This window comes from Dipodomys spectabilis, unplaced genomic scaffold (assembly GCF_019054845.1).
Source record: "Dipodomys spectabilis isolate Male_0828 unplaced genomic scaffold, ASM1905484v1 ptg000477l, whole genome shotgun sequence".
In the NCBI taxonomy this organism is placed as follows: domain Eukaryota; kingdom Metazoa; phylum Chordata; class Mammalia; order Rodentia; family Heteromyidae; genus Dipodomys; species Dipodomys spectabilis.
In genome coordinates this window covers 1,863,341-1,934,115 of record NW_024871154.1, presented here as the reverse complement: position 1 = coordinate 1,934,115, position 70,775 = coordinate 1,863,341, and the positions used below count along the sequence as shown (strand labels likewise).

The 70,775-nt window shown below is 46.6% G+C and overlaps 2 protein-coding genes across 2 annotated transcripts in view; both read left to right on the top strand.

Moving 5' to 3' along the window:
- The first annotated feature begins 10,588 nt into the window (after window positions 1-10,588).
- Acvr1b (activin A receptor type 1B) lies at window positions 10,589-53,873 on the top strand. Its single transcript, XM_042668779.1, has 9 exons — window positions 10,589-10,712; window positions 32,151-32,390; window positions 33,139-33,387; window positions 36,869-37,099; window positions 39,936-40,103; window positions 42,786-42,942; window positions 45,488-45,612; window positions 47,888-48,018; window positions 50,915-53,873. Exons 1-9 carry the CDS (start codon window positions 10,622-10,624, stop codon window positions 51,038-51,040), a joined length of 1,518 nt encoding a protein of 505 aa, XP_042524713.1. The 5' UTR covers window positions 10,589-10,621; the 3' UTR covers window positions 51,041-53,873.
- A 10,984-nt stretch (window positions 53,874-64,857) lies between these two features.
- The window catches only part of Tamalin (trafficking regulator and scaffold protein tamalin), a 9,378-nt gene continuing 3,460 nt past the window's right edge, over window positions 64,858-70,775 (top strand). The window contains exons 1-4 of the mRNA XM_042668772.1: window positions 64,858-65,186; window positions 67,182-67,231; window positions 69,093-69,147; window positions 69,250-69,352. Coding sequence (XP_042524706.1) covers window positions 64,944-65,186; window positions 67,182-67,231; window positions 69,093-69,147; window positions 69,250-69,352 — 451 coding nt within the window. The 5' untranslated portion in view covers window positions 64,858-64,943. The remainder of the gene's footprint in view (window positions 65,187-67,181; window positions 67,232-69,092; window positions 69,148-69,249; window positions 69,353-70,775) is intronic.

Genomic DNA, 70,775 nt, shown 5'->3' with positions numbered 1-70,775 from the left:
AATGACAAGCCCACAAAACTGTGCCCAGCTATTGGTTGAAATAATCTCATGAACCTTTTTTTGTCATTAGCTTCTAATGTAATCCTCCCCACATCTCTGCCTCCCAGGTAGCTATAATTACAGGCTTGAGCCACCCTATCCAGCTTCTAAGTTCTTTAAAAGTGAAATGGGCACTGGTAGCTCATGCCCATAATCCTAGCTACTTAGGAGGCTGAGATCTGAGGATCACAGTTTGAAGCCAGCCCAGGCAGGAAAGTCTATGAGACTTTTATCTCCTATTAAACACCAAAAAGCCAGAAATGGAGTTGTGGCTTAAGTGGCAGAGTAACAGCCTTGAGCAAAAGAATTCAGGGACAGAGCCCAGCTTGAGTTCAAGCCCCAGGACAGGTACCAAAAGGGTGGGGGGAGGGTTGGAGGAAGAATACATGATATTCAGTCTTCCTAAACTTCTGTCCATATTCACCTGTAGCCTCTCAAGTTAGTTCTGAACCCCATTCTCCATACAATCTACCCAGATAAATGTCCTCAATAAACACATCTTGATGCTTCTTATAGTCAAGCTCTTCTCAACACTGGGCACTAGTAATCTTCAGAAAACCTCTTCTGCTTTTGGTTCTATGCATTTGTTCTCTCCAGTTCTCTCTCTATTTCTGTAACTGTCCCTTTCCTGTCTTCTCTTTTCTTGCTGTACTTCCAGCATTCTCATATTCCTCAATGCTGTGTGAGCAACTATGACACGCTGCTGTTGCTCATATCTTTTTTTTTTTTGCCAGTCCTGGAGACGGAGCTCAGAGTCTAGGCACTGTCCCTGAGCTTCTTTTGGTCCAGGCTAGCACTCCACCACTTGAGCCACAGCACCACTTTTGGCTTTTTCTTTCATTCATTCATTCTTTTTATTTTTGTCAGAGAGCTTGAACTTTGGGCCTGGCTGATGTCCTTGAGCTCTTCAGCTCAAGGCATTTTGAGCCACCGTGCCACTTCTAGTTTTCTAGTTGTTAATTGGAGACAAGAGTCTCATAGACTTTCTTGCCCAGGCTGGCTTTGAACCTCAATTCTCAGATCTCAGCTTCCTGAGTAGCTAGGATTATAGGTGTGAGCCACCAGTGCCCGGCCTTCTTCTGGCCTTTTCTGTTTATGTGGTACTGAGGAATTGAACCTAGGGTTTCATGCATTCTAGGCAAGCACTCTACCACTAAGCCACATTTCCTGGTGCCCATCTCTATACTTGCATGGACCTGGGCACCTACAGCGTGATTTTCCAGCTCAGGATGCCCAACAGGGAACTCATCTTCCCAAACATGCACTTCCTATGTTGTTGAATGGAGATGCTAGGCAACAAGTTAGGTTCCTTAGAAATTATAGGATCTCTTCCTCCTTCCTCGCCCTCCTCCTCCTCTTCCTTCTCCTCTTCCTCTTCTTCTTCCTCCTCCTCTTCATTTTCTTTCTTTCTTTCTTTTTCAGTTGTGGGGACTTAACTCTGGGCCTAGGTGCTGTCCCTCAGCTCTTCAGCTCAAGACTAGTGCTCTACCACTTGAGCCACAGCACCACTTTGGGCTTTTTCTGCTTATGTGGTGCTGAGGAATCGAACCCAGGGCTTCATGCATGTGAGGCAAGCACTCTACCACTGAGCCACCTTCCCAGCCCCTTTTCATTTCCTTTGTGCCCAATACTGGGACTTGAACTCAGGACCTGGGAACTATTACTTAGCTTTTTTGTTCACGGCTAACTCTACCACTTGAGTTACAGTGCCACTTCTGGCTTTTTGGTGGTTATTTGGAGAGATAAGAGTTTTCATAGACTTTCCTACCTGGGCTGGTTTCGAACCTCGATCCTCAGATCTCAGTTCTCTGAATAGCCAGGGTGTGAGCTACTGGCACCTGACCCTCTTTGGTTTCTCTCTCTCTCTCTCTCTCTCTCTCTCTCATCCTTTGTACAAAGTTCAAGTTCACGTGGCTCAGCAAAATGATCTTCCTAAGCCAGAAACTAGAGGCTCATGCTTGTAATCTAGCTACTCAGGAGGCTGAGCTATAAAGACTGGTTTGAAGCTAACCCAGGGCAGAAAAGCCTGTGAGACTCTTTTCTCCAATTAACCAGAGTAAAGCTGTGGCTCAAGTGATAAAGGGCTAAGCTTGAGCAGAACAGCTCAGAGACAGCACCCAGGCCCTCATTTGAAGCCCCAGGACTGGAATAACAACAATAACCACAAAAAAAAAAAAAAAAAGTCTTTCTAAAACAAGGATATCATCAGTTTGTCTGCTGGTTAGCACTTTTCCAAGTGTACTGAGACTCATACTCTCCAACTATCCTTTCATATCTGTCTATCTCTCCAACATTACTGTTTGGTTCTACTACCAGCCCCATTTAACCTTCACTCCCCGACGAACTGCCATATCTTCACAGTTCTTCTAAATTCCAGGCACAAGAGTTCCCTGCCATCTCTTGCCCTGACCCACAGAACTGTGTCTAAGAATCAACCGTGGCATGACCTCTTCCTGACCTTCCCATCTCTTCAGCTTTTCCCTGCAGAGTTGAGTCATCCATGGCCTCTGAGTACCCACACTGACTGTTCATAGGCTTGCTCCATCACATTTAGAAACCCTTGTCCTTTCCTTTTCTTTATTACATTGCAAGTCCACGAGGGCAAAGATCAGGACTTACTCTTATAAATATACTGAGCCTAGTACCCAATAGGTGCTTAATAACTGCTTATGGAATAGGTGAATAATGATGAGCCATTGTCTTCTTGGGATCAAAGATCCTCCTGCTCATCAAGGTAAACGAGGATAGACCTCTTAAATAACAGTGTCTTGGTACTTTGTGACCAAAATGGCAATCATAACATTAGATAATTTAATCATTGAGGTACAAGGCTTTCTTTCTAGGGAAGTGACTCTTGGTAGCTGCAAGGAATTACATAGCATAGGGACAAAACACCGAAAACAAGAGGTTCATAGACTGTGGTGAGAGTCCGTCCTGAGATTAAGGACAACTGGAGTGGTTATCAGAGGAAAGACAGATGGGGAAAGGTCAGCAACAGCTACTCAAAGTTAAGAGAAGTGAGTCCTGGAGTTCTTATTGCACTACAAGATGTCTATAGATAATGAGAATATACTTTATATATATTGTTTTACAAGCTAGGCGACAGGCTGGGAAGGTGGCTCAGTAGTAGAGTGTTTGCCTTGCATGCATGAGGCTGTGGGTTCAATTCCTCAGCACCACATAAGCAGAAAAAGCAGGAAGTGGCGCTGTGGCTCAAGTGGTAGAGCGCCAGAAGAGCTGAAGAGCTGATGGACAGCGCCCAGGCCCACAGTTCAGGACCCATGAACAACAACAAAAAAAAGTTAGGGGAAAGAATTTTGAACAATCAGAAATGTTTGGCAATACAGATATACTTATCCTGATTTGCACATTATATAATGCATGTAGGTATGGAAGTATTAAATGGTCTCCTCAAGTTATAACTCTTTTATGTGTTAATTTTTTTGGGGGGGGGTCCGGTCGTGGGGCCTGAACTCTGGGCCTGGGCGCTGTCCCTCAGCTCTTCAGCTCAAGGCTAGTGCTCTACCACTTGAGCCACAGCACCACTTCCAGCTTTTTTCTTTTTGCTTATGTGATGCTGAGGAATCGAACCCAGGGCCTCAGGCATGCAAGGCAAGTGCTCTACCACTGAGCCACCTTCCCAGCCCTCTGTTAATTTTTTTTTAAGGAGCCGGGCACTGGCAGCTCATGCCAGTAGTCCTATATAATCCTAGCAACTCAAGAGGCTGAGATCTGAAGATAACAGTTTGAAGCCAGCCTGGGCAGGAAAGTCTAAGAGACTCTCATCTATGATTAGCCAGCAAAAAGCCAGAAGTGGAGCTGTGGCTAAAGTGGTAGAGCATTAGCTTAAGTGAAAAAGCCAACTACGAGTTCAAGGTCCTGAATTTTAAGCCCCAGGACAATCGAAAGGAAAACAACAACAACAAATAACAAGAATATTTTGTTGTGGCCTTCAGTTATGGTGAAAAGGGCTAGAAGGAGGCCTTGCGGGACTAGGTTATGGGAAGGAGCAAAAGCGCTCAGGCAGTCTGTTTCCATTCATCTCAGGACCTAAAAGAGAAAGTCATCACATCATCCAGGAAGGTTTTAACTTGAGGTACTCTCCCATGATGGAGTGTGAACAATATATTTATCCTTCTTCACCTGCCTTTCCCACCCTAAGTTGGGTCCTGAAGGAGACCAGTCTCTGAAAACCATCAGATGCTGATTTATTTTTATTTTTATTTTTTTGTGGGTGGGTTGGTTGTGGGACTTGGTCTCAGGGCCTGAGCACTGTCCCTGACCCTCTTTGTGCTCAAGGCTAGCACTCTACCACTTGAGCCACAGCACCATTTCCAGCCTTTTCTGGTTATGTAGTACTGAGGAATCAAACCCAGAGCTTCATGCATGCTAGGCAAGCTACCACTAGCCACATTCCCAGCCCTGTTTTATTTTTATTTTGAGATGGTGGGGTAAGATGCTTTACTACACCAAACTTTAATTTGAATATTTATAAAATTGAACTTATGGGGCTGCGAATGTGGCTTAGTGGTAGAGTGCTTGGCTAGCATGCATGAAGCCTTGGGTTCAATTCCTCAGTACCACATAAGCAGAAAAAGCCAGAAGTGGCACTGTGGTTCAAGTGGTGGAGCACTTGACTTGAGCACAGAGAGGCTTAAGGACAGTGCCTAGGCCCTCAGTTCAAGTCCCAGGACCGGCAATAAATAAATAAATACATACTTTAAATAAATAAAATAATAAAATATCTTACCCAAAGTCAAATGTATAACATGGAGCCGGGCATCAGTAGTTCATGCCCTAATCCTAGCTATTCAGGAGGCTGAGATCTGAAGATGACAATTTGAAGCCAGCCTCAGGCAGGAAAGTCAGGGAAACTCTTTTTTTTTTTTTTTTTGGGTCCAGTCGTGAGGCCTGAACTCTGGGCCTGGGCGCTGTCCCTCAGCTCTTCAGCTCAAGGCTAGCAACTTACCACTTGAGCCACAGCGCCACTTCTGGCTTTTTTCTTTTTGCTTATGTGGTGCTGAGGAATCGAACCCAGGATCTCATGCATGCAAGGCAAGCACTCTACCACTGAGCCACCTTCCCAGCCCAAGTCAGGGAAACTCTTATCTCCAATTAACTACCAGAAAAACTTAAGTGGCACTATAGCTCAAGTAGCAGAGGGCCAGCCTTGAGTAAAAGAGCATAGTGACAGCGCCCAGGCCCTGAGTTCAAGCCCCACAACCATCACCACCACCACCAACAACAAAAATGGTATCACGTGGGGTAGATAGAGGAAGCATTTGATCTGTGGACCCAGAATTCTGGTCCTCTGGCCTGCATATTCACAATCTAGGAGCAAACCAATCAAAGGGTCCTTTGAGGACCCTTGGTCTTGCAGCCACAGTGGAAGCACTTAGCAGGGCACAAGGAAGGAAAGTTCCCTTTCACTTAGCCTCAGAAACATGATCTTGAGAGGTCTGCTTTCCCAATTGCATGTCTTGGTGGCTGTACTGAATTGAAATAGTCTCCCTTCAAAACCTGTGAATGTGACCCTACTTGGAAATACGATTAGTATGTGAGTGTATGTGTGTATGGGTGTGCATGCATGCACACGTGCATACATGTGCATCAGTACTAAGGCTTGAACTCAGGGTCAAGGCAATTTCATTTGGCTTTGTTGTTCAAAGGCTGGCACTCTTAACACGAGAGCCACAGCTCCACTTCTGGCTTTTTGCTGGTTGATTAGAGATAAGAACCCCACAGACTTTTCTGCCCAGGCTAGCTTCAAACTTCGATCCTCAGATCTCAGTCTTCTGAGTAGCTAGGATTACAGGTGTGAGCCGCTAGTACTTGGTGAACTCTTTGAACTCCTACAGGATCGAGATGGGCCTTAAGCCAGTAACTAGCACCTTTCTAAGAAGAGATAAATTTGAATGCAGAGACATAGATATGGAGGGAAGACAGATGCAGAGGTTGGAATTGTGCTCCAAAGAACATGAAGGAATCTGGGAACACCAGAAGCTAGAAGAGGCAAGGTTTCTTCCCTAGAGACTTCAGAGAGAACACAGTTCTGGCAACACCATGATTGATTTCTAGCCTTCAGAATGGTAAAAAGTATTCATTTCTGTATTTAAGCTAACAAATTAGCTGGATATAGTGGCTATTACCTGTGATCCTAACTGCTTGGGAGGATGAAATCAGGAGGATTGAAATTTGAGGCCCAGCTTGAACAAAAAGTTAGTGATATTCTCTGTGTCTACCAATAAAAGCTAAATATAGTGATACATGTGTCTGTCACACCAGATATGCAGGAAGTGTAACTAGGAGAATCTTGGTCCAGGCTCTCCTGGGTATAAATGTGAATTTCTAGTGGAAAAATAACCAAGGCAAACAGGAGTTAGGAGCATGGCTCAGCAGTAGAGTACCTATGTAGCAAGTACCTGTAGCAAGTAGAGTACCTGTGTATCCTGGAGTTCAAACCCCAGTACTGCCAAAAAATCAAATTAACAAGTTCACAATATAGTACTGTGGCATCCTTTGCATTGTGTTCACCAAAGCTGGGGTTGGAAACCCAGTATATAGACTTATGGGAGGGGACTACTTTTAGGGGGCAGGTGAGAGAGAGCAGAATAAAAATAAGGTGTTGCTTGTAGAAAACTAAACCTAGATACTTATATATCACCCTGCACCAGAATCAACTCCAAATGGATCAAAGAACTCAGAGTCAGAGCAGACACTCTGAAAACATTACAGGATGGAATAGGAGAAATCCTAGGTTTCCTTGGCACAGGCCAAAATTTTCTTAATAGAGACCCAGAAACACAACAAATCAGAGAAAGGTTGTACAAATGAGATTGCATGAAGTTGCAGAGCTTCTGCATGGCAAAGGACATAGCTAGCAAGATCAATAGAAAGCCCACAGATTGGGAGAAAATCGTCACTAGCCAGAGAACGGATAAGTATCTTGTGTCTAAAATATACCTGGAACTCAAAAACTTAAATCCCCCAACAACAAATCCTCAAAGAAACAACTGCCCCATAAATAAGTGGGCTAAAGACGTAAAGAGAAACTTCTCTGAAGAGGAAATAAGAATGGCTAATAGAGGGGCTGGGAAGGTGGCTCAGTGGTAGAGCGCATGCCTTGCATGCCAGAGGCCCTGGGTTCGATTCCTCAGCACCACATAAGCAAAAAGAAAAAAGCCAGAAGTGGCGCTGTGGCTCAAGTGGTAGAGCGCTAGCCTTGAGCTGAAGAGCTGAGGGACAGTGCCCAGGCCCAGAGTTCAGGCCCCATGACTGGACCCCAAAAAAAAAAAAAAAAAAAAAAAAGAATGGCTAATAGACACATGAAGAAACGCTCAACCTCTCTAGCCATAAAAGAAATGCAAATCAAAACAACATTGAGATACCACCTCATCCCAGTTAGAATGGCCATAATCAAGAATTCTAATAACAATAGATGCTGGAGGGGATGTGGACAGAAAGGAACCCAACAGCATTGTTGGTAGGAGTGTAAACTTGTTCAACCCTTTAGAAAGTAGTATGGAGGTTCCTCAAAAGACTCCACATAGACCTCCCCAATGACCCAGCAATCCCACTTTTGGGCATTTACCCAAATGATCACAAACAAGACCATACTAAAGCTACCAGCACAACTATGTTTATTGTAGCATTATTTACCATAGCTAAGATATGGAACCAACCCAGATGCCCCTCAGTAGATGAATGGATCAAGAAAATGTTTTATGTATATATATATATATATATATATACACACATATACATACAATGGAATTGTATGCCTCTATCAGAAAGAATGACATTACCCCATTTGCTAGGAAATGGAAAGACTTGGAAAGAATTATATTAAGTGAAGTAAGCCAGGCACAAAGAAACACAGGTCCCATGGTTTCCCTTATTTGCAATAACTAGTATACATCTGAGACAAGCAGAAAAGGTCAGATAAGATGATGTTAAGTGAAATGAACCAAGATAAGGACACAATTGGTTTTTTCTTTCTTGCTATTGTTTCTAACATACTTTTTTTTTTTTCCGGTCATGGGAACTCTGGGCCTGGGTGCTGTCCCTCAGCTCTTCAGCTCAAGGCTAGCACTCTACCACTTGAGCCACAGTGCCACTTCTGGCTTTTTTTTCTGCTTATGTGGTGCTAAGGAATCGAACCCAGGGCCTCAAGCATGCAAGGCAAGAGCTCTACCACTGAGCCACCTTCCCAGCCCTAACATACTTTTTTTTAAAGGAGATATCTGATTGACTTTATTTTTTCCAGTTGCTATGTTTTTTTCAAATTCTTTATTGTGATTAAGTGATTATATAATTTCTCAAATTTCACAGTATTGTGGGATAGTGATGCTTAGTCAAAGTCACAAACACATATTTATAAGGTACCATGTGATTTTTTTGTTGCTTTGTATGTCTCTCCCCACCATATAACCCCTGTTTTCACTGTATTTGATGTTGGTATAATTTGGGGAGCAGAAGGGAAAAAACAAATTGTTTAAATAGGGATACAGGTTGACCCATTGCAACAATGAGATGTATAAGACACTATATGGGAAAATGAACTTTACAATTTAGGTGGGGGGGGTGGGAGGGGATATAGTTGTGGAGATGGGAGGGAAAGGGATGGTAGGGGAAAAACAGAGCAGGCAACAATGCTTGATAAGAAATGTACTCATTACCTTGCTCATGTGATTGTACAGTATTTTCACAATAAAAATCTTATCAAAAAATAAGGTGTTGAACTCCTTCATCTATATATGCTAGCTAGAAGCATCAGCTGTGTGTATTGTATATGGGAAATGCATCTGTAGTCTTGGATCTGAGAAAAGTTTTGTCCTATCCCTCAACCATCTCTTCTACCCTTGCAGCTCATATGAGCAATCTGTCTTGAACAAGTTAAAATCCTGCCCAAGTTTTCTCAGCCTATTAGTAAGAGAAGCCAAATTCAGATCCAGAACACTGGCTCCAAACACCCTGCCTTTTAATGACTTCAAGCTAATGGAAGGATATTCTGTGATTTGCAGGTCCTGGGGCTTGAACTCAGGACCTGGATGCTGTCCCTGTGGGCTTTTATGCCCAAGGTTAGTGCTGCTCTACCACTTGGGCACCAGCTCCACTCCACTCCCCCCCTCCCTTTTTTTTAGTGGATGATTGGAGATAAAAGTCTCAGGGACTATCCTTCTTGGGTGGGCTTCCAACCTCCATTCTCAGATCTCAGCTTCCTGAGTAACTAGGATTACAGGTGTGAGCCATTAGCACCCGATTTTCACTTTTTAAAATCAAAGGTAAGCATCCCCACCTCCCCCATCCCACTCCCCATATTTGAACGTTACATTTCTTTGGAAACTATTTAGAGGTTACTGAAATGGTTAAAGAAAAAGTTAAAAAAAATCCTGGCAATAGCTACTGATAATATTGAGTAATAATTTCCTGGTATGTTTTTTTTTTAACCTCTTATTTATAGCATTAAAAATTAGCTGACATTAGTTACACAGAGGAGGATTTCCCAGTTACATTTCCACTCCTATTTTACCGTACATCTAATCTTTCCGGTTTCTTTATTTTTTAGTTGTGAAAATAGTCATGATCGCTGCATGTTGAATCTCACTGTCCATCGTTTCGTGCTTTTCGCTGAAACATCCTCCCATGAACATTCTCTCCCGTCATTAGTTCGGGGAAACATGATTTTTTAAATTGCTGTTCCTTCATATTAACGAGCCATAATTTATTTCAAAGCTTCTATTATTGCCTTCTTAGTGTTCAGCTTTCCACCAGGACAACTAAGCAAGCGTACATTTTGCATAGATCTTTATCTTGGTTATTTCCTCAAAGCCTGGAGGGGCGCGGTGGGGGGGGGGGAGTGGGGTTTTTGAGGAGATAATACTGAGCAGTAAAGGGGCTGGAGAGGAACCGGGACCGCATCCACACCGAGGCCGCCGGCATCGACCAGCCCGGCTACGTCTTGGAAGGCATGCCAGGATTCGATCGCACAGGTCGCCGTGCCTCTCAGGGACGACAGCGGGAAGCCTCGCGGCGGGACCAGGGCAAGGATCCCCAGGGTTCTGACAGGGAGGGGGAGAACACCAGGCTAGGGACCCGGACGGAGGGCAGGAACTCGCGCCAGGGGAGCGCCATTTGGCTGGAGGCGGGGCCCGGCGCTGATAAGGTAATTCTGCACGGTCGGGGGTGAGGGGGAGCCGCAGAGCCGGGGCAGGAGGCGGCACGTCCGCTCCGGCCTCCAGGAGCGCTGGGCTCTGCACGCCTCAGCGAAGTTGGCCGAGGCCCGAACCCCTCCCACCCCTTTAACAGGGACACTCCCCTTTAAGGCGGGCGCCCGCGCGCCCCCGGCCCCGCCCTTCGGGGACGCGCGTGCGCGCGCGCGCGGCGGCGGCGGCGGCGGCGGTGGCGGCGGCGGCGGCGGCGCCGGCTCCCCGGCAGCGCACGTGCCGGCGCCGGGCGGAGGAGCGAGGCGGGAGCGGGCGGCGGGAGGAGGGGAGGCGTCGGGAGCGCGCGCGCGCGCGCTGGGCGCTGCTGGGCTGCGGCGGCGGCGGCGGCGGCGGCGGCGGCGGCGGCGGCGGTTACTATGGCGGAGTCGGCCGGAGCCTCCTCCTTCTTCCCCCTCGTTGTCCTCCTGCTCGCCGGCAGCGGCGGGTCCGGGCCCCGGGAGATCCAGGGTGAGTCGCGGGGCGTGAGGGGCGGGGGCCGGGATGAAGAGGGCTGGGCGAGGGGTGAGGCCTCGAGCCGCGGCCCCCACCGCTACAGCGCGCCCCCTCCCCACGCGCACAATATGGCCGGGCGGGGGGCGCGGAGGAGTCGGGGTGACCTCGGGGGCGCGTCCCCCAGCAGCGCCCACCCAGCCAGCCGCTCCGAGCGCACGCCGGGCCCCGGGGGATCCGAATTCGGGGAGCCCCGGGGGTCGCGCTCCCAGGCTCCCCCCCCCCAGGGGGAGTGCGAGCTCCTTTCAGATTGGGAGGTCCCTGATGTCTGCGCCCCTCAGCCTGGGGGGGGTCCCCCTTCTTCCCTCCCACCAGATGCTCTTGGGGACGTCTTTTCTCCCGCCAAGATTGTGGGGTTCAGCCGCGGGGGCTTGCTTCTCGGAGGTGTTGTGGTGTTCAGAGCCCTCGTGCCCCCCTAGGTTTGCAGCGAAAAGCGGAGTGTGTGTGTGGGGGGGGGGTGGGGGGGTGTCTCTTCTCTTCCCTTCAGCTCCTGCTCTTCGGGCGTCTTGCTCTCCCTCCTCTCTGCCTCGCGGATGTTCTGGGCTCCGGAGTCACATTACCCCCCGTCGCTCGGTCCCTCGCGTTCCCAGGGGCCAACCATCCCTCCTCCTCCAGTGCCTGCCGGTGCAGCCTGGGGAAGTGGGGCGAGCAGGCCCCTAAACCTGTTTGGGAGCTTGGCAGTGGAATCACTCTAACCCTAGGAAACCTAGGTCCCCAGCGGTTGATCTGAATCTAGGTGTTGTTTGATTTTCTCCTCGCCTTTCTCCCCCTCGTCCCCCCCCCCCCCCGCAGGGGGTTCATTCAAATCACTTTGTGGCTGCCTTTTCTGGTGAAATCCTAGAACTTGCCACTCCCCCCCCCTCCACTCCAGCCCCCGATTATTTAAAGATCCCACCTCTAGACTGTCTTCCCGGCCCTTGGTCTGTACTTATTTACCTTCCCACACGGTCTAGTCTTCCCAGCCCTCTCCACCCGCACACACCCCTTACCTTCCAACCCCCACAGCCTTCTGCTCCCAGGATCCACCCCTGCCCTTCCCACTACAGAGGTGGGGACCTTCTGTGGGCCACTCTACTGAGTCTGTTGTTTATGAGGCTGTAGGGGCTGAGAAGAGCAAATGAAACCCTAAAATATTTGAGAGTCGTCTCAAATGTGTTTTGGCTTTGGGGTTGCAGATGAAGGTTATATTTGGCAGTTAGATTGAAGTGATTATTGACCCACAGATGGATCTGGGAGAGATCCTAAGGGTTGTATTTGCTGCTGTTGTACAAAGCCTGCTTGACTTCTCAGCAGCCCCTAACCTTCTAGCATTGAGAGATCAAGTGTGTGTTCTGAGATCTCCTCTCCACTAAAAATAATGATTGCCAGTAGGTCCTGGTCTAACAAACGAAACCATCAAGAAAGGACAGTATGCCACTTTGAAGTCTCAAAAACAAGTTCATTATCTCCTGTGTTGGTATTTGTTCCCCAGTAGCCTGTGCTGTGGGGTCTTTGTTCACTGGCTAATGCTTCTGTTAGGCACCAACTATGTTCCCCCCTGTTGCTGCGCTGTGTCATAGGTAACACTGCTGTGGGGGTCTGATAAACATGTAAGGTAAGAACAGAACCTGACATTCTGTCAAGATAAGGATTGTCATGAATAAGGATGTTTACCAGGCCTCATTATGGGCCATGTTTTTGGAATGTATATGAATGTTATTTCTCTAGTAGAGTAGTAAAACCAAGGAGAGTCAAGCTTCATGTTTGTCATTTGTGTATATATGTGTGTGAATAAATCTTTAAATCCCTCCAATAAGAATTCTTACCCTGCCCCTAATATAGCCAAGATTGAAGCAGTCTTTTCCCTGCTGGTTTGGTGTACTGTCTGTGGGGCTTTTTTTAAAACCTAGTTTAAATGTTTAATTGATAATCCAACTAGGTCTGAATGGAGCAGAGTTCATTTTTTTTTGTAACTCTCCAAAAATGAACGTTTGCTAGGGTAAAGATGGGTGGGCACAATAGGGAGTTGCTTTCTTTTCTTTCTTTCCTTTTTTTTTTTTTTTTTTGTAAATGGGAAATTAAGTTGTGTGTCCAGCAAACATTTCTCTAAGGCCTTTAAACCTCTTGGCTAGACACTACTGTTTTTTTCAGGACACATCTAGTTGCCAGTAGTGCATGCTACAGAGACCACTGTTGCAAAAGGCTTAAAGCAAAACAGTTCTGGGAAGATAGAGGCTGTGGGATAACGAGAAGTTGATTTTTTTTCCCTTCTTCATTTCTTACATAGTAGGTTGGAGAAGTGACAGAGCCAGGCAGCTCTGGTTCTGGTACTTGGACGTGATGTAAGGACAGTAACAGATAGGTGTTTCTGTTAATTAATGAATTAGCTAGGACTTAGTAAAAAGCCAGAGATAAGGAAAATGGGGTTCAGAGTAGAGACAGCATCCATTTTTGATAGGTATGCTATGTTTTAAGACCTAGCTTAGGCATTTTCACATTATTATTCAAAAATGTTAAATTGAGTTAGTAGCAGAAGAACATGACATTCATTTCTTAAAGACAAAAGCAACAAAAGAGGCATTTGAGGTTCTGATAGGAACATTTTGAGTTTCCATGAATACTCAGAATCTAATTTCAAGTTAAGTCTTGTAATTTGGTTGAGTGGATGTGGATTCAAATTACAGTGGAAGTGAATTCCTATAGAGGGAAGGGAAATCTCTGATTTAATGTTGTTAAACAGCTTCTGGAACAGATGTGATAAAACAATAAAATGGCTACATTGGTTAAAGGTCAAAACCAGATGGAGGGAGGGTGCTGATGTTCAGCCCAGAACTTGGCTTCTTTATAAGTTGCCCTTGAACAAGTAACTTAACCTATCTGTTACTGCCTCAATTTTCCCTCTGAAAAGTAAGGAAATATTCTGTGTCACTCTTATTGGGACATTTGTGAGGCTGACTTACTGATAGCCAGTTGGCAGGAAGGTATTTTTAGACACAGTTTCTGACTTCAGTGAATAAGCAATGTTGGGTTACTTTTTTATCTTTAGGGCAGAATAACATACTCTGTGACCAATAGATGTCCCACATGTTAGTGTGGTGGATTTCTTACTTGTGCTTTTTAGTATACCTGTGTCCTGTTTCCTCAAACCTGTCTTTGACAGGCTTTTTTTTTCTTTCTTAGACCAGGCAGCATACCTTTGCTAATCAAAGACAGTCTGGAGGGAGTGACCTGCTTTAGGCTTTATTGGTTGGCAGTGTTACGCAACTCTGGGTATGTTTATGGCACTATGTAAATGTTACATAAGAACATGGAGGCTGAGAGGTGGCCAGAATGGGGACTGTGAACACAGGAAGGTTAGACTGGAGGACTTCATCAGAAAGGACCTTGGGAATCTGCAGTCAGTACAGGAAGAAACTGCACTTCATTTTCCTCTGAAAACCTTTTTAGATGATTGTGTCTTTCAGGGGGACTGCTGTGTTATAAATAGGTTTATTCTTCACCGGTGAGCTAATTGTAACCTTGCTACCAAAATATGAATCTGTAAAGAGGAGAGTGGGGAGAGGAGAGGACATGCTGCTTCCTTCAGCATGTCCTGTTGAGGCTGCTTGTTGCATCTTGGAACATGAGTTGAATTACCTTGCAGTCTGTTCTAATAACTCAGGAGTACAGGGTGTTAAAGTGGGATGGACTTCTCAGTTCACAGCACTTTAGATCTTCCTTACTTTTGAAGGTTCAGTTAGAACACTGTAGTGGCTATTTCATTTTAATTTTGAAATTCTTATTGTTTACTGCTTGCTTTGAGCAGCAGTGAACATTAATTCTGGAATGCTGCCTCTTTTTGTTGAGTTCTTGTGTTCTCTGTTACAATGAGAGGGTCTTACCCCCCCTTTCCTCTCTGTATTTGCAAAAAGAAAGTTCTGAAGTCCTCTTCCTCATTCGGTCTTCTGGCTAGAGCTGCAGGGACCCATAATCAGTCAGACCCACCTGGGCTGGGGATGCTGCAACCCTTTAAGTAATCAGCTCTCAGACGCCTGGGTTTCTGGCAGTCTGATGTGCATTTCTCTCCCTTCGCCCCATGCTAAAATTGAATGCCTTCTCTGTGTTCTTGCTTTTCTCAGTTTTTCTATCCCATGCATGGTTTAACCTGAGCTTGAGCTTCAGAGGCACCATCTCCACTCTCGTCTACTCTCTTTGCCTGCTTGCTTCTCTATCATGGGTAACTGGGGCACCCAGTACAAGTACTACTTCAGAGTATCTTTCTTTCTTTATTCTGGAGCTGCCAGAGTTTAGTTTAGCTGTGACTTTTCCATCCCTAGTGATCTTATCTCTAATCTAGATTTCAAAGATAGTACTACTTCAGGCAATGCTGGTATGCTTTTTGTTTTTCTTCTTTTACCACCTGCATTTGTATTACTAATATATATTTTGCTGGTCCTGGGCTTGAACTCAGGGCATGGGCACTGCCCTTAAGCTTCTTTTGCTCAAGGCTAGTGCTCTATCACTTGGGCCACAGTGCCATTTCTGGCTTTTTCTGAGTAGTTTGTTAGAGATAAGAGTCTCACAGACTTTCTTGCCCAACCTGGCCTTGAACCTCAATCCTCCTCCTGAGTAGCTAGGATTACAGGCATGAGCCCCTGGCACCCAGCTCACTAATTATTTGTTTGTTTTTTGGTTGTGAGGACTGAACCCTGGGCCTGGGCACTGTTCCTCAGTACTTCAGCTCAAGGCTAACGCTCTACCTCTTGAGACATAGCACCATTTCCGGTTTTTCTGCTTATGTGGTGCTGAGGAATCGAACCCAGGGCCTCATGCATGCAAGGCAAGCACTCTACCACTGAGCCACATTCCCAGCCACTAAAATATTTTTATTTAGCGTAGTGAAAGTAATTTTATCAAATAGCCTCTAATATTTACATAGATAAATATAGAAGATTCTTATTTCATTTGGTTGGGTATGTGCCTGGAACAGCTTTTGGCACAAGGGAATAACAGAATAAGATGAGCAAAAGTTTCTTGATCTCTGCTGTTGCAGAATCTAAAATTGCAGTGGTTTACACTAAAAATAAATAAATAAACATAATTGTCATAGTGCTGTGATGGAAATAAAACAGGGTAATGTGCTAGTATGTTCCCAGAGCTGCCATTCCACCTCAGAGCTTCCTTCTTTCATCTGTAAAATGGGACTCACACCATCAAGCCTTGTTATTTATCATTGCTACATTCTATAATGTGGCTGTTAACATTAAATTAGTGATACGGAGCCACTGAGCCATTGCTCCTAGAGGAAATAGGTTGCTGCGAACCTCTGATCATAGCATTTCATCAAGTGATTAACATCAGATTTCATCAAATAATTTTGTTTTATATGTTTCTATATAAAGACATCCTACTTATTATAAATTGTTGATTCACTAATTAAACTCAGGCAAGAAGTACAGTTTAAATTATGCCTGGACAAGGCTTACCTAACACATCCGTTCTCTTTTAAGATACATCACTGCCTTCTTGTGCTTAGGAGCACCATACTTGGAGATCACTTATTTATTTAGTTGTGTGTGTGTGTGTATATGCACATGTGTGCCAGTACTGACTGTAGCTTGAACTCAGCCTGGGCACTGTCCCTTAGCTAGCTGTTTCCATCGAAAGCTAGTATTCTACCATTTGAGCCACAGCTCCACTTCCAGCTTTTTATTGGTTAATTTGAGATAAAAGCCTCATGGACTTTGCTGCCCAGGCTGGCTTCGAAGCTTGATTCTCAGATCTCAGTCTCGTGAGTACCCAGGATTACAGGCATTAGCCACTGGTGCCCGACTTCAAGACCATTTGAAATAGCAAAATCACCAACAAAAAGTATGATACTAAATATAATGCCAAAAGAACATGTGGTTACAGTATGAGAGCTGAAACAAGAAGGCAGTGTTGCCTTATTTGACCTCAACTGGGAAACATGTGTGTCGGGTGGTTCAAATCTTTTGCTGCTCTGTGTATGTCCTCAAGTGACCAAGAAAATACAAACATCAATTGTTAGGGTTACAGATAAATTTTAGCAAGTATGCAAATTCACATCTATGAAGTCTGGATAATGAGGAACAGTTTTGTTAGAGCTATATTAGAACTGCATCACGTAGAATTCCAAAGGCTCTCGAATGGTTTTACTGCATCGTGTGTGTGTGTGTGTGTGTGTGTGTGTGTGTGTGTGTGTGTGTGTGTGTGTGTGTGTGTGTGTGTGTGTGTGTGTGTAAGTAATCTGGGGATTGACCCAGGGTCTCATGCATGCTAGTTAAGAGTTCTATAACTGAGCCACATCTCTAACCCTTAGAATTTTAATACATATGCTTAAAAATCACATTTCTTGGGGTAGGGAATGTGGCTCAGTGGTAGAATGCTTGCCTTGCATCCATGAAGCCTTGGATTTGATTCCTTAGTAATACATAAACAGAAAAAGCTGGCAGTGGTGCTATGGCCCAAGGGGTAGAGCGCTAGCCTTGAGCACAGAGAGGCTCAGGGAAAGCACCCAGGCCCTGACTTCAAGCCCCAGGACTGGCAGAAGAAAAAAGAAAAAAAGAAATCTCATTTCTAATTGTAAATAAACTAAAGACATACAGCACCTGCACACATTGAATTTCAATTATGGTGATTTAAAGATTCCATAGAGATGTATTTACTGAGTTCCTTCCTTCCTTTCTCCTTCCTTCTTTTTCTACCTCCCTCCCTCTCTCCCTTGTTTCCTTCTTTCCTTCCTTCCTTTTTTTCTTTTTCTGCCAGACTTAGAGCTTGAACTCAAGATCTGGGAGGGTCTAGGCACTGTCCCTAAGCTTTTTTGCTCAAAGCTAGCCCTCTACCACTTTAGCCACAGGGTCACTTCCAGCTTTTATCTGTTTATGTGATACTGAGGAATTAACCCCAAGGCTTCATGCATGCTAGGCAAGCACTTCACCACTCAGCCACATTCCCAGCCCAGGTGCTTGCTTTATATCTAGGGCATCCTGGGCTTGATTCTCCTTCTTCTGCTTCCCTTCATTGCTGGGGATGACAGACATTTGCCACTGCATCCAGAATCCTATTGCTGGGATAATAGGCATTATCTACCAGGCCCAGCCATTGGTTTATATGGAGTCTCTTTAACTTCTTTTTGCCTAGCTTGGCCTTGAACTATGATTCCCCAAGCCTCATCCTCCATCTCCAATTCCTGAGTAGCTATGATTGCAGGCTTGAGCCTGTAGCCTGTCTCCGAATAGGGCTTTTACAGATGTAATTAAGGTCCCAGTTGGTTTATCTTCAGGTGGGGAGACGACTCGTGGTGAGCTTCTGAAATTAAACTAGCCCTTTAAAGCTAGATCTCTCAGATTTCAGAAGTCCAGAGATGCTCCAGGTGACTTGGAAGCAAGTAGACACCCACATTATGAACTGTCCAGCCCAACAGACAGCTAGCAGAGAATCTTAGGAACTTGAGGAGCTGAGAGGGTCCCTGCCTGACAGCTGGAAGAAAATAGGGACCTCAATTCTTCAGTTTCAAGGTAATGAATTTTGTCAGCAAGCAGTAAACTTGCAGATGAGAGAGCAGCCTTAATTGACGATAGAAGCTGAAATAGTAAGGAGAGCTATTCTTTTTTTTTAAATGTGTTAGGTATAGTGCATGCCTGTAATCCCAAGGGAGGCTGAGATCAGGAGGATCACAATTGGAGGAAAGTCTAGGCAAAAAGTAAGACCCTACCTCAACCAATAAAAATCTGGGCATGGTGACATGTGATGCCTGCCATCCCAGCTACGTGGGAAGCATAAATAGGGTCACACGGTCCAGGTCAGCCTGGGTATAAATGTGAGACTCTATTTGGAAAAACAAAGCATAAAGGACTAGGGGTGTGACTCGAGTGTTGGAATGCTTTGCCTAGCAAGCTCAGATCCCTGAGTTCAAACCCTTGTACTGTTGGGGAGGGAAAAGTATGTGTGAATGAGAGTAGTGAGTCAGTGCGTCAGGGTAGTGGTGAAAAGTAAATCAGAATGGGAATAATGAGAAATCTAGGATGGTCTTGAGGGTGCTAAAGACCAGCTAGGGCCTCATCGGATCTTGAATATAGAAAGGTCTTTCTGAATGTGACTTTCTTTCACATGTGACTTTTATCTGGTTGTAACCTTTTCCTGATACTTGTGAGTGTTTTGTGGGAGAGGTCATTCTGTGGGCTTTGGACATCAGCATGGGATGGAATCTGGGAATGAAAGCATTTTTTTGTAAGTTTCTAAAGAGAAACCTCTTTGTCCCAAGTCCTCCAGCATTGTCTAGGTGTGTTTTTGTGCTTTACAGTTATCTAGTGTAGTTGGGTGAATAGTAGATAAGATGAAAATGGAGTAGGTCAGTGTTCTTTCTGATATCCAGGGCGTGTCTAGCCTGGAGCTGAACGGAGGCTGAGATACTCCTAGTGAAAGCCACCCCTTACCCTTGAGCAATTTACACACCAATTGACTTTTATTCTGGTTGTCAAAACTATCTACCTGCCACCGACTGAAGAGTCCAGACCCTTTTCATTCACTGGAATGACAGTAGTTTAAAAAAGCCAAAGCACACACCAAAAAAATTGACTGACTGTATACTGTATATTCAGATGCACTAAGCCGTCGTGTTGTATCACTTCTATATGCAGCTGCTCTTGGAGGTACTCTTGTCCTATTTTACAGATGAGTCTCCAGGAATAGAGTGGCCACACATTGGGTCCCAAGTCAGTCTGATTCCAAAACTTGTACTTTGTGACTGACTGTGTTTACTGTTACAGTGGTCTTACTAGGCAGTCAGCCTTCAGGTTTCCTTTGTCCTCCACCACTGCTGTATTTAACCTTGGGAAATGAATTGTCTCTGTCTGATGGTTCCACTGCTTTTTTATGGCTTCTAGAATCAACTCCAGATCCCTTATCCTGGCATTACAATTAGTCTTTCCTCTTTCTATCCTTGTCTTTAGTTGCAACCTTGTCATTGTTGATGCACCTGTCAGTTACTATGAACCTCATATGCCTTCTATTTTTCATAACCCTTGCCTTTTGTTTCTTTTTCTTTTTCTTTTTTTTTTTTGTCGGTCGTGCGGCTTGAACTCTGGGCCTGGGCGCTGTCCCTCAGCTCTTCAGCTCAAGGCGAGCGCTCTACCACTTGAGCTACAGCGCCACTTCCGGTTTTCTGGTCGTTTATTGGAGATAGGAGTCTCACGGTCTCTCCTGCCCGGGCTGGCTTTGAACCGCGATCCTCAGATCTCAGCCTCCTGAGTAGCTAGGATTACAGGCATGAGCCACCAGCGCCCGGCTATGTTTTTTTTCTTTTTTCTTTTCTTTTTCTTTCTTTCTTTCTTTCTTTTTTTTTTGTCAGTCATGGGCCTGAACTCTGGGCCTGAGCACTGTCCCTCAGCTCTTCAGCTCAAGGCTAGCACTCTACCACTTGAGCCACGGTGCCACTTCTGGCTTTTTCTACTTATGTGGTGCTGAGGGCCTCATGCATGCAAGGCAAGCACTCTACCACTAAGCCACCTTCCCAGCTCCTGCCTTTTGTTTCTTTATAGCATGCTTTCTTGAACCCTTTTCTAGCTAAATCCAGTATCCTCTAGAAAGGGACTTTTGTTCCTGTGTTGCCCTAGTCAGTGTCACCCCTATACACTCATACATCAAGGTTATCTGCTCTACTCACTCTCTACCCCCAAAACATTGATGCTACAAACTAACTTATTTTTTATATGGCTTTGGTGGTCACCGAGCCTAGCGTATTTTAAGTAATTAATAAATTGGTTTGCCAGGTACCTGTGGAAGTTGAGTTCTGAGGATCATGGTTGGAAGCCAGCCTGATCAGGAAAGTCCTTGAAACTCTTATCTCTAATGACTCAAAAAAGGCCAGAAGTGGTGCTGTGGTTTAAGTGGTAGAGCTCTAGCTTTGAGCAAAAGAAGCTCAGAGGGGCTGGGAAGGTGGCTTAGTGGTAGAGTGCTTGCCTAGCATGTATAAAGCCCTAAATTTGATTCCTCAGTACCACATAAACAGAAAAAGCTTGAAGTGATGCTGTGGCTCAAGTGGTAGAATGCTAGCCTTAAGCAAAAGAAGCTCAGGGACAGCACCCAGGCTGAGTTCCAGAACTGGAAAAAGAAAAAGAAAAAGCAGCTTCCTAGGCCCAGAGTTCCAGCATTGGCTGTGTGTGTGTGTGTGTGTGTGTGTGTGTAATTTAATTTGTTTCTTTTCCATCTTCTCTGTAAAATCCTCCTGGAACATGGAGGTCTCTTCCTACCTCACCCCCTTTCATCTCTGTTTATTCTACACCTACCCATTTTATTCCAGCCAAATGAACTTATCTCAGCCTCCCTAGTTTCTAAGTTTTAGCCAGTTTTTTCTGTTCATTGTTCCAGTTGCCTAAAACAATGATTCTTCTCCCTCTTGTCACTCATATGTGACATACAACATCTGCTCCCCACTAATTCATGTAGTATAGTAAATAGGTCAGGAAGAAAGTGCCAGTGATAAATATCAGTCCTTGAAGTGCAGTAACGAAAGCAAACATCAGTTTTACATGTTTATTGTAAACTCTACGGAAAGGAGAACTAAGCCAAGTCACTAATCTATCCAAATATGATATCAGATTCTATGCATTTAGGTCTTGGGAACAAGCATTGGACCGCTCCTTTATAATGATACTACTGGTTCCAGTTTTACCTTGACTTTCTCCTGGGCAGCAGGTGGGCCTTTGCTGGACGTTCAGGTATTTATAGTCAGGCATAAATTACATTGCAATGACAGGTCTCCTTAGCATAAACATCAAACATCCCTTTTGAGTGAGAACAAAGCTTTCATTCTCTAGACCTGAGGCTTAAGATTGAACTTGTTTAAACAGCTCTCTAGGGTTGGGTTTGTCTCCAAGTAGAATTTCAGAAAGGCGGTTTGGAGAATGGATATAGTGTAGAGCTGGCTTTTCAGACGCCTTTCTCTTAAGCAGGCCCCATTCTTAGATCTTTTCCCAGATTGGAATTAAATACCAAGCTTACTAAGCATCTTATTATTCAATTGGTGGGTTTTTCCTCCCTCTTTGGACAGACAGCTTCCTTTATTAAGTCAGTTATATTTTATATAAGTGCTGTGTGTGTACATATGTGCATGTGTATGTGTGCACATGCATGTGCATGCGTGCTAGTCCTGGGGTTTGAACATAGGACCTGGGTGCTGTCCCAGGCCTTCAGCTTTTGTACTTAAGGAAGGATAGTAGTCTACTTGAGTTACACCTCTACTTCCAGCTTTTTGGTGGTTAATTGTAGATAAGGGTCTCATAGACTTTCCTGCCTGGGCTTGGTTCAAACCATGATTCTCTCTCAGATCTCAGCTTCCTGAGTTGCTACAATTACAGGTGTGAGCTACTAGCACCTAGTGCTTATCACTCAATTTACCAAAACAACCTTCTTCTTAACCACAGTAGTAACGATGACAGGGAATATGCATCCAATGTATAATAGTAAATGTCTGGGGCAGAAATGAAAGGGATTTTGAACTTTTGCGTTGTGTATCCTGTGGTTTGAATATTTTTCTATTTTCCATCAGTTGGTGGCCTGCTCCTATTGTTTGGACTGTTGTGGCAAGAGCCACAGCCTTCACTGTTATTTCACACTTAGAAAGATGTTTAGTAAGGAAGCATGAATTTTGTAAGCCAAAAAATAAGAACAAACAAGACCCCCAACAACTTAGTATATTACTTTATATACTTATATTCCTAAAGGACCTAGACCTATTATACAGTATTCATGACAGCATTTGTAGTATTAACAGTGACAGGACATTACTACCAGTAGAATTCCTCAGAATGAAATATTAAAACTGGAAAGTGTAGTGGCAAAGAGAGCTTTGATGGTCTATTATATTTTGTCTCTGGAACTGGATGGGAGGGCAGTCAGTTGGTTGAGATGGAAACTACTGACCTGTGGTGAGGGTGGGCTGCAGTAAAGAGCAACAGGAGGTAAAAGTTTGACCAGGTAGACACAGCATGTGGGATATGATGCCGACCTCCCAACCAGGACAATGAGCCTGTCTGTACAAGCCACAATATTAGGTAAGATATTAGTGATTGCATATATAAACTAATTCCAACAAGAGGAGAGCAGTTTGAAATGCAGTTTTAAGAACCCATTCCTGGGTCTGGGAATGTGACTAGTGGAGTGCTTGCCTTGCATGCATGAAGCCCTGGGTTCCATTCCTCAGTACCACATAAACAGAAAAAGCTGGAAGTGGTGCTAGGGCTCAAGTGGTAGAGTGCTAGCCTTTAAGCAGAAGAAGCTCAGGGTCAGTGTCCAGGCCCTGACTTTAAGCCCCAGGACTTGCTAAAAAGAAGAAGGAGAAGAAGAACCCATTCCTAGGACAGGTGGCATTAGAACTATAAGGACTTCTATTGAATCCAATGTTGAGTATTGAATGAAAGCTTATAGAGAAGTCATTGTCGCAGTCTAGGAAAGGGAGAGCTTCATCCTTCCCCAAAGAGTATGAGTCAAAGACTGCTTGCTGGGGCTGGAGGAGTGCTGAGGGCACTAAACTCTGACACAAGACAGGCCTCAAAATGCAGAAGAGTCAGGTGCTGGCCTGTAATCCTAACTACTCAGGAGGCTGATATCTGAGGATCACTGTTCAAAGCCAGCACAGGCAGGAAGTTCTGTGAGACACTTATCTCCGGGAAACTACCAAGAAAGTTGGAAGTGGAGCTGTGACTCAAATAGTAGAGCGCTAGCCTTGAGCAACAAAGCTCAGGGACAGGGCCCAGCCACAGAGTTCAAGCCCCAGGATGGATACCAAAGAAAAAAAAATTGAATCAGAATCAAATCAAACCTCTAAATCCAACTACAAGTTTATAGAAAATACAGAGAAGTGAGGTACGTAGTAAATAACACCATTGGGAGCCAATCAGCAAAATCCAGAATATGGAAACTAACCTGCTCTCTTCTATAGATTATTTTCAAACAGCTAGAGAGTCTAAGAAGTTTAAGAGACCTTTTGGCCAAGTGCAGTGGAGAACTTTATTTGGAAACAGATTTGAATAAATTGTTAAAAATATCTTTTGAGATAATAGAAGACTTTTGAACGTTGGCAGAATATTTGAGAACATTAAGGATATTGTTAACCATTTTAAAATGTAACTTGCAGAAGCTTTTGATAACAATAACAAAGGATATTAAGAATATTTTAAAGCATAAAAATTGGGGTATATCAACTAAAAAATTGGCTGATTATTGTGTATCTGATGTTTAATGCATACTGAAATAGGAACTTTGCTAAGAGGTTTATATACTAATTATTTCTCACTCACCCTACAAAATAAATTTTCCTTCCTTCCTTCCTTCCTTCCTTCCTTCCTTCCTTCCTTCCTTCCTTCCTTCCTTCCTTCCTTCCCTCCCTCCCTCCTTCCCTCCCTCCCTCCCATATCTTTTTCTTTGTTCCTTTCTTCCCTTTTTTTTTGGTGGATCATGAGGCTTGAACCTCAGGGTCTGGGCGCTGGCCCTCAGCTCTTTTGCTCAAGCACTCTACCACTTTGAGCCACAGCTCCACTTTTTTCAGTTTTTGAGTGGTTAATTGGAGATAAGAGTCTCACTGGGATTTTTTTGCCCAGGCTGGCTTTGAACCAGGATCTTCAGATCTCAGCCTCTTGAGTAGCTAGGATTACAGGTATGAGCCACTGGTGCCCGGCTTGTTATCCCTATTTCTCAGATGTCAATCCCATTCTTTTTCTTTTCTTTTGCCAGTTCTGGAGTTTGAACTTAGGGCCTCGTGTTCTTGCTCATTAGCTTTTCCCACTCGAAGTGGAAAGTGCTCTACCACTTAAGTTACACTTCCACGTTGGCTTTTAGCTGGTTAACTAGAGATAAGAGTTTCTCAGATTTGTCTACTTGGATTGGATTTGAACTGCAATTCTCAGGTCTCAGCATCCTAAGAAGCTAGGATAACAGGTGTGAGTCATTGATGCCCAGCATGTATCTCCATTCTTTAGTGAGCTTAAGAAAGCTGTCCAGTGTTGCTCAGCTAACAAGTGACAGAGCAAGGATTCAAGCAGGCTGTCTGACCTCAAAGCCCAGCCTGTTCCTCACTATGCAACTATGTCTCCATTAAGCACCAAGGCAGCTGTCAGTGACAGAAGAGATAATCCAGGAGCCAAAAGAATGATTTCATTTTTATTGAGAGGCATAGAGTGTGTGTATAGGGTGCCATTCCTGGGGCTTGAACTTAGGCCCTGAGCACTGTCCCTTTTGCATGAGGCTAGCACTCTACTAGCACTCTACAGCTCCACTTCCAGCTTTTTGCTAGTTAATTGGAAATAAGAGTCACACAGGTGGGGCTGAGAAGGTGGTTCAGTGGTTAAAGCACTTGCCTTGCATACCTGAGGCCCTGGGTTCAATTCCTCAGCACCACATAAGCAAAAAGAAAAAAGCCAGAAGTGGCGCTGTGGCTCAAGTGGTAGAGCGCTAGCCCTGAGCTGAAGAGCTGAGGGACAGCGCCCAGGCCCAGAGTTCAGGCCCCATGACCGGACCCCCCCAAAAAAAAAAAAAGAGTCACATAGGTTTTCCTGCCTCAAACCAGATTTTCCTTAGACCTCAACCTCTTAAGTAGCTAGAATTTACAGGCGAAACATTGGTGCCTAGACTTTTTTTTTTTTTTTTCTGCTGGTCCTGAGGCTTGAGCTCAAGGACTGGGCACTATCTCTGAGCTTTCTTTTGCTGAAGCCTAGCACTCTACCATTTGAGCCATAGCTCTACTTCCCGATTTTTGGTAGATTATTGGAGATCAGTGTCTAGACTTTCCTACTGGGACTGGCTTCTAACTGTGATCCTCCGATCTCAGTCTACTGAGTAGCTAAGAGGTTTTTCAGTGGCCAAATCCTCTCCAGCAAACTGTTGGAAGACTAGATGGGCCCTTTGGGTTAGAAAACCAAATGTGAGGGCAAAGATACATTTAGGATGATACCAGTAATATTTACAGGATGGTAAAGAAACATGGGCAGCTATGCACAATAATAGGGAGAAGGGACTGAAAACCACACCATAATATAAAACTAGAGTCTCTGGTCCTGAAGTCAGAGTTGTGTCTTGAGTTGTGGTCTTCATTGTGTCCCAAGGAAATGGGATGGGCATGTAGCACAGTAGTACAGAGCTTGCCTAACATGGGGGAAGCTCCAAGTTCCTTATCCAGAACCACAGAACAACAAATAGTCCAAAACAAGCTCAGTGGCTGGAGCCCTGTATAAGGCTCTGGGAAGAGTAAATGAAATAATTCGCGTTATAGGCTGCTGCCGTCCATGTAGACTGTCTGATGGGTGCTCATCTGAAAGAATGAGGGCTGAGGCAGTGTATATTATCAAGTTATAAACTTTAAAGGGCTGGGCGCCGATGGCTCACGCCTGTAATCCTAGCTCCTCAGGAGGCTGAGATCTGAGGATCTCGGTTTAAAGCCAGCCCGGGCAGGAAAGTCCGTGAGACTCTTATCTCCAAATAAACCACTAGAAAACTGGAAGTGGTGCTGTGGCTCAAGCAGTAGAGTGCTCGCCTTGAGCTGAAGAGCGCAAGGACAGCACCCAAACCCAGAGTTCAAGCCCCATGACCGACAGAAAACAAAAAAACAAAAAACTTGAAAGGTCAACAGATTTGCAAGAGGCCAATTTTGTACCTTTGTAGGACAGTGCTCCACAACTTGCATTCATCTCTGAAATGTATTATCCCTAAGGAATAATTAATGTTAAAAAATCACATTTGCTTTCTATAGCTTTAAAACAGTTTGGGCCAGTTCATGAACTGACTACTGGACAGACTTAGCTGCTTAGTGATGAGCTTACCTTTAGAGCTGCCACAGCCCTGCTATTCTCCCATCCCTGTCCCCAGATGATGTGCTCTGAGCAGAGCACTGGGCCATGTGGCTGAGTCTGCCCTGTGTGGCAGTCCCTGGGACTTCCCAGCCCAGCCACAGCCCTTCAAGAACCCCCTCTGGAGGCCCTGCTGCATGAGGTGCTTTCTCAACCTGCAGCCGCCAGAGGCTGCCCAGGTTGGAACTTGTCTGCCTTTCTCAAAACACAGCCTATTTCTCATGAATCAAATTTTGTGCTCTCCAAATTCACACTACCCCAAACTACCTTGAAGTCATGCTTTGAACCAGATTTAAATCCTGTGAAGGCAGTTTTGTCTTTAGTTCAGTTGTGACTATCAAACTTGTTAATAACAGAAGTCTATGCTAGTGGGACTCTGTGCTGACCACTTTCTAACTTGTATATGTGCAGAGTGGTTTAGTGAGTCCTCTGTGATTTGGTTCTTCAAATTATGTCATTTCTAGTACATAATACTTTGGTCATAGCATGAAGAGTTTTAGGCCTGTATGGTTTCTATACATGAATGCAGATTTTTAACCTGATGGGTCATTATGAGACATTACTAGGGGCTATTGTCATTAGTCCAGATTTAGTTTTTCAAGAATTAAATTTAGATTTGTATGTTGTGCTAAATTTATAGTAAAGTCAGATATGGTTGTAATTTTGTAACCACTTATTTAGCTTCAATGAAAAATAAATGCTAGCAGATAAGTAGCAAATGAAACAAAGTGGAATTATCCAGTATCAGCCAATTAAAAAATAAAACTAGATTCAAACTTAAGAGTTGGAAAGGATTTGAGGTCTTGTTCTGTTCTCTTTTTCTGGTTTATCTCGAGGAAAATGAGGTTTAGAGAGGCTACCTAACTTGCCTAAAGCTTCAGCAGAGCTGAGACTTGAACATGGCTTTGTTGCTAAGAACTTGCTGTAACTTGCCGCTTGCTAATTAGTGGTTTGAAAGAGATCTTTTACTTGTGTTTTTCTTTTTTTTGGGGGGGGGCCGTGTTCATCAAAAGGAATTATATTTATTGTGTACCTTCTATTTGTTGATTCTTTTAAAATGTTATTCATATAATTTTACATAGTTACGGGAGCTAGTTATTAACAGTCCCACTTTACAGATTGAGCTCAAAGGAGACTGCTGCAATCAAGTTAATAACTTGCTCAAGGTCATCTGGTTAATAGTAGAGCTGACATTTGAGCTTTAGATCTTTCTGCCCTGTTGCTCCATGATGCCACTGTGGCTTATGTGGCCAGTGATACAGTTTAGACCTTTTCAGGGGGTGGGCAGTGGTGATGGTAATCTTAAACTGTCTGCTCAGACTTCTTGCTCACTATGAAATGTGCAGATGTATACAGATGCAGGTACAGTCACCCTTTCTCACGATAGCTAATCTCTCCACTATCTCTATACGATGCATGTTGTTTTCTGGTTGGACAGTTGAGGCTCTGGGATTCACCCAGTTTCTTATCACAAACCCACATCCCAACCCATCCCCCCCACCTTTTCAGTCCCTTCTAGCATGGATTTCACCACTTTTGCTCTTTCCTGTCTTACGCCAAGATTGTTTAAGTACTTCCCAAAAATAATGAGCCACGTGTGGGTGTGTTCATTCTCCAGAATGATTCATTGTGAAAGAGGCTGTGCACCAACGAAACAAGAATAAATATCTGGAATCAGAGAGACTCCTGACTGTTCTGCCCCACTAATTGATGGACTCTGAAGTGAGCTCTTTTTAAAGAGGCAACTGTGGGTTTGGCCTTGTGTGTCTCACCATGCTCAGAATAGTCTTCTCTTGAAGTTGTTAATTTTCTCTTTCTTACTTCCCAAAATAGACCTGGTGCTGTTCTCAGCTGGACGTCCCAACCCATGTACTGTGAGGTGTGTTCCGCACAGGGAGCCCCTTCATGCCTGAGGGGTGCAGGAGAGTAGCTTTTCTCGATTAATGGAATTCTCGTGGAATAAAAGAGGATTGAACTAAGGATTCCAGAATTTGCCTGAGTTGAAGTTTGCAAAGGAGGGTGGGGGATGAGTGAGACTTACAGGTATTCGGAGGAAAGAACAAGAAGCCTTTCTTGAGACTTACTAAGATTTAGCGTTGAAATTCAAGGGAAACTTGCTTTTAAGATTCTTTTTATGGTTTGGATCTACTTCCACAAACATCTACTTAAACTTCACTCAATGAAGTTTAGGAAATAGCTCTACCAAACTCAACAGGTACCCACATGTTGTATGGAATTTCTCTCAGAAGATAGGGATCTGATCAAATGCTCTGAAAAAGCACACAGGCTGCCAGGAAGGTCTCCACTGACTGTCTACTGGTCCTTGGTTTCTTGGTTGGGAATAGCAAGGGATTGTTTCCTTTATTGACAGTCTGGTGCAGGAAGAGTTGGACTTAAGAGATTTAGAATCTGCCTTTGTATTTGAAAAGCCAAAGAAATGACTTTGAGAATACTGGAAAGGATGAAGATTTTGTGTATGTGCACATGCGTGCATTCAGGAGGCTTGAATTCAGGCCCCTAAAAGCTGATAATTCTCAAATCTCTTTAGTCTTGGTGTTAAGATCATAGATAAAGGGCAAACCTGGGTTTGAAGTCAGCAGTTTGGCTCCAAAATTGAGCAGGTTGTAATCGCTGCATTTTAGCTTTCTGTGTGTATGTGTGTGCCAGTATTGGGGCTTTAACTCAGAGCTGGGCCTGGGCACTGTCCCTGAGCTTTTGTGCTCAAAGCTAGCATTCTACCACTTGAGCTACAGCTCTATCTCCAGTTTTCTGGTGGTTAAATGGAGATAAGAGTCTCATAGTCTTTCCTACCTGGGCTGGCTTTAAATGTCTATCCTTAGATCTCAGCCTCCTGAGTAGCTACGTTTATAGAAGTGAGCTACTTGTCCCCCCCCCCTTTTTTTTTTCGTCATTGGTGGTATTAGGAATTGAACTCACACAACTACTCTTATCACTTGAACAGTACCCCAAGCTCAAAGATAACCTCCTCCTCTTGTACTGGGGTTTGCACTCAGTCTCTTGCACTTGCAGGCATTCTACCTCATTGAGCCCGTTTGTCTTCGTTCTTTTTTATTTTTCCCTTTTTTTGGGGGGGGGGGGGGTCCGGTCGTGGGGCCTGAACTCTGGGCTTGGACACTGTCCCTCAGCTCTTCAGCTTAAGGCTAGCGTTCTACCACTTGAGCCACAGCGCCACTTCCGGCATTTTTCTTTTTGCTTCTGTGGTGCTGAGGAATCGAACCCAGGGCCTCATGCATGCAAGGCAAGCACTCTACCACTGAGTCACATTCCTTATAAAGGTGATGTACAAAGGGATTACAGTTGCATAAGCTGGGTAAAGAGTACACTTCTCTCACTCCCAGTTTTTCTCGCCCATCCCATCCACAAGTTGTGTACTTCATTCTCAACATAGTGTGTAGTGAGTTGTACTGCTGCATTTGTTCACCTTTTGTCCTTTCATTTCTGTGCCCCATCTTCATTATTTTTCAAATAAGGTCTCCAGTATTTGTCTGGGTTGGCCTGGACTGCAGTGCACCTGTTTATACTTCCCACAGTCACGTGTCACTGTGTCTAGCTATTGAATGAGATAGAGGTCTTGTGCTTATGTCCAGGCTGGCCTTGAACTTTGGTCTTCTCTCAGTCTCTACCTGAAAGATAAAACTATTTACAGCTGAAATGGGGAGTTAGAACAGGGTTGTTTTTCATGGGACTGATCACAAGTGTTGGCTCTTGAGCCTTAGTGCGTGTCTTCCCACAGGCAATGCTCACCGAATGTGGCACCTAAGACTTGGCACCCTCTTCTCTCTGTCACCTGATTGGGTGAGTGCCTCATTTCCAGCCTCAGTATTCTAGTGGCCAAAGCAACATTCCTGCCCATCCCAAGGGGTCAGGGCTAGGTTAGGCTTGTGAGAGACAGTGTTGGGAAGAACCAACTGCTGCTGTCTGTGCTATTCTTGTTAGTCAGATAAATAAAGGATTGCAGATTCCAGGGCTGCTGAATGGCTTTCAGAGGCTCCAAATTCATTTTTTGTAATTTCCTGTTGGTGGCACAGTTATTTATGTATGATATATACCCAGCAAAGTTCATTAGTCCCAGGGGGGATTGTATATACTGCCTATTAGAAAAACTATGTTTTGTGCACATATGTGTGTGTTTAAGTACCATGAAGATTTGTAGATGAGTTAAATTTATTGAGCACTTTTTATACATTTAGTAAGCTTTATGAGATAGGTACTAAAATTCTTTTTGGAGGACATCATTTTTGTCACTCATAAAGGGGCACCAAATAGATGAAAATGGTAACGATGATAAAGGAGTGGTCTGAGGAAGTTTTTCATAAGAAGTGATGTTTAAGACCCATGGCTCAGGTGGCTGAGATCTGAGGGTAAATCAGCCTGAGCAGAAAAATCTGGCCCATTATTACTAGTTAACCACCACAAAGCCAGACATGGAGTTATGGTTCAAGTGATTGAGTGCCAACTTTGAGTAAAAAAGCTAATCAGGAGCTGGGAGCCCTAGATTCGAGCCCCAGCACCAAAAAGAAAAAGTGATATTTTAGCAGAATTTTGAAGGGTTTGTCAGGACCAAAGATTTCAGTAAAAGAATATATGAGAGCTGGGCTCATACCTATAATCCTAGCTACTCAGGAGGCTGAAATCTGAGGATTTTGATTTGAAGCTGCCCCAGGCAGGAAAGTCCATGAGACTCTTTATCTCCAGTTAATCACCAAAAAGCCAGTAGTAGAGCTGTGGCTCAGCTTGTAGAATGCTAGTCTTGAACAAAAAGGCTCAGGGACAGTGTCCAGGTCCTAAGTTCCAGCCCCACAACTAACATTTAAAAAGAAGAATATATGAGATCTGGGCACCAGTGGCCTGGAACTGAAATCCTAGCTACTCAGGAGGCTGAGATCTGAGGACTACAGTTTGAATCCAGCCTGGGCAGAAAAGTCCAACTTTATCTCCAGTTATCCAGCAGAAAAGCTGGACTGAAGGAGTGGTCTAAGGGATAGATCACCAGTTGTGAGCACAAAGCCCAGCGCCCTGAGATCAAGCCTAGTACTGCCCCCTCCTCCCCAAAAGAAAAATAATATATGAGGATGTATATATCACATTTGGGAAACTGGGCATGCCTGGTATCCAAGGAGGGAGAGAGGAGATGGGGTAATACTGACTGCAAAGTTTTGCCTGGAATATGGGGAGTTGCCTTCTATTCTCCAAAGGGAAGAGACTTTCTCTCATCAAGGGTTTTGGTTACAATTCAAAGGTGTGTGTGTGTGTGTGTGTGCGCTCTCTCTCTCTCTCTCTCTCTCTCTCTCTCTCTCTCTCTCTCTCTCTCTCCATCTCTCTCTCTCCATCTCTCTCTCTCGCATGAAACAGCACTGAGAACAGCAGTAGGGCCTGTAAGGTCTTATTTGCGAGCTGCATTAGTAAATGAAAAGGTTGTGCCCAGTGAAAATAGCTTTTTGACTCCATTTCCACAAAAGCTCCTTATTTTGGAGTGTGAAGTACACTAAGGGATTATATTCTAAGCCTGGAAAAGATCTTACCATTGCTGTTGATGTCTGTTCCCAATTTCCTGCAGCTCTGCTGTGTGCATGCACCAGCTGCGGACAGGCCAACTACACATGTGAAACAGATGGGGCTTGCATGGTTTCCATCTTCAACCTGGATGGGATGGAGCACCATGTGCGCACCTGCATCCCCAAAGTGGAGCTGGTCCCTGCTGGAAAACCTTTCTATTGCCTGAGCTCAGAGGATCTGCGCAACACCCACTGCTGCTATTCTGACTTCTGCAACAAGATCGACCTCAGGGTGCCCAGTGGTGAGTGGATACCCTTGTTGGACTATTGGCTCAACTGGGAGTAGGGCACCTACCTTGTCCTTTCATGTTTGTTTTGTTTTTCTTCAGTCCACTCGCCCAGTAATAGTTAAAGGTGCCTTTTTTGCTGTTCCCTGAGGTATATGGGATGGATTTGCTCCCAAGTCAAGTTTGTAGCTTAGAAGATGAGAGAGGCAGATGTTCAAGTTCGTTTCAGATGTGCCAGTTTCGTGAGTGGCTGAGCAACCATTGGCAGTGGAGCCAGGCAGGGATTTATCCAGAGCATAGAGGACTGATTGAAGATGAAGGAATGTCAAAGCCATGTGGAGGGTCTGCTTTGAGGAGGGGAGTGGTATAAAGAGGGGCTGGAATTAGGTAGTGATTACAGTGGAGAAAGTACCAGACACTGACTGCCCTGTGCAGGTGAGCCACTTAGCAAGTGCTGGAGGGACTAGAGCAGAGCCTAGCAAATAGAAATTAACATCTCTCTGCAGACTGAGACAGTATCCTGACATGCTGTGTGAACTTGCAGAGTGGGTTTGGTTTGACTGTTGGAGAGATGCCTCAACTAAAGAAGGTGGCATTTAAGAGCATCTAGGCAGATGGTCCAGCCCAGTAAGACTGGAGTGATCAGAGGACTCCAAAGCTGAGGGAGAAAGGGGTCTTTTTCACATCGGAGTAGGGTTGGAGATAGACACAGTTCCCTTCTTTTTACTCTGTATTCTTTCCCTCCTTTCTGTCATTTGACCAGGTCACCCCAAGGAGCCTGAGCACCCTTCCATGTGGGGCCCTGTGGAGCTTGTAGGCATTATTGCTGGCCCAGTCTTCCTCCTGTTTCTCATCATCATCATTGTCTTCCTTGTCATTAACTATCATCAGCGTGTCTATCACAACCGCCAGAGACTGGACATGGAAGATCCCTCCTGTGAGATGTGTCTTTCCAAAGATAAGACACTCCAGGATCTTGTCTACGATCTCTCTACATCAGGGTCTGGCTCAGGTATGGAGTTCTCCAGGCGTCAGCCGTGCTGTTGGCCCTCATGATTGTTTCCCAGCAGGAGAGTGTTTATGAGGAAGGCAGGGGGCCCTGCATTTGTTTCTACCAGCACTGAGTCATTTGGTTTCATAATTCCCCTTCTTTTAGAGTCCAACATGTAATAAGATATGATAATGGCTTCACAGAAAATCTTTCATTCCCTAGGATTCCAAAGGTATAAAACTCTCCCTTGCAGAAACTCTGCCTCTCTTCCAGCAATACATCTATGAAAATCCAGCTGGTTCCACCTGAGCAGTGGAGAGCTCCATTTAAGGGCCCCTTTTGAGAAACAGGAGTGTGCCGGATTCCTGTGAGGTGCTGACAGCTAATCATTGATCTCTGGGCAGCCACAAGGGGAGTTTAAGGACATGGAGCAAAGCTTTAGTATTGGGATCTGGTGAATCATTGACTTGTACCACTGCCTAAGGGTAATTCGGTGGGGGTTCTCGTAAAGACTGCTTGGGCTTCCAGCATAGCTTGGGCTCCATTTCCTGCAGTGCCTGTTGTCCCGGTCTTTCTTAGATGAGGGCATTGAACCTAATAGTGAGCCTTGGCATGAGACCAGAATTTTAAGACAGAGGTCTTATGCAGTAGCTCAGCTAGGTATTAGATGTGAGCATGACTATAAAAGAAGTGTTTTTTTTTAAAGTAAAGATAATTATTTTAATAACCATGCTTTTCCATTTTAAAAGAAGAAATCAGCCACAAAGATCAGTGAGTTGCCATTCTAGCTTGAACACACTTTCTTATAACACTCATGTGTTTCTGTGTTTCCCTGATCTGGGACAGACTATTGTTCTGGAGGGAAGTTGTCCCATCAGCCATGGCCAGACATTCCTCCTTGAACACGGGGAATACTGTGAGCTGTGACACCTCCTGAATGTCAGTGGTTTTGTCTTTATTAAGCTTGGCAGCAGAGAGCCCCAAAATGATGAATATATTTTAAAACTGCATATTTTTAGAGACAGAAAATATATAGCTTGTTCTTTGTCGACAGAGGTAGGACAGTAGTTGAAAATGCCTGGCTGTGTCTTGATTGGCTGTGGGAAGAGGGGACTTGAATGTCCAGGGATTTCAGGGCCAGGATCAACTGAGGCAGGGAAGGCAGGGTGATTAGTTTTCTGAGCACCAGGAGTACCATGGCTTATGTCTATTTATCTCTGGGTGGTTTAGTTCATCCTCAGTGTAGGGCTTCCAAGGTGGGCATTTTGTAATGTGTGTTTTTTTGGGGTTTTTTTGGTCGGTTGTGGGGCTTGAACTCTGGGCTTGGACACTGTCCCTGCGCTCTTCAGCTCAAGGCAAGCTCTCTACTGCTTGAGCCACAGCGCCACTTCTGGTTTTCTAGTGGTTTATGGGAGATAAGAGTCTCACAGACTTTCCTGCCTGGGCTGGCTTTGAACCACAATCCTCAGCTCTCAGCCTCCTGAGTAGCCAGGATTATAGGCGTGAGCCACTGGCGCCCATCTTGTTTTTTTTGTTTTTGTTTTTTTTTTTAATAATAAGTCCGTGATGCTTATGTGAATTCCAGTTTATTTGAACAAGTATAAGCTGAATACCCTCTGGGAACAAAGACTACAGAGAGGCCAGTGCTGGATTGCATAGGAGGGAGTGGGATTGTTGGCAAGTCTTATAGATGAGGATGCATTTGAGGAGGGTCTTGAAGAATGATTGGAGCCAGGCACCGGTGGCTCACACCTGTAATCCTAGCTACTCAGGAGGCTGAAATGTGAGGATCATGGTTCAAAGCCAGCCCGGGCAGAAAAGTCCGGAAGACTTTTATCTCTAAGTAACCACCAGAAAACAGGAAGTGGTGCTGTGGCTCAAGTGGTAGAGTGATCGCCTTGAGTTGAAAAGCCGAGGGACAGTGCCCAGTCCCTACAACCAACAAAAAAAGAAAAAAGGAGTGATTGAAATTTTGCAAGGATTCAGGGGTGCCCATGCTAAGAGGCAGGGAATGGGGAGCTGGCCAGGGTGTAAAAGGCCTTGGAAGGCTTTACTTCATGTAGGTAAGAAGCATTTGCCGAAAGCTTTCACATGTGAAAATCTGTGTTCATCATTTCCTTTGGAAGGATGCTGGCCGTATAAAGGATGAAGTCACTCATATGCCCGCCTCCTGTTAGGAAGGGTGGGCTGAGGCAAGACGCAGAGTGGGTGTGTAGGGCACGAACAGGGTGAGATAAAGCAGCAAGACCAGTTGGAAGTCTTTAAAAGAAGGGCCAGAATAGGACAGGGGCCTGTTTCTAATTTGAGAGTTTGGTGGTTTCTATACTGAATAGTTAAAAGCATGGATTGTGGAGTCCTAGATTTTAATCCCTGTCTTGTCACATAATGGTTTGTATGAGTTTGAATGAGTTATATAATGTTCCCTTGGTATTTTGGTTTTTGGTTTTGTTTTTGTTTTTCTGTTAAGTGGAAATACCTACCTTACAGGTGGTTGCAAGAAGAGTTAATAATTTACCCACCCTGTGCATAGTAAGCACATGGTAAATAGTAACTCATATCCACCAATAAGTTGTTATTTGGTCTTAAGAGGGAGATAGAAATGGAGTAGTGGATGAGTTAAATGAAGCAGTAACAAGGTCCTACAAAGACAGTAAAATGAGACTTAGATGGATAGTCCCCTTTCTACACCTGGAGTTTCTTGTGAGTAGAGTTTTACTGTCTGAGTGTCTTGGGCCACACAACACACAACACTTCCCTCTAGTGGCTAATAGGAGAATCGTCAGAAGGCAGTTCCTTTTTTTTTTTTTCTGGTTTGAACTTAGGTCCTTGAGCTTGCCTGCATAGGCCTGCTGTACCATTTGAACTATGTCCCCTGGTCACTGTCATTTTGTCTGCTCTCTTCTTGTTTCCTTCAGAGTAAAGCAGAGGTGGGTGGGTTGGCCCACAAGTGTAAATCTGGTGAAACAGCTGGGTGCCCATGGCTTATACTTGTAATCGTAGCTACTCAGGAGGCTGAGATCTGAGGATCATGGTTCAAAGCTAGCCCAGGCAGGAAAGTCCATGAGACGCATCTCCAATAAACCACTAGAAAACCGGAAGTGCATCTGTGGCTCAAGTGGTAGAGTGCTAGCCTTGAGCTGAAGAGCTGAGGGAGAGCACCCAAGCCCAGAGTTCAAGCCCCACCACCGACAAAAAAAAAAAAATCTGGTGAAACATTTACATCTAAACCCATCATCCATACCAACTGGAGGAGAAATTTCTTTGGTAAGGAGCAGTTAATCATACGCATTTTTCTTCTGTGTTCATTTACTCCCAGTCACCACCTGGCTCAGCCTGCTGGTAGACTACATAAAACTGACGCAGGGCCAGCTACTGCACTCTGTGGCTAATGGACCAGTGTAGATAGGAGACACTGTGTTGGGTCTTTCCAGTAGTGCAGTAAACGTGCAAGTCCCAAAATTTAGCAAACTCATAGTGTCAAATTTCATTCTTTGTCCCACAGGGCTACCCCTTTTTGTCCAGCGCACGGTGGCCCGAACCATTGTTTTACAAGAGATTATTGGCAAGGGCCGGTTTGGAGAAGTGTGGCGCGGCCGCTGGAGGGGTGGTGACGTGGCTGTGAAAATTTTCTCTTCTCGTGAAGAACGGTCCTGGTTCCGTGAAGCAGAGATATACCAGACAGTGATGCTGCGCCATGAAAATATCCTTGGATTTATTGCTGCTGACAATAAAGGTAAAGGACTGGGTTAAGATACAGAGGAGCCTCAAATCAGTGGCATTCTCAGATGGAAGGTGACTGAAGTCTAACTGCAGTGGGATGCACAGCTATATGGCTCCAGCGTTACAATTTATGGAAAGAAAGTCTGAGTGAAGTCCTTACTTTTAAGCCCTTCATAAGATGTGGACCTTGGGCTGGGAATGAGGCTTAGTGGTAGAGTGCTTGCCTAGCATGCATGAAACCCTGGGTTTGATTCCTCAGTACCTCAGTGCACAGCAAAAGCCAGAAGTGATGCTGTGGCTCAAGTGGTAAAGTGCTAACCTTGGGCAAAAGAAGTTCAGGGACAGTGCCCAGGCCCTGAGTACAAGTCCAGGACTGGCCAAAAAGAAAAAAAAGATGTGGACCTTTTATGCCATGCAAAACCTATACAGAAACCCAAGTTATTAAATTCAGGTAAACAACCATACATGTCCTCACCCTACCCTCTAGTTTCTCCTCTTTGACACTGAAATCCACCCCCAGTGTAGTCCCTGTAGGGGCTCCGGTGAGCGTATTTGAAAATGGCTAGAATGAGGAATTGTGGCCTTACCTCTGCCAGGAAAAGACAGCCACAGAAAGCATGCAGTCCAGATACTGGGACATTTCTTCTCCAAACTGATGCTTGCCAATAATCTCTATGTAAGCATGGCATCTACTTGTAGTAAGTGGCCACAGAAAGAAAAAAAAAGACTTGCCTGTCCTGGAATGTTTCTTAGTAGCTGTGAGATGCAGCCTTTGCTTTGACCTGGACTTGAGATCTTTGTTTCCTCCTTCTCTCCCCTCTTTTCTTGCTTTTATTTTGAGTCTCTTATTGCCAGGCATATCTGTATATTTGAGGATCTTACTCACTGGTAAACGAATGGTTGTAATAAACAGGCACAGCTATTTTAGTAAGCACAGATTGGAGGTGAATGACATCTGAGCTTGATTGAGACAAAGGTTGCAAGAATTGGAAAGAAAGAAAAACCAGTGGGGAGGACCCTTCAGACATGTGTAAAGGCGTGAGTTGTGTTTGGGACCCTACAGGTAACTTGGGATTGCTATGTTGCTGTAAAAATCAGCTGGAGCAGTAGGCAGAGGCCATGTTGTAATGGGGCTTCTGGAAAGGATCATATTTTAGTCTGAAAAGGTGTGTAGTAACTAGAATTTCATTCATTAATGCAATAGCATTTATTTGCCCCTGTGGACAAGGACCTTTACCAGCTGTTCTAATCACACATAAGAAGATAGCATTCCTGTTCTCACAGAGCTCCCAGGAAGAGTGGAGGAAGCATAGAGAGGACCTGAGGGAATAGAGAGGACTGAGGCTGTATTCTAGAAGAGTCTCTGACAGTTGTGATACAGCTTGCTCAGTGGCACAGTCACTTAGAAGTTAGTGTATGAAGTCTGTGGAAGATGCTAAGTATTTGGTTTTTGTTCTAAAACAACAGACTGCTTATTCCTTTCACTATTGTGGAGGCCGTTGATGGTCCCAGCTGCCCCCATGCCGAGGAGTCTTGGGACTTGTATAGAAGGGGAGAGAAGGGGTCACTCCCTGTGAGTAAGCTGTTCTTTACAGTTTTTGATGAAATTGTGTACATCCGAAAGGAAACCTGTCTTCCCTTTCACTTACGAGCATCCTCAAACCTGGTGGTCGGCTAGAGTGTGGGGAGCTTGTATGTTGGATAAGAGAAGCCAAGGCTGGGGCATTTCCAGCAGCCACTCTGTCTGTTGATTCTGTGTGAGAAGGGATCTGGCTGTCGAAACCCACTGTAGGGCCAAGGGTAGGAGAAAGATCAAACTCCTTTGTTCTTGTCTTTTTACCACCATATTTAGTATGGAGCCTGGACCTCGCACCAGCCTAGAATTTGGGAGTTCTCAATCCAATTTCCAGTCTTCTAGTGACAGTAACATGGCCTAATTAGATTATCGACTTCTGTTGTTTCCTTTGTCTCCTTCCAGTCCTCCCTAACTGATCCTGGCTCTTCCTTCCTTCCCACTGCCCTGTGTGTAAGAGACCATAGCGGGTATATGTGCTCCCTGCCTCCCATTGCTCTCCTGAAGGGCGAGATGGCCTCTATGGAAATACTTGGAGGTGGATTGTTTTGAGTTGAAGTGTACTTTTTGGCCTGTTATGCAATAATGTGTGAAGGAGATCTTTCCTGCTCTCACTGAGTATTGCTAGCTGAGAGAGACAGGCGCTGTAGCTGGGCTGTGTTAGAGGGCTGAGGAAGCACAGAGGACCCGCCAGGCCTTCCTCCTTGGCATGCTGGGTGCCGCCAAGTGTACTTCTAATGCAGTTGAGCGAGTGAATCCCTTCAGGATCAAAAGCAGCAAGGCAACAAAACTGGTCAACCTGTTGCTTTTCCTAAATGCACTTTTTTTTTTTTTTGGGTCCGGTCGTGGGGCTTGAACTCTGGGCCTGGGCACTGTCCTTCAGCTTTTCAGCTCAAGGCTAGCACTCTACCACTTGAGCCACAGTGCCACTTCCGGCTTTTTTCTTTTTGCTTATGTGGTGCTGAGGAATTGAACCCAGGGCCTCAGGCATGCAAAGCAAGCGCTCTACCACTGAGCCACCTTCCCAGCCCCTAAATGCACTTTTTTTAGTGTCTCAGACTTCGCAGAAAAATGGACTTCTGTTTAGAATCGTTCTACAGTCTGAGCCCTCACTGGAGCCTAGAACTTTGGGCCACTGTGGTGGAGTAGACGAAGGGGGCACTAAGGGATGTGGAGGCAAGAAACATAAATTCAGGGTCCGCTCGGATCTTGTGTTATACACATTATCCCTGTTCTGATGATTATGCCTTTTCTAGAATGCATATGTTCTCTGCAGATAATGGAACCTGGACACAGCTGTGGCTTGTCTCTGACTATCATGAGCATGGCTCCCTGTTTGATTATCTGAACCGCTACACAGTGACCATTGAGGGTATGATTAAGCTGGCCCTGTCTGCAGCCAGTGGTTTAGCACACCTGCATATGGAGATTGTGGGCACTCAAGGTGAGTGGACTTGAATGAGGAATAGAAAGTTTTGGCAGATAGCCTATTCATCCTGATTTTGTTCCTAGAACTTCTTTTTGCTGGGAAAGCTGGGAATGGACCTCAGGAGCGTAGTCTAAAGGCAGAGGCTTGAGCTTTATCTGAGTGAGAACAAAAAGATAGACAGAGGGCTGGGAATATGGCTTAGTGGTAGAGTGCTTGCCTAGCATGCATGAAGCCCTGGGTTCATTCCTCAGTACCACATAAACAGAAAAAGCCAGAAGTGGTGCTGTAGCTCAAATGGTAGAGTATCAACTTTGAGCAAATGAAGCTCAGGGACAGTGCCCAGGCCCTGAGTTCAAGCCCCAGGATTGGGGGGAAAAAAAAGATGAACAGACACTCCTTCCCAGTCTTTAGAAGTCCCTTAGGGCGGGGCACTGTTGGCTCACGCCTGTAATCTAGCTACTCAGGAGGCTGAGATCTGAGGATCCTGGTTCAAAGCCAGCCTGGTCAGGAAAGTCTGTGAGACTCTTATCTCCAGTTAAACACCAGAAGTTCCTTAGGAAGGTCTTACTGTAAGGTTCAGTTGTCAGTGGTGTGACATAGTTATTTGCTAAGAAGTAACCACTTCAGATGCTCAACAGTGCACATATAGGAGAATGGAACTAAAAAGAACCCAGCCCCTAAGGTGCTTTTTAGCAACACTTTAGTAATTTATTTTCTTTCTTTTGGTGTGCCAGTCCTAGGACCTGGGTGCTATCTCTAAACTTTTTTGCCCAAGGCTAGTGTTTTATCACTTGAGACTTAGCTCCACTTCCAGCGTGTGTGTGTGTGTGTGTGTGTGTGTGTGTGTCACTTGAGACTTAGCTCCACTTCCAGCGTGTGTGTGTGTGTGTGTGTGTGTGTGTGTGTGTGCGCGCGCGCGCGCGCGTGCGCGCGCACGCGCACATTGGGTTTCTCAGATTTTCGTGCCCTGGGCTGGCTTCAAACTGAGATCCTCAGATCTCAGCCAGATCTCAGCCTACTGAGAAACTATGATTACAGGCATGAGCCACTGTCCCCCCTCCACCACACACACACACACACACACTTCTTTATTTTTTTTGGTAGTACTGGGAATTGAACTTAGGACCTATGCTTGCTGAGCAGTTGCTGTATGACTTAAGCCATGCCTTCAGCCCTTTTAGCTTGTTTTTCAGATTGGACCTTCTGTTTTTGCCCAAGGCCCACCTTAGAACTTGATCCTCCCACCTCTGCCTTCCCCATAACTGGGACTATAGTTATATATTACCATACCCAGCTTGATTTTTTTTTTGGGGAGGGGGGTCCGGTCATGGGGCCTGAACTCTGGGCCTGGGCGCTGTCCCTCAGCTCTTCAGCTCAATGTTAGCACTCTACCATTTGAGCCACAGTGCCACTTCTGGCTTTTTTCTTTTTGCTTATGTGGTACTGAGGAATCGAACCCAGAGCCTTAGTCATGCAAGGCAAGTGCTCTACCACTGAGCCACCTTCCCAGCCCCAGCTTGATGTTTTTGTTTTTTGTTTTTTGTTTTTTTGTGTGTGCCAGTCCCAGATCTTGAACCTCAGAGCCAAGGCCCTGTTCCTAAGCTTTTGTGCTCAAGGCTAGCACTCTACCACTTGAGCAATAGCTCCACTCTGGCTTTTTTAGTGTTTCATTTGAGATAAGAATCTCATGGACTTTCCTGCCTGGGCTGGTTTTTAACCATGATCCTCAGATCTTAGCCTCCACAGTAACTAGGATTACAGGTGTGAGCCACCAACGTGTGGACCAGCATGATCTTTTTGAGGTAGAGTCTCACTATTTTTTTTGCTCATGCTGACTTCAAGATCTTCCCATATCCACCTCCCTTGTAGCTGTACAGGCATGTACTACCATGCCCAGCTTCAACTCAGTAATTTCACATGGCAGTAATTTTACATGGTAGTAATTTTACATGGGGATACTGACTTACAAACTGTGTGCTAGTGAAACACTGGGCTCTCCTAGCTGGAATGGTCTTCCTGGAGACAGAAGACCCAGAGCCTGGCTGCTCGTTGACTGTAATGTTCTCTTGGGAGATCCTGGTTTTGCCCAGCTGCAGGTAGAATCCCTAGTGCCTGATTGACTTGGCAAACAGCTTTTGCTAGCCATGATAAGAAACAAAGTATGACAGTTGGGTCTGTTACTGATCTCTGTGCTGATCCCATCAGTGTCCACGTTCAGGCCTATTTCATTCTGAACTCCTCTGAGCTGCTCTTAGACCTTACTGTTTATGGCCCGCTGGAGGCAGCTGTACCAGTAGTTCTGTTACCAAATACCCTCCTCTGCCTTAAGCCTTTACTTACACATAGGTCATTTCTGTAGTACCCATGGATCACTGGATACAGGAAGCAACACAAGAACTTGAGCATACCCAGTCTTGACTGTAAAGTCTCTTAACAGTTTTACTACCTTTAAAAAAAAAAAAAATGGGGCTGGGAAGTTGGCTCAGTGGTAGAGCGCTTGCCTTGCATGCCTGAGGCCCTGGGTTCCATTCCTCAGCACCACATAAGCAAAAAGAAAAAAGCCAGAAGTGGCGCTGTGGCTCAAGTGGTAGAGCACTAGCCTTGAGCTGAAGAGCTGAGGGACAGTGCCCAGGCCCAGAGTTCAGGCCCCACGACCGGACCCCAAAAAAAAAAAAATCCTGGTTTTGTCTCCACTAGGAAAACCTGGAATTGCTCATCGAGACTTAAAGTCAAAGAACATCCTGGTGAAGAAAAATGGCATGTGTGCCATTGCAGACCTTGGCCTGGCTGTCCGTCATGATGCAGTCACTGACACCATTGACATTGCTCCAAATCAGAGGGTGGGAACCAAACGGTAAGAAGGTGCCAAGCTTCTGCCCTCACTTACCAGCTTGTCCTGAGTCTTATGTATCCTTTCCATGTACACAGGAAGAAATGTAAACAAAGGACGGGTGGCCCTTCCCCTTGGGCAGCTGTAAGCTGAGTCAAACACCCACTCCCCACACTGCAAGCCATGTAGTCACACATAACAGATTCCAGTGCTGGGACTACAGCTCTGTGGAAATGTATACTCACAGCTGGTGGTATTACAAGTGAAGGCAATGGAGAATTTGGAGCATGGTAGACACAAGGTGTGCTAGAGGAAAAGATGAAATATTTTGGTCCAAAGGGTAGCTTGTGCAGAAACTTGGAGGAGACAGTGGCCTATTCTGTGCGGAACAGAGTTGATTGAGATGGGGCTCGGGCTGCTCAGGGATTGTGGCCTGCTTCCTGTTTCACTTGGAAGTAAAGGCATTGTCGTTTGCTGCCTGGGTGGAAATAGGGCTGCCTTGTCAAAGATGTCAGAAGAGTCTATGTGCTGAATCTAAGTGAATTCATTAAGTTGTGTGGTTCCTTTTCGTTCTTTCCTCCCCCCCCTCCCCCCCCGACCCCCCCCCACTGGTTCTGGGGCTTACATGGACTCAGGGCCTGGGCACTGTCCCTGGGCTTCTTTTACTCAAGGCTAGCACTCTTCCACTTGAGCCACAGCACCACTTCTGGCTTTTTCTGAGTAGTTTATTGGAGATAAGAGTCTTAGGGACTTTTCTACCCAGGCTGGTTTTGAACTGTGATCCTCATATCTGAGCCTCCTGAGTAGCTAGGATTAAAGGTTTGAGCCACTAGTGTCCAGCTTGCTTTTGACCTGAATGATTGCTGCAGCCACCCAGACTCCGAAGTGTGGAACCTCAGATGATCCACTGGTGTATTATGAGAGGCTCAAGTCATAGTAATTAATTGTAATTACTACTCAAAGTCAGAAAAGGGTAACTTTCACTAAGCGTGACTCTTAGAATTATCACCTATCTGCAATCAAGCAGATAACAAAAGTTCAGAATAAAATTATTTTTTGTTACTGTTTTTTGTTCCTATCCTGGAGCTTGAACTTAGGGCCTGGATGCTACCCTGAGGTGTTTTTTTGCTCAAAACTAGCATTCTACCACTTGATCCGCAGTTTCACTTCCAGCCTTTTTGGTGCTTAATTCGAGATAAGGGTCTCATGGACTTTCCTCCCCAGCCTGGCATTGAACTGCAATCCTCAGATCAACCTACTGAGTAGCTAGGATTTCAAGCATGAGCTACCGGCACCTAGCTCAGAATGAAATTTAAATGCAATCCATTCCTGCAGCTTCTTCATTCAATAGAGTGAAAAGTTCTAGTAGCAACCAAATGCTATGTACTATAATGCTTATGTGGCCCACTGCATACCCTCTGCTGAGAAATCAAGAGGTTTCAATCAGTAAATCATAATGATTAAAAAAAAAAAGATACAGATCTGCTACATGGGGGAATTATGGCTTGCAGCCAGCCTTGGACAAAAATATAAAAAGTGAGATTCCCTTTCAACCAATGGCTGGGCACAGTAACATACACCTGTCATACCAGAGATGGGAGAAGCACACATAGGACCGCAGTCCAGGTGAGAACGTAAAGGGAAGCCCTATCTCAAAACAATAACCCCCTAAATGGGCTGGAGGTATGGCTTACGTTGTAGAATGACTACTTAGCCAGTGTGAGACCCTGAGTTCAAACCACCAAACTGCTAAAATACAGCTATGCTTGGTAGTACGTGCATGGAGTCATATCCTTTAGGAAGCTGAGGCAAGATAATTAGGAGTTTGACGTCAGCTTATGCAACATTATGAGACCGTTTCAAAAAAATAAATAGCCAGGTGTCAGTGGATCACACCTATAATTTTAGTTACTAAAGAGACTGAGATCTGGAGGATCGCTGTTCACAGGCAGTGCAAGCAAAAAAGTCTATGAGACTCCCATCTCCAATTTGCCAGGACAACGCCAGACTGGAGGTATGGCCCAAGTGGTTGAGCACCAGCAGTGAACAAGAAAGCCAAGCAAGAGTGTGAAGCACTGAGTTCAAGCCCTGGCACTGGTAGGAAAATAAATAAAAATAGCCAAGCCAGGTGCCAATGGCTCACACCTGTAATCCTAGGTACTCAGAAGGCTGAGATCTGAGGATCATGGTTCAAAGCCAGCCTGGGCAGAAAAGTCCCCATGAGACTCTTTATTTCCAATTAACTACTCAAAAACTGGAAGTGGTGCTGTGGCTCAAGTGGTAGGGGATTAGTGTTGAGCATAAAGAGGCTCAGGGACAGCGCCCAGGCCCTGAGTTCAAGCCCTACAACCAACCAACAAACACACACACACATACAGACATAAGAGTAGCCTAATATTGCCAAATTGGTACTAAAGTGTTCAAGCTTGAATTTAGAACATGAGTGTGTACAATAAACACAAGTGCCCACTTGTCGCCAAAGGCCTATACAGGAATGATGCTCTCCCACATTCAGAGAACAGTCATCATGTTCTGTGCATAACCATGTTTCTTTTTTTTGCTCTTGCAGATACATGGCTCCTGAAGTACTTGATGAAACCATTAACATGAAACATTTCGACTCCTTTAAATGTGCTGATATTTATGCCCTTGGGCTAGTATATTGGGAGATTGCTCGAAGGTGCAATTCTGGAGGTAGTTTTTTATTTGACCTTTTATCCTACTCCCAGTTTTTGCATGATGGGTCATCTGAGGGTTGCTGGTGCTTCACTGGCCCTTTGACCTCAGGCTGTTGGATGACAGTTCCAGAGCCAGAGTGCACATTGAGGGTCATCTAGACCCCTGGAGTCAAAGGGCCAGTGAATCACTGGCATTCAGCCTGGGGGAAACAGGATAACAAGACTCTATCTTAACCAATAGCTTGAGGCCTTGAGTTCAAACACCAGTACCACCAAAAAAAGAGGGGGAAGAGCCCAGCATAAAGCATTATCAGATTAGGTAATATTCTTTATTTTGTTTTGTTTTATGCCAGAACTGGGGCTTGAACTCAGGTCTTGGGCACTGCCCTTTACCTTTTTGCCTAAAGCTGGCTCTCTACCACTTTAGCCGCTGTTCCACTTCTGGCTTTTTGCTGGTTAATTGGAGTTAAGAGTCTTGCAGACTTTCTTGCCCAGGCTGATCAAATCTCAGCCTCCTGAGTAGTGAGCAACTAGCACCCAGCTGCTTATATTGGTATTCATGATTATCTCCAAATATTCTATGACATGATCAAGCTCAAGAATATCTGGAGCCGGGCACTAGTGGCTCTGTAATTCTAGCTACTGAGGAGGCTGGTACCTGAGGATCAAGGTTCAAAGCCAGCCCAGGCAGGAACATCTGTGAGACTCTTATCTCCAGTCAACCACCAGAAAACCAGAAATGGTGCTATGGCTCAAGTAGTAGAGTGCTAGCCTTGAGCAAAAGAAGCTCAGGGACAGTGCCTAGGCCCTGAGTTCAAGCCCCAGAATTGGGGAAAGAAAAGTTGCTGGGCACCTGTAATCCTCAGACAAAGGTTTAGAGGATGACTATTCAAAGCCAGCCCAGGCAGAAAAGTCTATGAGATTCTATCTTGGGACTTGAACACAGGACCTGGGCACTGTTCCTGAGCTTTGTTTTGTTTTGTTTTGTTTTGTTTTTTGGTCCGGTTGTGGGACCTGAACTCTGGGCCTGGGCACTGTCCCTCAGCTCTTCAGCTCAAGGCTAGTGCTCTACCACTTGAACCACAGAGTCACTTCCGGCTTTTTTCTTTTTGCTTATGTGGTGCTGAGGAATCGAACCCAGGGCCTCATGCATGCAAGGCAAACGCTCTACCACTGAGCCACCTTCCCAGCCCTTCCTGAGCTTCTTTTGCCCAAGGCTAGCACTCTACCACTTGAGCCACAGCACCACTTCCAGCCTTTTCTGTTTATGTGGTCCTGAGGAATCAAACTTAGGGCTTCATACATGGTAGGCAAACACTCTACTACTAACCCACATTCCCAGCCCTCCCTGAGTGCTGGGAGCTAGCACTCAGGGTGGCTAGCACTTCCGTTTTTCTGGTAGTTAATTGGAGATAAGAGTCTCTTGGACTTTCCTGACCTAGCTGGCTTTGAACCATGATCCTCAGATCTCAGCCTTCTGAGTAGCTAGGATTACAGGTGCCCCTGGCACCTGGCTAGCCTGGAGTTTTCTTTAAAATGAAACTTCCCAAATTGTCTACTTGGTTACTCAGGTGTAAAGGTTGACTAAGAGTGTCAGGAAAAATGCTTGATTCTTTCCATTTATGAACCGTTTTCAAAATATTGAGCTAATGCCTAGCACACTCAAAAGATGACTGAGGGTTTTTTTGTTTGTTTTGTTTTTGTCAGTTGTGGGGCTTGAACTCTGGGCCTGAGTGCTGTCCCTGAGCTCTTCAGCTCAAGATGAGGGCTCTACCACTTGAGCCACAGTGCTAGTTCCAGTTTTCTGGTGGTTAATTGGAGATAAGAGAGAGCTACTTACCGGACTTTCCTGCCCTGGCTGGCTTTGAACCGCCATCCTCAGAACTCAGCCTCCTGAGTAGCTAGGATTATAGGAAGGAGCCACTGATGCCAGGCTTCTTTTTTTCTTTTCTTTCTTTTTATTTTTAGAATTACTACGAGCTGATAGATTTAAAAATACTAGTTTCAGCCTGGCATCAGTAGCTCATCGTTAGCTAGTTGGGAAATTTTCAGTAACCCCAGTAATCGTCAATAGATTCTCTGCCTTTTATTAGAAAAAAATAATGTTTCTGGCTGCTTGTGGGTGGTGGTGGTGTTTTGTGAGTTTCTTGTACCATATCTGGAATCACAGCCTTCTTTGTTGACCCGAGTCCATCATAGTGGGAAGCGGCATTGCAGACCAACATGTGGGCTGCTCATTGGCTGCAGAGCAATCTCTCCCTTCCTTCTGCTGAGAGTGTCTTTTCTCCCAGGAGTCCATGAAGAGTATCAACTACCATATTACGACTTAGTGCCCTCTGACCCTTCCATTGAGGAAATGCGAAAGGTCGTTTGTGACCAGAAGCTACGCCCCAACATCCCCAACTGGTGGCAGAGTTATGAGGTAGGACATTTCTTTGACTGCTGTGGCTTTTCTTATCTGCATCATAATAAAGATTTACATTCCTTATCTGAAAGTTCAAAACCTGACATTTTTCCTAATTTGTTTCTTTAGACAGTCTTGCTCTGTAGCCCAGGCTGGTCTTCAACTAACTCACTATTGTAGTCTTTTTTTTTTTTTTTACGTTTTTGTACATTTTTTATTGTAAAAATGCTGTATAGAGGGGTTACAGTTAACATGAGCAAGGCAATGAGTACATTTCCTATTGAGCATTGTTGCTTCCTCCTTTGTTTTCCCCTTACCATCCCTTCCCTCCCAACCTCCACAACTACCCCCCCCCCATTGTAGTCTTAAGTACTGAGATTACAGGCATATGCTACCATGTCTGACAAAAATCTGAATTATTTTTTATTTTTTATTTTTTTGCCAATCCTGGGACTTGAACTCAGGACCTGGGCACTGTCCCTGAGCTTCTTTTGCTCAAGGCTAGCACTCTACCACTTGAGCCACAGTGCCACTTCTGGCTTTTTCTGTGTATGTGGTACCGAGGAATCAAACCCAGGGCTTTATGCATGTTAGGCAAGCACTTTACCACTAAGCCATATTCCCAGCTCCCCCCCCCCCCAAAAAAAAAATCTGAATTTTTTTGATTACCAACATGGTGTCACAAGTGGAAAATTCCTCACCTGATCTCATATGACAGGTCACCTTGCCCTTAAGTTGTAGGGGAAAAACAAATGCAAGCTCACTAAAAATACTGTTTTGGGGCTGGGAAGGTGGCTCAGTGGTAGAGTGCTTGCCTCGCATGAGGTCCTGGGTTCGATTCCTTAGCACCACGTAAGCAGATAAAACCAGAAATAGCACTGTGGCTCAAGTGGTAGAGCGCTAGCCTTGAGCTCAAGAGCGAGGGACAGAGTTCAGGCCCCATGACGGACAAAAAAAAATATTAATTAGTTAATTAATTAAAAATACTGTATTAATGAAGTTTATGCTTAGACTTGCTTCTCATCAAGATCTTATTGTTTATATATAAATATTTCTCAAATGTGAAAGAATCTGAAACCCACCACACTTGTAGTTCTAGTCATTTCAGGTAAGAAATGCTGTTTATAGGGGCTGGGAAGGTGGCTCAATGGTAGAGTGCTTGCCTTGCATGCATGAGGCCCTGGGTTCGATTCCTTAGTACCACAGAAGCAAAAAGAAAAAAGCCGGAAGTGGTGCTGTGGCTAAAGTGGTAGAGCACTAGCCTTGAGCTGAAGAGCTGAGGGACAGTGCCCAGGCCCAGAGTTCAGGCCCCATGACCGGACCCCCCCAAAAAAATACTGTTTATACTATTCTATGCAGTTACTACTAATCCCTCTGGGCTATATAGTCTTTGTCCTCTTTGGAGGTGACAGCCTAAAGGAAATAGGATTCTTTTGGGCAATAGATAATGGAGGTGGTCAGCTAGAGATAGAAATGGGGGTTGGGGGGGTTAGACTATCACATGGACTGATGTGGTAGTATAGGAGAAAACTCGCACTTGGCTTCCTGTGGAACAGTAGAACTAGCAGCCACACAAGCTGAGCTTGTGGATAGTATCACAAAAGTAAGAGGCGTGTTTGAGCAGTGGCCCTACTAAAAACTGCAGAGAAGAAGATGACATGTGAAGAGCCAGAATTGAAACTGGGGACACCTGGTGGGTGAAGCGGGGAGTGACAGCATTTGGTGGAAATGGCTGAAGTATACTGTTTAGTTGATGACAGATTCCTAAGAAGCCTGAGTTTTGGGGTTTTAAGAGTTTTCAGGGGAACAAGGTTTGCTTAGCTGAGTGCATAGGGGCTACTTTCTCACTCGTCATCCTGCTTTTCCTACTTATTTATGTGTTTAATCAGTTTTATTTGAGCCGTGATTGACAAGTGAAATTATAGTTAAGGTGTACACAGGCTAATTTGATAGTGTACATATTGTGAAGGATTACTACAGTCAAGTAGCACATCTGTGACCCTACCTAGTTGCCTTTATGCATGTGTAATGAGCACATTTAAGACTGGGTCTCCTCATTCCAGGCATGGTTGCAGAGGCCTGAGCCAGGAAGATTGTGAGTTGGGTGGTCAGCCTAGGCCTGTCACAAAAAAATTAAAAATGTGCTGGGCATTGGTGCTCATGCTTACAATCCTAGCTACTCAGGAGGCTGAGATAATGAGGATTGCAGTTCAAAGCCAGCCCAGGCAGGAAAAGTCTGTGAGACTCCTACCTCCAGGTAACCACCAAAAAAAAAACAAACAAACAAAAAACAGGAGGCTCAAAAGGTAGAGTGCTAGCCTTGAGCAAAAAAAAAAAAAAGGAGCTTAATGACAGCTCCCAGATCCTGAATTTAATCCCCAGGACTGGCACCAAAGGAAAAAAAAAAAAAAATATATATATATATATATATATCAAGCATCTCATACAGCTTTGCTAACTCTCCGTGTTTTGGATCCAACCTTCCTCTCCCCCCAACTATAGCATATGTGTTAGAGTGGAGCAGAAAAGGTCCGCTCTGCCTTTAAAGAACACAGCCATGAGAGGGCGTTTCAGCACCAAGAACATCAGCTCCCATTTCCCCCATGTTTTCTTGTTGCATAATAGAACAACATTTTCCAAAATGTTTCCTCACTGCCTCTGGTTAGATTTGAGAGTGAGGCAGAGAGAGCTGGCCTTTAACTGCAGCTTTTTTCTTCCCCTGCACAGCCTCTTCCTTACAGAAGGAAGAGCAAAGGGGAGAAGTTTGCAAAGAATTTCCCTGGTTGGAAGGTGTCAAAGAGTCTGATAGTCTTGGCATGGATGAGGAGGCAGCAGGGAAATGAGCCAGTGCCTAAGGGCCAGAAAGCTTTTCTGGGTCAAGGTCAAGCTGATAACCCTGCATCTCTCTTGACAGGCATTGCGGGTGATGGGGAAGATGATGCGGGAGTGCTGGTATGCCAATGGCGCAGCCCGCCTGACTGCACTGCGCATCAAGAAGACCCTCTCACAGCTCAGCGTGCAGGAAGATGTGAAGATCTAACCTCCTCCCCTTCCATGCAGCCTGGGCGGCAAGGATGACACGCAGCTGCCGTGTTGATCGTACAGTGGAGGCCTACCTCTCGTTTCTGCCCAGCCCACTGTGGTCAGAGCCCTGGCCCGCAACAGGGACAGAGCCCGGGAGACTCGCTCGCTCCCCTGTTGGGTTTGAGACACAGATAACCTTTTTTATTTACCTCCTGATGGCATGGAGACTCTGAGAGTGAATCATGTGGAGAACTCAATGCCACAACTCGAACTGGTTGCGGTGGAAAATCCACAAAACCCGGTGCATCTGGCACATAGCCAGGAGTAGTGATAGAATGGCCTGCAAGGGGCCAGGAGGAGCTGCACTGTGGCCAGTGCTAAGTAGCACTGCAGGTTTTCCTCCAGGGACCAGCCAACAGTACCCCAAGGTATCCAGGGGAACCGAAGTACAGCCCCTGTCCCAGGCAGCTCTGAGCTGTGTGCTCCCCTCCTCACATGGACATCTGGAGGAACTGCCAGTGGAGTCACCTGCCAGCTGTCTGTCTAGCCGCGTGTGCATGTGCCGAGGTGCGTCCCCATTGTGCCTGGTCCGTGCCTCGCCTGCCCTTAACGTGTGTGTACGTGTGTGTCTGTAGGTGCGCACTTACCTGCTTGAGCTTTCTGTGCATGTGCAGGCCGGGGGTGTGGTTGTCCTGCCGTCTGCGTGCTGGTGCCTCTGTGCATAGTGAGCAACATCTAGTTTCCCTGGGGCCCTTCCTGGAGGTATCCCCCATCCCACCCCTGCCACGGTAGCCCTCTTTCCAGCATGCTGCTCCACCCATCCCATGTCAGCCTCTCCTCTTCCATTTCAGACTGGAACCAAAGCTGGCCCAGCTGTCCATGGCAGGAGAGGCTTTTGGTCAAAATGTGAGGGGGAGAGGGATGGGCAGAAAGAATCTTGGCAGAAATCTTTGGTGTTGTGGTCAGCATCAGCTGTGGGAAATGAGCCAGCCCAAGGGCATCATCCTCAACAGCATCAGGAAGGGCCAAGGAGTCGGAAGTGAGTTCTTGGGACTCACATTGGAATGTCACATCTGTCTGTCCCATCCCAGATTCTACAAACTGCAGTGTATATTTTTGGTGGTGGTGGGTTTGGGGTGGGGAAAGGAAGGGTGGGGTACTAAGTGGGAGGGAGACTGGGGTGGGAGGTCGGCATCTGCATGGACCTTTGAGCTGGATTATCCAATCAGGATGGAGGGAAGATGAGAGATTTGCATCCACTTCAGGGGCCCTGCTAAAGGGAACAGCCTGAGCTGAACATGTTATTTAACCTAAGTATAGTATTTAATGAAGTCTAGAAGCACGGTTGTGGGTGGTGATTTGGTCAGCATATCTTAGGTATATAATAACTTTGAAGCCATAACTTTTAACTGGAGTGGTTTGATTTATTTTATTGTTATTTTATTTTATTGGGAGGGTCTGGATTTTAACTTTTTTTAAATGTTAAGTTTTTGTAAAAGGAAACCATCTCTATGTGATGATTACCTCTCAGTCTATTTTGTTTTGTTTTGTTTTAAAGAAATCCCTGAAAAAAACAAAAACAACAAAAAAAAACTTTCAATCAAACGCACATAGCTCAATCACACTGGAAATGTTTGTCCTTGTACCTGAGCCTGTTCCCACTCAGCAGTGAGATTTCCTCTTTGCCCTGGGGGCTTGGTGTCTCTTGAATTTTGTCTCTCCCCTCCCCCCTCTGAGCACCCTTACCTTTTGTGCTTGTGCCGCTCCAGGCATTGGCTCAGCAAATGAGAGTCAAGTGCTGGCTGAGTACCCATGCTGGCTGGGCCTGGAAATACCTCTGTGTTGGACTAGACAGGCTTAGGTGCTGCTCTTAGAGCACTGAAGAGGGAGCTCAGTCAAGTGAGTGCCTGCTTTGAAACCAGATGTTTTCGTGCTTGGTTCTGAGAGCTTTTTGAGCCTGGAATTGTTGTTTTAAATAAGACCACTGAGGAGAGAGGATTCCCATATCCCCTCTGCAGAGACCACTGGTGGGCAGCAAGACCTGGGCTCTAAAACCCCAGGTGGACCCCCTCCAAAGCACTGCATTCATCTTGAGCCCCTTCTGCCTGGGGAGGCATGTTATGTGTGCAGCTTCCCTGCCAAAGTTGGGGAGGAGGGACCGAGAGCCCTCCCCTGCCCTTGGTCTCCTGCACTCCTGGCCTTTCTATTTATTTTCCCCATGTGTCACTTCTCTTCTTGCATCAAAGGAGATCTTCCTCTAATCCTTTGGGCCAATTTACTGGCCACTGATTAATTTCCCTTGAATACCAATGTGTCATTAGGGGACCTTCTTTACCCATCCCTGCTGACCTCCCACTGACCTGCCAGCCCTGCAGCAGAACCTTGGTGTTACAAGTGATGATGAACTTAAGACTCCACTGCCCTGGTCACAGCTAGCCTCTGGGATCCGCCAATGTGAGTCCACCCGGTGACTTCAAAGTCACTAGCCCACTCCTTGGGGCCCCTGCTGTTCTCCCGTACTATTAAGGCCCAGTGAGAGTTGGGAAGAGCTGAAGCTGTGGCTCTGGCCCTGTGCGGCGTCCCTGAGGCCAGGGCTAGCGCACCTCTGGATTCACAGACGGGGTCCAAGCCCGTTCCCACGTCGCCATCGAGGCCCCGTGCGGCATTCTCGGTACTTCTGTTTGTTTTTGTACATTTTATTAGAAAGGACTGTAAAATAGCCACTTAGACACTTTACCTCTTCAGTATGCAAATGTAAATACATTGTAATATAGGAAATCTTTTGTTTTAATATAAGAATGAGCCTGTCCGATTTCTGCTGTACATTATTAAAAGTTTTATTCACAGAACTTTACTGGTGCTGTTTGTCTTCAATATGGAGAATGGCTGCCGGTGCTTGTAGGGGGACATAGGAGTTCTGGGGTAGAATTCCCATCCTCCCCTGGCCAGGGTCCCGATGTACACCCCTGTTTCAGCAGCTCATGTTCACAAGTCTAGGGTCTTCCTGGGACTTGATTTGCCTTATAGAGGGCGGGCCCAATGGGGACAGCAGCTGTGTACACTGAGCACCTTCTCTCTGTGCGCTTTCTCTCTGTCTTTGTTTTTGTCTTCTTACCCAAAAGGGTCTAAACTGGGCAGTAGTAGCTCACACCTGTAATAATGGCTACTCAGGAGGCTGAGATCTGTGAATCGGGTTTCAAAGCCAGCCAAACTCTTATCTCCAATAAACTACTCAGAAAAAGCCAGAAGTGGTGGAGTACTAACCCGGAACAAAAGAAGCTCAGGGACAGTGCCTAGTCCCGGGGTTCGAACCCCAGGGCCTGCAAAAAAAAAGATGGTCTAGACCCTAGGTAGTCACAAGTGTGCAGGGTAACCTAAGAGCCCTCTCCTGCTTTGTTTTTATTCCTAGACTGGAGTATAATCCTGAATTATAGGGTGCATAGGTAACTGAGATGAAATCCTCAATGGTTTTGCTGGTAGATTCAGAGCATGGTGTGTGTGTGTGTGTGTGTGTCCCCTGTGCCTCTAGGCTGAGGGGACCCAAAATAACAAGTGCTAGAAGGTTAGAGTCTCAAGTTACAAAATGGAACCCTGAGGATTATCTTGTCCACCAGGTACCCAACTCCAGTACCCCCACCAGGTGACTGTGCCTTTGAACTTTAACACAACTGCTCCTATCTAGAGACTGCAGTGAGAGAAAGGACCAGACAGCCATGTACCTTCTGAAGATGTTCAGAGCAGCTAAAAGGCCTTTCCGGGTAAGGACACCATATGTGAAGGCAGCCATTATGTATCATTCTGTTGATATTTGCAAAAATACCTATTCTAAACCTACCTCTGCCAAAATTGTTCTAACTCCCTTAATCAAAACAACCATGTGAGGTGGGTGTGATTCTCACTGTGGATTAGAAGAGTCAAATAAATTGCCCAAGATCTCACAGCAAAGGGGGAAAAGAACTTCGGTCAGGATGTTGCCTGTAATGTACAGCTCCTTAGCCACTCTATTGTCATGGCTCTGTGGTTTTTACCCACCTAGCTAGAGCCCTGGGACAGCCAGGTTGCGGACCCTCCACCAGAATTCACAAACTACACCGAGTCCACAGACTGCCTGATGCACCCAAGGTCATCCAAAGACTCAGCTCATCTCTCCAGCCACCTTTTTCTCTCTCAATCCTGTAGATGGCAGTCGATATTTTGACCTCTTAATGCAGGACCTCGTGTCTTTATTTATTTTTGGTATTGGACCTGGGGCTTGAACTCAGGGCCTGAGCACTGTCTCTGAACTTTGGTGATCCAGGCTAGTGCTCTACCACTTGAGGCACACCTCCACTTCTGGCTTTTTTTTGTTTTGTTTTGTTTTTTGGGGGTTTTTTTGGTGATTAATTGGCAATAAGCCTTCCTGCCTGGGCTGGCTTCCAATCATAATCCCCAAGTCTCAGCCTCCTGAGTAGCTAGGATTACAGGCATGAGCCACCAGTGCCCAGCTAGGACCTTGAACTTTTACCCTGTTAAATGTCACTGTAGTAGACCTGTCCTTTGTTCCAGCTTGACAATTATTAGGTCCTAATTAGACATGGTCCTGACATTCTCTAGGTGTTTGCAAGTTCAACCTTAGCAGTATGAAAACCAGAATAGCACCTCTTCCGGTGCTCTTGGCAGTTACTCTGTCTCATCTTGGTAAGACAATGGTACAGGAGACCTGATTTAATTTGAATGGTATATTACTTGTGATTTTGTTTCTTACATCTTGAATTTCTGAGCCTTAGGCCATATATGTTCAGGTACAGTCCTGAAAATATGCTTTCTAAATCAACCAAAACAAAATTAGGTGTAGTGGAGCTAAAATGCCTCACTAGGGAACTTGAAAAGGGGAACAAAGGTTTGGATCAAACCTAGGACCTGTGGTTATAGGGTTTGCCAGAGACATAACCAATGGGATATAGAGACCTAACTATAGACATGATGCTGGCCAGATTTGCAAGATGGGCCAGCAGACTAGAGACCCAGGGAAGGACTGATGTCATGGGTCTAAGGACAGACTCAGACTCGTGGGTTGATACGATGAAACCCTCACCACCTTGGAGAAGGTGCGAGGTATGGTCCCTGAAGGTCAGGCACTGAACCCTTAGGATATAATGGATTTAGCAGGTAGGACTTGCTGAAAGGTCTTACAGGTCAGTGGGGAAATGCCCACAGAAGAGACTGTGTGGCCCTTCTTTGTCCAATCCTCCCAAGGTACCCACCTACTCTGAAGAAGGAAGGTGATCAGGCAAAGCCAAGTGAAATCATGAGAGTGTAAGAACTTGATGGAGCCACACCACAGTGGTTCACATCTGTAACTCTAGTTACTCAGAAGACAGATCTGAGGATCATGGTTCAAAGCCAGCTGGAACAAAAAAAAAAAAAGTCCATGAGACTCTTATCTTCCAATTAACCACCAAAAAACCAGAAGTGGAAGTGTGGCTCAAGTAGTGGAGCACCAGCCTTGAGTGAAAAAGTTAAGGAATAATCCCCTGAGTTCAAACCTCAGGACCAGGACACATAGTCTTACATGTGCTCATTTAGACACAGATAGGTCCCAGTGTTGGCACCAAAAACAAAACTCAAAAACAATGGAAATAAGGATGGGAATACTAGTCTCTTTTGCTTTCCTTTCACAGTTACATATGCTTACCACCCTGTACTGCCTCTTACAGGCCCAAAGTCATGATGCCAATCAGTCACGGCTGAAACCTCCAAACTGCCAACCCAAATTAATCTTCTCCCTTTTGAACTTGATTATCTTAAGTACTTGTTTCAATGACAAAAAGCTTACGTAGAGGCTGTCGTGCTTTATTTAATGTCTACTGATAAAAACTTTAATCACATCTAACACATACCTTCATAGCCAGCACTGATCAAATAACAACCCCATAGCTTATAAGTTGTTGGATGTCCTATGGTCAGAAAGAGTAATTTTTTAGGAATATGGCCGATGGTACTGGATCCTTTTGAGACTTCTTGGAAGCTATAGATGGGGGCTGATGGGACAAGAACAATCTAGGAACAGTTGGATGGGCTAGGCTCTATTTGTTGAGCAACCCTAGAGTGTAAAGCAGTAGCCAGAGCACAAAAACAAACAGTCCATGATCTCTGCCCTAAAGGAGGTGGGGTTTTTTATTTTTGTTTTTAATTATTTGAGGGAACATCCAAGGGCATTATCACAGAACAAGCAGTTGTAGAGCGCTGGTGGCTCATGCCTGTAATCCTAGCTACTCAGGAGGCTGAGAGCTGAGGATCATGGTTCAAAGCTGGCCTAGCCAGGAAAGTCCATGAGACTCTTATCTCCAATTAACCACCAGAAAACTGGAAGTGGCACTGTGGAACAACATGGTAGATCGTGATCCTTGAGCAAAAAAGCTCAGGGACAGCACTTAGGTGCTGAGTTCAAGCCCTACAACTACCACCACCAACAACAAAAAGTTGAGCCAGGGGCCCAAGAAACTATGAGAAGAAGTATTTTACCATGGAGAGATTAGATTTGTTGAAAGACAAAAAGGTAGATTTCAGCAAATCTCATATGATACCCCAAGTGTCATAGAGCTAACAGGTGAGGTGTACAAGAAAAGAAGCCATGTCATCCTAGTGAGCAATGGCTGTGATGGAGAGAGGTAAAGCACTATGACAAGAACAGATGAAACACTGGGAACCACAGGAGAAACAGGAGGTTGGAGTGAAGACAGGCATTGTTTTGGGAGAGGCACTGCTCTGCTGACTGGGAAGGAGGCTTAAGTCAAGAAGAGTTGCCTTGGGCTGGGAAGGTGGCTCAGTGGTAGAGCGCTTGCCTTGCATGCTTGAGGCCCTGGGTTCGATTCCTCAGCACCACATAAGCAGAAAAAAAAAAGCCGGAAGAGGCGCTGTGGCTCAAGTGGTAGAGCGCTAGCCTTGAGCTGAAGAGCTGAGGGACAGCGCCCAGGCCCAGAGTTCAGGCCCCATGACCGGACCCAAAAAAAAAAAAAAAAGAATTGCCTTTCAGGACCCACAGATAGCCAGCCATGGTGGTGTACACCTACTCCCAGCACATTAGGAGGTGGAGACTAAGGTAGAAGGATCACAAATTTGAAGCCAGCCTGGACCACACAGCAAGTTCCAGGCTAGCCTCAAAAGCCAAAACAAAATAGGAAAGCACCCCCACAGGCCTGGAGGAGTGGCTCAAATGGTAGAGTGCCTACCTAACAAGGGTGAGACCTGGATTTGAATCTCTCCTGCCAAAAAAAGAACTGCAAATGCTGTGTCCACAGCAAGGAAGGTGGGGTGTAAGGAAGGATGTATGGGGGCTCTTCATGTGCTGTGAACTCAGGAGGTAAGAAATGGCAAATATATTGAACCAATGCACCACCTTGCCTGGAACAGCTACCTCAGACTGTGCTAATCTATTCATAAGTTTTTCTCTTGTGTTGATCTCCAAATTTTTCTCATAACTAGCATATTTATTGGCCCATAAGTTAAAACTTATTTGTCATTTTATTTATTTATTTGCCAGTCCTGGGACTTGAACTCTGGGCCTGGGCACTGTCCCTGAGCTTTTGCTCAAGGCTAGCACTCTACCACTTGAACCACAGCACCACTTAATCTTTTTCTATGTATATAGTATTGAGGACTTCATGCATGGCTAGGGCATGCATGCTAGGCAAGGGTGTCATGCATGCTAGGCAAGCACTCTACCACTAAGCCACATTCCCAGCCCTTTTAATTTTTTTGATGCCAGTACTGGGACCTGAACTCAGGACCCAGGCCCTGTCCCATAGCTTTCTTACTCAAGGCTGGTGCTCTCCCACTTGATTCACAACTCAGCTTCTAGCTTCTATTTTGTGGGGCTTGAACATAGGTTCCAGGAGCTGTCCCTGAGCCTTTTTGTACTCAAGGCTAGCACTCTACCACTTGAACCACAGCACCACTTCCAGGTTTGTTTATTTGGCCAGTCCCAGGGCTTGAACTCAGGCCTTAACTCAGGGCCTGGACACTGTCCCTGAGCTTTTTGCTCAAGGCTAGCACTTTATCACTTGAGTCACAGTGCCACTTCTGGCTTTTTCTGTTTATGTGGTACTGAGGAATTGAATCCAGGGCTTCCTGCATGCTAGGCAAGCACTCTACCACTAAGCCACATTCCAAACCCAATACTTGCAGTTTTTGAGTGGTTAACTGGAGAAAAGAGTCACACGGGGACTTTTCTGCCTGGGCTGGCTTCAATCCGCAACCCTGAGATCTCAGCCTCCTGAGTAGCTAGGATTACAGGCTTGAGTCACCTGACTACTTCCAGCTTTTTTGGTGGTCAATTGGAGGGTGCCCAGGCTGGCTTAATACCACAATCCTCAGGGTTGGGAAGGTGGCTCAGTGGTAGAGTGCTTGCCTTGCATGCATGAGGCTCTGGGTTTGATTCCTCAGCACCACATAAGCAGAAAAAGCTGGAAGTAGCATTAGTGGTGCTGTGGCTCAAGTAGTAGAGCACAAGCCTTGAGTTGAAGACCTGAGGGACAGTGCCCAGGCACCGAGTTCAGGCCCCATGACTGACAAAAAAAAACAAACCCACAATCCTCAGATCTCAGCCTCCTGAGTAGCTAGGATCTCAGATGTGAGCTGATCCTGGCTCTGTTTGTCATTCTTGGTGTAGGAAGAATGCCTGCTGCTATTTAAAAATAAAAATATGGGTAAGGGGTCAGGGAGTGGCAGCATAGCTCAAGTGGTAGAACACCTGCTTAGCAAGAACAAGGTCCTGAGTTCAAACCCCAGTGCCACCAAATAATAACAATAACAATAAATTAGCTGGGTGCTGGTGGTTCATGCTTTTAATCCTAAAACCTGAGATTGCATTCAAAGCTAGTCTGTGCAGAAATGTCAATGAGACTCTTGATCTCTAATTAACCAGCAAAAAAAAAAGTAGATAAGTGGCTCAAGTAGTAGAATGCCAGCCTTGAATGGAAAAAAGCAAGCAAAAGTGAGAAGTCTAGAGTTTAAGCCCCTGTATCAATATACATACAATAATAATAATTATTATTACCACCTTAGGGCTTGGGGTATAGCTCAGTGGTAGAGTACTTGCCCATATGTGAGAAGCCCTGGGTTCCATCCCCAGGGTGTGTATGGGTGGACATATTAGACTGGATAATTTATGAGCATAAATTTCTATTGTTCACTTTTCTTGGAGGCTGAGAAATCCAAGTTCAAAGCACCAGCAGACTCAGTGTGTCAGAAGGCCTGTTCATCACAGATCATGCCTTACAAATCCTCACCAGGCAAGATGGGGAAGCAGGCCCCCTTCAGCCTCCTTTATGCGTGCACTGACTCCATTCATGTTAACAGACTCTTTCTTACCTAATCACCCCCTAAAGGCCCTATATTAATATGATTACCTTAAGTACTGAGTTCCAACATAGAATTTTGAGGGACACCAATATTCAGAACATAGTAGGGAGGTTTGCACATGATGAGGTCATGTTTGTCTTTGGGTGTCTGCCTTTGGGGGGCCATGCAGAGTACTGGATGGCAGAGTACTCAGGTGGGGAATGACCAGATGGAACTGTTGTGGGAAATGGGAGCCAAATCCAGCCTGGCATTAATAAGGCAGTCTCAGCCTGGTAGTCTTGTGTTTGGAGACTGGGAAGGGTGATGCACACTGCTGGTCTTGGAGAGGAAAACAGGGATTAACCAACTTGAGCAGTATGTTTGCTGGGCAGGTAGGGCCCTCAGAACTGTCATTTTTGGTCTTTACCTTGAGTAAAGAGTATACTGACATTAAGGGGTAAGATCATACAGACTCTATTTCTTCAAAAATGCTGTGATGAAAACTAGAGTTTGCCTCCCTTCCTCATACCAAGTCAACTTGTTAACTTGTTGTAGGTAGAGACACACTCCCTCAACCCCCGTCCAATAGGCAAGATGGTCCCTAACCTCTGGGTGGGAAAGACCAAGAGTTACCCACATCCAACACAAACTGCTATGTCCACCTGCCTTCTACTCCAGTCTCTCAGATCACTGGAGCTGTACTGAATCAATCCTGTAGGTAGACACTCTCCCCTAGCAGAACACCAGCACCAACACAGACCACGAGAATTGTTGGGCAACAGGAGCCATTCAGAAAAACAATCACTCCCTGCCCAGCCAGCTGCCCACCAGCTGTCCATGCCTCCTGCAAGAGCTGATGTCATCCAATGGGAGGCCCAGCCCCTCATTCCTTAACAAACCAGAGAACCAGCTGAGCCCCAGGCCCTCTTCTGTCTGCCGCATCAACACCCAGAGAGGAGCTCCAGCAAGCTCTTTGACCTGACCAGTCCTGGATCCTCTAGCTCTATGCTAGAAGCCTGAGACAGAATGAGACTCCAGAGGCCTAAACTTGTATAGCTCTGGGCTCAAGTGACTCAACTTCCTGATGCTGTCCCAGAGTTTAAGCTGGTCCATGGGGGGCAAGAGTCAGCTCTCTGCATTTCTCCCACAGGGGTTGTTGACTAGTGGGTGTCTGAGTAAACGCTTTTCCAGAAAAGAAGAGATGGTATCTGACCTTACCATTCACCATTCCCCCTCCCCTACTACCCAAAGTCCCTACCCATGCCATCCCTCCCTCCCCGAGCCCCCATCCTGAATGTTGGTTGCCAGGACAGCTGGAACCAGAGGAAGAGAAACCTTCAAGCTCATCCAAAGAGAGAAACCTGCCTGAGAATCATGCGCAGATGGAGGACAGATGTCTCAGGAGTCCTGACCATGGGGGATTTGCAAGGAGGCGTGGAGGGGGAGTGGGCTGGTACATGAAGTTACAGACAGCCTGCAGAAAGCTCCCCACCCTAGGCTGGAAAGGGCTGCAGCAGATTGGATGAGAAAAACAGATGCTGGAGCAAAGACTGGGGCTCAGGAGGGGGTGGGGGAGAGCGTGGGAAGGCAGGGACTCTGGAGCCTCATGCCCACTGTGGCATGGGAAGGTTGCTGCCCTGAGAAGGCCAGCAGCTGCCTCCCTTGCCCCTGCTGGCTTTCACCCGGAGCAAGGCAGAAGCAGAGTCCTGCACACAGAGACAGCTTCCTCCCTGACAAGTGTGAGATTCCACAACTGTGGCCAGCTGGACGGATTCTCCTGGGAGCTACAAGGACTGTGTCTGACCCATCCTAAAATGTGGCTGGAAGTACAGGTGGTACCTGGCACCAGCCAGCCAACCTTTTGGTTTGAAGATTTTTTTTTTCACCATCAATCTCATGACCAGCAGAGGGCATTACCACTCCGTAGTGTGGCATTCGCCCCCCCCCCCCCACACACACCCACCCCCCTCCCTGCTCCATTGCTTCCTGGAAAAACTGGGGATGAAGCAAGCACAGATTCAGGGACTGAATTGGTGGTATGAGTCAGGACTCCCGGGTTCCCCAGCCTGTTCTACTGGAGTCTTTCCCTCCCTCACCTCTGTGACATAAACACTTATGCCACAGCTGTTCTTTCCGGAGTATAAGGCCCTTTCTGGCTCTGAAACCTCAGGATTTAAGGAAGTAACACAAAGGATAGGAGAAAATGGCTTTTTTGAGTTCATCCTTACTCTGTTGGTCTCTAGTACTTTTTCTGCCCTGTGGAGGAGGAAACTGAGGTGTGAACTTCTTTTCTCCTGGTGTCCTCTCACTTAAAGTCAGGGAGCCTTTCTCACTTGCATAAACCGAGAAGGGGGTGAGCAGGGAAGTGGGACCCCACCTCCATACTGACCTGAAGGAGAACTGTAGTCAGGCTTGTTAGACACAAATGAAGCCACTTGGGCAGGCTTCAGGCAAGGAGATGACTCTGTGGATCCTTTATGAAAGAGTTTGGACTAGGAGTGCTGTGGGGTCCCTTCAGCGATGAGCACTGGAATGAGTACAAAAGAAATTATTGCTCCTCTGCCTTTGCCACCCCTCCCCTCCCCCGCCACAGATGCCAGTCTGTCAGGAAGAGGCAACAGACGGTCCAGGGGTCCATCTGTGCTAATGCTCACAATAGAGTCCCGTGTTTCCCCACTGACACCCTCTCAGCCCCTCAGCTGATGGCCACTTGGTGGTCCAAGGAGGAGGTGGGACAGGAGGGCCCTGAGGGAGGGAGCTCTCAGCTTCCACAGTGCCCAAGCCTCCCCTGCCTCCCACCCCACATACATCCTGCCATCTGGACTTGTGCAATTACTGAGGGCTGGAGGAACACTCACACCCACCCATACCTTAGTGGGGCCGGGGGCCCAGGGGTGTGGGGGTAGATGTGGGCAGGAGACAGTCTGTGAGACTGAGCCAGACTGGTGAACTGAGACAGAGAGCCTTGCCTGGCCTCCCTAGATGGGTGTGGACTCTGCCCCTTTGCACTCCTTATGCAAAGCATATGCACAGTATGCCACTCCCTTCCAGACCAAAAGCTACCCTTAACCCCAGCACCTAGTGGGTACCAGGTGGTGAAGAGAAGGGCTCAGAGGCAGGATGAAGAACTGTGCAGGGCTGGACACTGGTGGCTCACATCTGTAATCCTAGCTACTCAGGAGGCTGAGATCTGAGGATCACAGTTTGAAGCCAGCCCAGGTAGAAAAGTCTATGAGACTTATCTCCAGTTAACCACCAAAAAGTCAAAAGTGGACATGTGGTTCAAGTAGTAGAGTACCATCCTTGAGCAGAAAAATCCAAACAAGAGTGAGAGGCCCTGAGTTCAAGTCCCAGTACCAGCACACACACACACACACACACACACACACACACACACACACACCCTTGACATACAGATATGGAAAGTCTAGAGAAAGGAGACAGGGACAGTGTAGCCCAAGCCACTCTGTAGTGGCTCCCGTTGGAATGTGTAGCCCAGGCTTGTGCTGACGTCCTCCAGTGACTATACATGGCCTTCCACTTCCTTCTCTCACTTCTTATTCAGGCACCATTGACGAAAGTCTGGGGCTGGGCCATCCCAGCCTCTCCTACAGCCTGGCAGCCATGGTAACAGAGTCTGAGGAATGGTCCCTAACACAGGGTCTGTGGATGGCTCATCAATTCTGAGCACTCACTCTGCTCGGGCACACCCCCACCCCCATGAGTCAATCTGGGAAAAGGGGGCCTGAGGTCCAGCATCACAACCCAGAAGAAGTCTATCCCTCAGGGACCACTCTATCCAGACCGTAGAGAGCACGTGCCAGAATCCCTGTCCTGCGTTCAGTTTTCCACCTTCTCCCTTTACCCTAGATGTGGTATGCAGGCTCTTTCAGCAATTCTGGGGCATTGGTATAGAGGAGAAATTCAGGCCTTCTCACGCCCTATTGGGTTTCTACCTAGTCAGTCCAGGAGTGTCTCCACTCTCCTTCTCCCCCTACATAGCCCCTCGACTTCTCTCCACTGGCCTAAAGTCTCCTGCTGGAGACTACTTTGGATCTCGAACCTTCTAAGGGCTCCCAAGCTTCCTCGCAGTGATCCCTCATGTGCCCCTCTGCATGAATTGTTAAATCCATCCATTCCCAAATTTCAAATTTCGTGCAAAGGCCCTTCACAGACCCTCTCCAGTTATCACACAAACCCCAGCCCCGCCCTAAAATAGCATGTTTCCCCCTTGCCCCATCCTGCTCAGATCTGCCGCTAGGTTGCGACCTTTGAGTGCCTCGGTGCGCTAGAATTTGGCCCAAGGCTGGCAGGTCACCGAACGTCGTAGGCGGGGCTCCGGGACAGCGGTCTTCCCCCAACCTCTCGTGGGCGGAGCCTGCGCGCTGGGGGCGGAGCCTGCGCGCTGGGGAGGAGCCTGCGCGCTGGGGGCGGAGCCTGCGCGCTGGGGGCGAGGCCACCGCGGGCTGCGCCCCACGCGGCTCCGAAGCCTATAAAGGGAGGCGACACGCGGCTGGCTCGGCTGGCATCCCCCAGCTGCCTCTACCGCCACCGAGGGGAGCCGGAGCCGCCTTGGAGGGGCGCCGGGCGCCGGAGCCATGACCCTCCGCCGGCTCAGGAAGCTGCAGCAGAAGGAGGAGGCAGCGGCCGCCCCGGACCCAGCCGGCCGGGCTCCGGACTCCGAAGCTGCTCCCACCCCGATCCCGGCCTCGGGTGGCCCGGCTGCGGCGGCTACCCCGGGTCCCCCGGGCGAGGAGCTGTACGCGGCGCTGGAGGACTACCATCCTGCCGAGCTGTACCGCGCGCTCGCCGTGTCCGGCGGCACCCTGCCCCGCCGAAAGGTGCGTCCTTCTGCGCCCCGAGTCTCCGTACTCTGGGTCCCATGCTCAGGACCTGCTGAACCCCAACCAGCGCCTGATTGACCCTCCCACCCCTCCACACAGTACTCTCTGCTCCGGGTCCGCTGATTGTCCCACATTGTCCAGCCCTCTGACCCGAATTGACTTCCCACGGCCTCTCCAAGAAGGCGCAAAACGTCCCCACCCGGCCCCCCGCCTCCACGCCGCCCCCAATCTCTCAACTCCACTCTCCGCCCTCGTCCCCCCCCCCTTCTTCTCCCTCTCTTCTTCTGCCTTGACTCCGTCCCAACACCCCCTTTCTCCGACCTACTCCACCTGGCTTCGTGCGCCCCTCACCCTTCTTTTCCCCATATCCCTGTCCTGCCTCTCCAGAGCCAAGTGTCTGGAAGCTCCCAGGACCCCCTCTCCCGAGCTTTTCTGCAGTTGGGCTAGATCCTTCTGCTCTCCCCACACGAGTGAAGGTGCCCAGAGCCCCAAGCGGGAGAGAGACCGGGTTGGTCGCCGCGCCGCGTGCCGTTCCCTTCTTAAAGAAGTACGTGATCCGAGAGAGCACACCCTTCCGGAGGGGCGCTCAGATTCCTGAACTTGGGGCCTACTGCCTTGCCCCACAACTGTGGTGCGGGGTGGGTGCGAGGGCACCGCTCCTTGGACTTCAGCCAGGACCGGACGCGGTGGGAGGGGTCGCGGGGCGCTCTAGGGGCAGGAAGGATGGGGCCGCACCCGTCTTCTGCGGCTCCCTCTCCTTGGGGCTCTTCCTCTGGCCTCCAGGACCTGAGCACTCAGCGACCCGCGACTTCCAGGTTAAGGAGAGGGAACTGGTGGCCTTTCTCCAGGCAGCACCCCTCCCCTCCCTTAGTTCCCCCCCCCCCATACACAATGAGCAGCTTGTTGAGAATTTGCATTTTATGAAAATCATTTGAAAGACAAAGGGGTCTCTCTGTTGCTGCCTAGTCCTTCCTTCTTGGCCCATTTAGGAAATGCACACATAGCCCCAAGCTAATCTTTGGTTCTGAAAAAAAGAGAGCCCCCACCTCTTTCTTGTCTTGGAGCCGGACGCGGATTGTCCAGAGCACCAAGCAGGAAGATCTTGGGCTGTTTGGGTGTTTGGGCACTTGGAGAAAGAACTGGTCCTGGATGGGGCTTCCTCCAGGTACCAAATTTTGGTAAAGAAAGACATCGCTTTTGGGTATTGAGGGCCCCGAAGAGACAAGGGTCTTCAGCTTTGTCACCTCTTCTCCCCCAAAGAACCCACACTGTCACTCCTTAAGTATAGTGACACAAGTTTGGCCTCTAAGATTTGTGTGTGTGTGTGTGTGTGTCCCAGAAAATACATGGTAATTTTGAGAGACCCAGGAATGGCTGAAGGTACCTGCAGCAAGGACCTGAAGCCAACTAGCACCTCCTCTGCCACATTCCAAGCTGATTGCCATCTCTTCAGGCCTGGGCCTCTGTCTCAGCTCTCCCAAGTCACTCACTTGGTCATTAGATGGGGACTCACCTGGCACGGGGTCTTGGAGTGTCTTGCTAGGGAAGCCTGTGGGTTCCCTACCCCTTTTTGAATCTTGCTGGGGAAAAGCCCAAGCCTCAGCTTTTAGGGTCTGGAAGGCCAAGCCCTTACAGACATGGGTCCCATGGGGGTGGGTTAAGACCATTCTAGGGTCATGATCCAGGACTCAGAGGGTCATGAAACCTTTAAGATAAACCTCAAGGAGTCATCTCAGACACAGGAAGACAGCTGTGTCCCCAAGGTCCCAGGAGTCAGGGGTCAAGCCTGGAGGGAATACTAATAATTGCATTCAGTAAAGATACATCAGCACCTAAACAGGTGTGGGACGGGGAAAGGGCAGACAGGTGGGAAATGGAGTGCTGTATCCAGAGCTGGAGCCCAGGTAAAGGACCTCCTAGAGGGTGGCTGGCAGCTTCTGCTCAAGGACAGCCCCCTCTCACCTGTCTCTCTTGTCTGTCTTCCTGCCCCAGGGCTCAGGATTCCGCTGGAAGAACCTCAGTCAGAGTCCTGAACAGCAGCGGTGAGTCACCCCCATCCCAGCCCCTGTGGTGGTCCAAAAGATGAGGTGCTGGGGTGGAGTGAGGGGGGGGGCGTGTTCACACACACACACACACACACACACACACAGCATTTAACCCAGCCCAGGGTGTCATTCTTCCACCCTTCCCCATGGCTCCCCCACTGGGAATGAGGGGCAGGTGGGGGTGCACACTCTGTGTAGGGGTGGCAGAGAAAGGAGGTAGGGACTTTTGACTCATGAGGTAGTCCTCAGCCACCCCCAGTCCCTGTCAATTACCCCCTCCCCGGGAAGATCACGATCTGCAAGGGGTGAAGAGTGAGGGCAGCAGCAGACAGCTGTGGGCTTGCCCCAGGCCTGGCCTGCAGGGCTTACCCCGGAGCCTACTCAGGCCAGCAAACTGGGGCCACACTAAGACTAGACTTGAATATGACCAGCTTTGAGCCCAAAATCTTAGTTGTATGATAATCCTGCTATTCTGTGGCAGGCTAGGGAGGACCAGAGGTAGTCAGAAGTAGGACTTGCCCAAGACCTGGGAGCTCACAGTTTCTCTGCTCATGTCCCCTCAGTGATTCAGTCCTGACTTCCTCTGACTTGGATCAGCAAACCATGCATGGCCTATTGGCCAGATTCAGCTACCAATTGTTATATATTTTTTCCAAGAGTTGTAAAAAAAGAAACAAAGATCCATGTATGACAGAGGCCCTATGAGGCCCACAAAGAAAGCTTAAAATATTTACCATCTGGTCCTTTGCAATAAACGTTGACTGTCCCTTCCAGAAACCCAGAGAACACAGAGACAGACATGGAACTTCCAGGTCTGCCCCAGGACACACAGGGAAAGACTTGTGGTTCCTAGTTAAGGACTTGGATCGGAGGTGGGAGGTTGGTACAAGGGGGTGGGGAAACGAGGGTCAGGCTGGAAGCTGAGGGGCCTGGTCTCCAGGGCCTTTCTCAGGCGGCTAGACTTGAAGGGGCCTTCTAACACAGCTTTAACTCTGCCTCTGGCTGGCGGGAAGGAAGGGGGTGGGGTGGGCAGAGGAAACTATGGGCTCCCCCAGCAGGCGAAGATCTGGAGCAGCTCCAGACCATTGTGTCCAGCGGGCAGGCCTTCAGTGCGGGAAGGGGCGGCCTCAGGCTCCCCTCCCCCAGCCCTCACATCTGGTGGGCTGGCCCCACCACAGCTGGGAGGAGCAGCTGTGGTTTTGTGCTGAGCCCTCGTGACTGGCCTCTGACGGGTGGGGCCAAGAGGCTCCTGGCTGGGGCCGAATTTGAGACCTTAACTCATCAGTGAGTGTGGCCTAGAGCTCAGTAGAAGGCTGGGGTGCGACTAGCCTACTCTGGGGGCCAGCTATCCCTGATGCTATACACCCTCCTCCCCACCAAAGAGAGAGAGAGAGAGAGAGGGAGAGAGAGAGAGAGAGAGAGAGAGAGAGGACAAAAGAAAAAGAAAAAGTCTGGTTTATTCTGTGTGTAGCTCCTTGAGGCTAATTTCACTTGGGTCTGGAAGGACATTCCAAAAATCTGTGAGTGACTTGTCACTGGAAACTGTGGGTCCTTCTGGCATTGTTCTAATCTAGACTTCCACATCTCCTTGGGGACCAAACTATGGAATTGCTACGCTCCTACTTTTTATGTTTGTTTTGTTTTGTTTTGGATCGCTTTGGTTTGGTTTGGCTTTTGAGACAGGATGTCATTACATAGCTCAGTCTGGCCTAGAACTGTCTGTCTACATAGCTCAGGCTGACCAGGAACTCACTACCTTCCTGCCTCAGCCTCCTGTGTGCTGGGATTATGGGTGCGCACCACCTGGCTCTGCCATGCTTCAAACTTCTGTTAGTCTTGACCCCTGTGTCTCCTGCAGGAAGGTGCTGACTTTGGAGAAGGAGGATAACCAGACTTTTGGCTTTGAGATCCAGGTGGGAAAAACGGGGCATGGAGGGGTTAGGGGTCAGGAGGCCAGCCTGAGGGACAGATGGATCTGCCTGTCCTCAGACTGAGGGTCCCCTTGTTTGTTATAGACTTATGGCCTTCACCACCGAGAGGAACAGCGTGTGGAGATGGTGACCTTTGTCTGCCGAGTTCATGAGTCCAGCCCTGCCCAGCTGGCTGGACTCACGCCAGGTGGGGCCAGAGCCCAGAAAACAGGGCGCTGGGGCAGGATATGACTTTAAGAGGTGTGAGAAATCGCTCCTGAAATCAACCCTTCTACTTTGAGAAGGCCAGAGAGTAAATGGACAGAATCCAGGTTTGGGATCTATGGAAATGTGATCTTGCACAGTCCTGTCTGCAAAATGGGGGTAACAACACATCATTACGGCATAGCACCACAAAGGGGGGATGCTCTCTGGGCACAGAGCCAAGGTCTAGTAAATGGTAATGATACTGCTGTGCTGTTGATCTGCCTCCTCCTGGCAATCTGACAACCCAGCATGGGCTGGAGCTGGGGCAGGAACAGGAGCAGCATTCCACTGTATATTTGATATGAAGCAGAAAGGTCTACCCTGCCCCAACACAGCTCAAACTAGGGTACCTACCTACGTTATATCCTCTTAAGAAGGAAATGATGAGTAGAGGGCCAGTGGCTTCCATCTAAAGTCCTAGCTACTCAGGAGGGAAGAGTCTTACAGAAGTTTCTTCCCCATCTGGCTTTGAGCTTTGATCCTCATATCTCAGCCTCCCTAGTAGCTAAGATTACAGATGTGAGCCATTGGCACTTGGCTCCCTTAGGTATGAGCTACACAGAAACTCTAGGAGCAGTCCAGGGGCCTAGGAGGGCTTAGCCTTTGGGGACAGACCTACCTAAGGCTGTGAATATGTGGGTACTTAATGCATCCTATTGTACCCTGGTACCTAGGCTGAAGTACTCCAGGCCTGGGTAAACTAGTGGACACTGTAGACAGGGAGAAAATGACTTTTTGGTTTTGGTTTTGGTTTTCTTTGTGATTTTAAGGATTGAACCCAGAGCCTTGCATATGCTAGGCAAGAACTCTTGAGTCCTATAATTCATTCGTTTATTTATTTTTTTTGCCAATCCTGGGGCTTGAACTCAGAGTCTGGGTGCTGTCCCTGAGCTTCTTTGTTCAAGGCTAACGCTCTACCAATCTGAGCCACAGTGCCACTTCCAGCTTTTTCTGCTTATGTGGTACTGAGGAATCGAACCCAGGGCTTCAAGCAAGCTAGGCAAGCGTTCTAACACTAAGCCACATTCCCAGCTGAGCCCTATAATTTTAAGATAGGGTTTTGCTAAATTACCAAGGCTGGCTTTGAACCTGGGATCCTCCTGTCTCAGCTTCCCAAATAGCTGAGATTACAGGCATGTACCTTGGTGAATTGTAGCATGTACCACCATTGGACAGAGTAAAAGTGATATCCAGAAGGTCTTTCTACACGTTTGCATTGGGGAGGGAGGGAGTTCAAGAGTATTCCTTGAAGGCCAGGTGCTGGCTCACCCCTGCAATTCTAGCTACTCAGGAGTCTGAGATTTGATGATCCTGGTTCAAAGCCAGCTCTGGTTGGAAAATCTTATCAGTGGAGCTGTAGCACA

Coding starts and splice junctions, on each gene's coding strand:
- Acvr1b (XM_042668779.1), top strand. CDS start 10,622: ATGGCGGAGTCGGCCGGAGCCTCCTCCTTCTTCCCCCTCGTTGTCCTC. Junction 37,100..39,935: donor TATTGCTGCTGACAATAAAG/GTAAAGGACTGG, acceptor TGTTCTCTGCAG/ATAATGGAACCTGGACACAG. Junction 42,943..45,487: donor CAGAGGGTGGGAACCAAACG/GTAAGAAGGTGC, acceptor TTGCTCTTGCAG/ATACATGGCTCCTGAAGTAC.